We start from the raw sequence: 71,543 nt of genomic DNA, 5'->3' as shown, positions 1-71,543 counted from the left end.
CCCAAGAAGGTGGGAATGAGTACATTCCTTCTAAAAGTCATCGATTCTGCCTGCGAGAGCCAGGCTGGGGCAGGTCGGCTTCACGGAGGAGGTGACATCGAGTGGGTCTTGGCGATTCAGTAGAGCTTCCCAGATAGACAAAGAGAAGCGCTCCCACCTAGAGAAAGACCCGGGGCCTCACGGTGAGGCAGACGGGAACTCTCCCTGCAGGCCTGCCCAGACCAGCCTGGGCACTGCCAGTCACAGAACCAATTCTCCTGGCAACGGCCAACAGCCCATGCTTGACCCAGCTGTCTCCTTGTGGTCCCTCCAGTCATGCCCTCGGCAACACTGGAAACTGGGTGTGCCTCCCCCAGGCTGGCAAGTGCTGAGGAAAAGCTCTGAGAGCCCCGGGCAGCCCCAAGACCCCCACCCCGTTCCCTGAGGCCTTAATGCTATGGCTGCAGCAGAGCCTCCTGAATGCACGGGAGCAGCCCAGGAACCCGGCCACAGGTCACCATCCAAACACTGCAAGGAAAGACCCTGCCCCGCCCCAGCTGTGCCTGGCCCCCCACTGCCCCTACCCCCACGGTCCATTCGGCACCTCGGTCAGAATTAGGAGGAGGGGCCCCTTCCTCCAGGCAGACAGCCCCACCCCAGGATGCCCCTCAGCCAGGCCCCTCGTGCGGAGAACAACCTGCACAGTCCAAAGGTGGCCCCGAGGAACCCATAAAACTCCCAGGTATTTGAGGGTCCTGCAGCAGGCAGCACATGCCATAGGAGGGCCACCATTGGAGTCCACAGCGGAGGGTCAGTGTCACCCCGGCAGGACAGGGCAGTCCCCAAAGGGACCAGAGAAGCCCCATGGGACCAAAGCCCATCAAGTGGGGCGACAGAGAAGCAGGAAGGCGGACAGCAAGACAGTGTGTGGCCCGGGCCTGCAAGCTCAAGGAACAGAAGCAGCACCAGCTCCACTGAGGACAGACTCCACCGCTGGCCATGAGTGTCCTTGGCCTCTGGCCAAGGAACAAGGAAGATGGGATTTCAAGTTTCATGCTTGCGGACATGAGGACTATCCATCCCTCCTGCAGCCTCCAGCCTCCAGCCTCCCCATCATCCTGTCCATCATCCTGCTCCCAGGACCCCTCACTCCCTCCTCCTGGAACAGAGAGGTGCAACGGCAAGGCAGAAATCAGCCCAGAGCTCACTGACCTCAGAGGACGCTCAGATGGCTGTGCTGCAGATGGCAGGCTCTTCCCCACAGGGATCTCTGGTGCGTGAAGGGACGCTCCCCCCTCCCCCGGCTCTGGGGGAACTGGGGACCAAGCTGAGCCAACTAGCACACACATCCCCTAACCACCAGGGTTGGTCTAGGGATCGGATCTTCTTAACAGGCAGACACTTAGCGTCTATGTGCCAGGCAGCTCAGGACTCCAGGGACACAGCAGTGGGACAAGCAAAGCAAAAGGATTTACAAGCCCTGCCCTCGTGGCTCCCACATCATGTCTATAAGGCCAGTGAGTGGAGCATGATCTGAAACTCCCCACCCAGCAGAGGCCGGGCCAGAGCGGGCCTTTGCGGGGCTGTGGGGTTCCTGCCAATCTGCACCGGCTGGAGGAGCAGTCCCCAAGGAATGTTCTGGAAGCCACATCACATATCGCTTCATTCCTTCCCTCCCTCAACTAACATCTGCCGAGCACCCACTGTGTGTTGGGTCTAAAACTAAGATACAATGTTGAGTGCCACCTTGACACCTGGTGAAGTCAGAAGGGCCTCCATGGCCTAACCACACATTCCCCTCCCCACTCTGCTGCCACAGATGAAGTCCCCCAGACAAACCGGCCTCCTGGTCATGGGGACGAGGCACATGTCTGCTCATCCCTGAGTCATGGTCTGCAGGGTTCCACCATTCCTTACCTGATTGGAGGGGTTCACTGTGTCCAGACTGTTCGTACAAACAATGTGGTTTATTCTGGCGCCTGCTTCCTTCATGGGGTCTGGAATTTTGGTCCATGCTAGGTAGTGGGCGCCCACGTGACAAACCCCCAATAAAAACCCTGGGCACTGAGACTCTAATAAGCATCCCTAGTGGACGGGATTGCACACGGGCTGTCTCAACTCCTTTCTGAAGGAATTAAGGCGGGCCTGTGTGGCTCCACTGGGAGAGGGCTCTGGCAGATCACGCCTGGTCTCCCCTGCATGTCCCCCTGTGCATCTCTGCCCTTTGCTGGTTTTGCTTTGTATCCTTTTGTTGGAATAAATCTTAGACATAAGGACGATCGTATGCTGAGTTCTAGGAGTCTTCCTAGCAAATCACTGAGACGGGGTGGTCTTGTGGACCCCAACATAGCCCCGACAAATCCCAGACAAACATCAAGTGTTCGGGGCCCACACCAGCTGAGCCTCTGGTTTTCAGAATGTCCCTGCGAGGGTGAAGCCTCGCCCACCATCCAGCTGCGCTCTGACTGAAGCGAGGCCGGATCATCCTGTCGAGTCCTCTCCAGTCCGGCTCCCAGCGTGGCCCTGAATGGCAGGTCACTGAACATGAAAGCAAACCCTGAACCTGCTGTGCCGAAGCCACCTGCCAAACCACACGAGAATCAACCAACAGGAACAGTGAAGTTAGAGGGCTTCAGAGCAGAAAGTGTGCTGTGCTCTGTTTACAGGTGTGTGCATGTTGAGAAGTGCTGACGTCACAAAATAAACCAATAGCATGTTCGCTGTCATGTGTTTAAATTGGTGCAGCCACTATGGAAAACAGTATGGAGGTTCCTCAAAAAATTAAACACGGAATTACCATATAATCCAGTAGTCCCACTTCTGGGTATTTATCCAAAGAAAATGAAACACTAACTTGAAAAAATATATGCACTCCTATGTTCATTGCAGCATTATTTACAATAGCCAAGATATGAAAACAATCTAAGTATCCATTGGTGGATGAATGGATAAAGAAGATGCGGTATATATACACAATGGAATATTATTCAACCATAAAAACGAATGAAATTTTGCCATTTGCAACAACTTGGATGGACCTTGAGGGTATTATGCCGCATGAAATAAGTCAGACAGAGAAAGACAAATACCATATCATCTCACTTTTATGTGGAATCTAAAAAAAGAAAAAGAAAAAAGAAAAATCAAGCACATGGAGAATAGACCGGTAGTTGCCAGAGGCGAGGGGTCAAGGGTGGGCGAGAGGGGTCACTGAAGAGGAAGCCATGGATGGCCCTTGCAGACAGTGGGACCCCTGCACGTAACCTCCCGCCCCAGAGCCTGGGCCTCCATCACCAACACAGTCGGTGGCTGCCTCTCCTAAGGAAATTGCTGAATCTCCCCAGTAGCAGTGGGACTGGGAACAGACAGTGTTAGAGTGTTTGTGCTGGCTCTCTTCTGTCCCCCTCACCCCCATCTCCCTATCTGAAAATGGCAGCAACCAGAGTAAGTGTCCCCAAGTGTTCTCCGGGTCCTCAAAACCACCCTGAGGTTCAGTGATTCTCCAGAAGGACTCACAGAACATGGAAATGCTGCAATGCTTGATTTTTTGACAGCAAAAGGACCACAATAAAACCGGCAAAGGCTCGTGGAGCAGAGGCCAGGCCAGGCCAGGAGTGAGCTTCCAGTAGTCCTGTCCACGGAGTTGTGTGGACAGCGCTAAATTCTCCCAGCACTGATGTGTGACAGCACGTGCCAACCAGGGAAGCTTGCCTGAGCCCTGGGTCCAAGGTTTTACTAGGGGTCCGCCACAGGCATGGAGGGCCTGCACGGCTGACCTTAGTTCTCCAGCCTCTATGGAGGTCACACTGATGCATTGTGACCCAAGGCCCCCCATGGGCCACACTGCTAGCCTAGACAGCTGGCATGGCCCAAAGCCCCAGACGAACAAAGACGCTCTTATCACACAGGACATTCCAATGGCTTAGAGATGACCTCCCAGGAATGGTTAAGGACCACAACTTTCTTGGGATGTGCAGGGTTAACCCAGGCGAGCTGACTTAACCCTTTCCTGCACCCTGAGACTGTGGTTCTAAACGTCCAGGCACTGCCCTCCTGGGCAGATTCTCTCTGCAGACCCCTGAGCTCCACAGCCGTAAAACCACAGCATCTGAGATCCAGCAACCAAGACAAGATCCCGTGCCCGGATCTTGTCCAATTTAACGTTCTGTAGATGTGAGTCAACAACAGGGTTTCGAACCAGATGGAATCTCAAAAGCTTTCTTCTTTCTGTGGAAATGAAACCCTCACCCACCAGGGTCTTTAGGTCTAAAGCCCCAGGCCTCATTTTTAGGGCCTCGAACAGCAACAGCACATGTACTGAAAAGGAAGTTGGCTTTACAATTTTCACAATTTCTCTAGTTTTTATCACAAGTCAGTTGTAGATTTTTATGATAAAAGCAGAAGGAATATAAGGGCAACATATGAACATTTACGAGCCTGTGAACACAAAGCCCCCTGTCCTCCAGGGCAGGGAGTCCCAATATCAGTGATAATTAGAGTGGATTTTGAGTCCATAGAAGATATTATTTTACGCTATTTTTATAGTGCGTTAGGGTGAACGGAGGGAATCTGGGGCACCAATATGAAGCTTGGGTAAAAGAATTATTCCCTTTTGTTTATCATTATAAATTTACAATGAAACACAATATGTGGAGATATTAGATATTGAATTTGTGTAAAATTTCCAAATAAAATCTTTTGCTATGTTGGTACTGAGAAATCTGAGCTGACTTGTACGAGCATCACTTTCTTACATCAAGCTGTGTGCTTGAAACGGCTGCATGAGGTCCCTGATCAAGACGTTTTAATGAGGGTGTCTTCAAATTCTTGTTTTCCACCCGGATGAGCAACTTTGTCAACACAATTAGGTGCTAGGCGTGAAAGAGCCTTTTCCACCACCATTCAAACGTTGACAACACTGGGAAGAAGGGTTCAAGGACCTGACGTGTTATTCTCGTCCTTCACCAACAAACGTAACGTGGATTTCTCTTGCGACAATGAGAGTGATCTCTGAGTCCAGCGGGACTCGTTCCAAGCGACGATGTCAGAATGACCACGAAGCTTTCGTCAGCCTACAGCTCGCGCCTGGTTAGGATGGTCTCCCTGAAGCTGGCTTTCAGGCCACCAGGAGGACACACCTCCCTCCAGTCAGAGAGAAGTGTCTCCTGGAAGACGGAGATTGGGGTGGGAGGTGTTCGGATCTGTGTGAGCCAGGAGGCCCCTGCCCCTCTCCCAACCAGAGGCCCCTGGGCGGGGTCCCAGGTCCCCTGGACGTCTGAAACCCACCCTGTGTTCAGGATGGAAGAAGCTGATGCGGATTCCAGCATTACCGGGCTCACTGCCCACGGGGATGCGGGCCACACAATCAGACCCCACCCTGCCCTCTGTCGTCCAAGGAGCCCCCAAGTCAAGGGGACTGGTGTCACGCGTCCACTGAGAGTGGCGCTTCAGCCATAGGTGCGAAGTCTTAAAAGAAGCTTGGCTCAGAGGGGTCAGGCCACGCTCACTCCCTCCAAATACTTCCCGGGTCCCAGGACTTGGAACTCAGTGCCCCTACTGAAATCTCAAGTCACCTCCCGTTTCTCTGATACCCAATATTCAGGAAAGCCCACTCTTCTGTCCAAATAGAACTTCTCATCCCTGCCCTCCCGGGCCCCCTTTCTGGCCCTTCCCCTCTCTCTCCTGGGGCACCCTCCCAACTGCTATTGGGGCCCCTCTGGGGTGCCTGGGGGCTGCCCCACCTTTGTCCTGAAGTGGGGAGGGGAGAAGGAGGCCGGCAGGGTGTGGGGGGGGGGGACTGAGAGCCCACCTGATGTGTCACTTTGATGAATGTCACCAAGAGCAAGGAGCTGGACGTCTATGAAGTAAGATCACCTTCACGGTCATTTGGTTCAAACCACGAGATACACAAAAACCTGGATTCTGGGCATGTGCTGGGTTTCTGAGAAAAAAGCAGGACTTTATGGAATGCCTCAGGTGGACTTGGGAGGCTGTGTCCTCTGGGGAGGGAAGGCCAGCTGAGCTGTGTGGGGCCTTTGATCCCCATGGAGTCGTGGCCTCATCCCCTGTCACCTGAGGGGAGGGCAGCTGGGGGTCCCACGTGACAACAGAGAGAGCCAGGCCTGTGGGACCGATGCCCTCCAGACTTAAATAGGCAGAGGGAGGCGGATGTCACTGGAAGGAAAAGCAAAGAGAGAGAGAAGCAAGCTTGGGTTTGTTTCCCCTGATAAAATAAGAAATATTTACTCACCACCAACTTAGGTTCTGAGCATCTATTTGTAGAGTGATCACCAATGTTGCTGTCCTCTTAAAGTGGCCATAAACCTAACAACAAATTACCAGCCCCTAGAACCCACGACTGGCAGGTTGGACAGCCGCAACCAGCCCCGCCCAGGGGATGAGTGACCCTCCCTGTCACCCACGTGGTGGTAGCAACTCCAGAGGCCCTGGCTTCCCAGCCTCATCCACCCGCAAGGCCACCAACACCACCCTCCCCGAGGGCTCCAGGGGCTTCCGTGTGTGGAAAGACTTTTCTCCCTCCAGAGGGCCGTGCTCTCTCCTCTGCTCCTGCGGAATTGAGCGTGAGGTTTCCACTCCCGCCCTTTCCCTGAGGTCCCGCCCCGCGCCCAGCTGCCCTTCTGCAGCTCCCTCTGTTCCAGCCTCCCAGGACATTGGGACCCTGATGACAGAGGGGGCACCAGTCCTCTGCCCAGCCCAGAACGCGGCCGCAGCTTCTGCACAGAGGGTGGAAGTCTGATTCCAGCAATTCGGGGCGGCTCCCGTGTCAGGGCCGACGGGCACCCCCTGGGGTGGCAGGACTGGCCCCAGACCCCAGCCACGCAGCATCTCCAGCCTCCCTCATTGTCAGTGTCGGGATTTTACAGATCTTTCCTTTTCTCAATAGAAGAAAAAAATTGCAGCCTCATTTCCCTGTACTTTTTTTTTTTTTTTTAACCTGAGCACAAGATTTCTTTTCAAATACTAACTTAATTCACAGCCTCCTTAGGGGGCTACCCTCCCACTCTAAAGGTCCCCTCTGGCCTGGTGGTGATGTGCAGGTCTGACAGCGCTGCAGGAGGGACCAGGGAGCAGCGTGGGAGGTTTGCAGGGCTGAGAAAAGCTCTAGTGAGGCAAGAGTGCCCCCTCTCTTCTCTGCGAGGAGACGGCTAGAGCAGCCAAACTTCCAGAAAGGCTTGCAAAGAAGGGCCAGGCGGGCACTGGGGAGGAAGCACTCAGGGGGACCCCACCAGGAGGTCGAGGTGGGGTGGACAGCGATGCCCACCCCAGACCCTGGGTCACCACGCAGAGACCCCCTCTCTGGGCTGGTGGCTGCAGGAACGGAGGAGGGCCCGGGGCACCTGCGAGGGGAGACAGATTCGTCAGCAGACACGACCCAGCCAGGAACTTGGAAACAAAATGAGATGAAAACAAAGCAAAACAACCAAGCAGGACACTGGCAGTTATCTGGCATTCTCCTGCTGTGCTGACCAGCTGGCCAGCCCGCTATCGAACAAGCAAAGTCCTCCAGGATGGCAGGCCTGGAAGGAGCCATGTGGCAGCTAAAAGGAGGACTTGACATTTTTTAAATTCTAGTATACATCTGGAGTCCAATTTGCCTAAAAAATGAACCTGGAGTCTTTCTATTTCCTGCTTTTCTCCACATAACTTTTCTTTTTTTTTTTTTTTAATTCACGAAAGATTTGCTGTTTATTTGCTCCAGCCCGTCTCTGGTGTGTAACAGCAGAAACAGGGAAGCACAATCACCTACCTGCCCACAAACCAGTGAAGCTGTCAAGCAATTTCCGACTGTCCGGCATGGTGCTGAGCTTGTGAGGGACACACACACACACACACAAACACACACACCCCTCACAAAGCTCACAATCTATTGAGTAAAGAAGACAAATATGAAACATAACACAATAAATAACACAAAAGAAACACTTTCTTACCATGCTATAGTGGTCAAAGAGAACAGATGATTAATTGACCAATGAAAATTCCAAGACCCAGCACAAGAGAAGAACCCTCCTTCTGGACCCTCCAGGGGCTTCCAGGGGCGGAAGGACCCAATTGGATGTGGATGAAGGAGCTGGCCCCAAAAAGGGTGGACAGAGGCAAAGGAGGACAGGGTTACCCCCCCACGACAGATGACACTCACCCTGTGCCCCGAGAGGGACCTGGGACACACAGGGGGAGACCAGGGGTGCCAGGGCCTCCCACACTCAGGCAAGACCCCTTCCCTGCACCAGACCTACCTACCCCTGGTCTGCTAAAACTTCTGAAACTTCACAACTAGCTGGAGGGAGGGAGGTCAGCCAAAACACTCTCCAACCACCCTTTGTTCTGCACCTCAAACAGAATTCAGCAGCATTTAGACCCTGACCACGCGGTGTCACCTCCAGCCAGCGAGACGCTTCTTATCAAGGGGCCAAGCACTGTGGACCCTGCCCATCCTGGTTTCTTTTGAAAAGCAGCCCAGAGGATGCTGCCCTGGCTCTAGTGACCCCGTGGCAGGAGACACTCTCTGATGGGTTTCTCATCTCCCTTGTCTGAGGCAGCTCTCCTGTCCCCTCTTCATGCTCTAGTGCAGTGCGTTTCAGATGACAGGTCCAGACCATTGGTGGGTGATGAAAGAAGCAGTGGGTGAGGCCACTAGCCTTTGTTCGTTTGTTTGTTTGTTTTTAATGAAATAGAGCGGGATAGAAGAGGACAGGCTAGACACTATACGTAAGAGTGGGTAGTGATTCATTAAACGCGTATGTATATACATGGTGGCAAAGTAACATGTATTCCTTTTGGCGAGACAGTCATGGAAATATGAAAAATGGTGCTTTGGAGCAATGGCTCTGACCCCTGGCCACTTGGTTGAATCCCCTGGGGTTTAAAGCCCCCCAGGGGCACAGGCTCCATCTACACAAATTAGTTCAGACCTCTGGAGGTGGGGTCAGGCAGCCACAACTCCCTGGAGAAGTGGCACAAAGGTCTTAGAATTACTTGTCAAGAGGAATGGTGCAAGGTGGGCACCCACTGACCACCCACAAGCAGGAATCATCACAAATCTTGTGGTGAGCACTTTGGGCCATCCCAAAGGTGAGATGCTTCCTGGGAGGGGCTCAGAAAGGCCGGGAAGGGGTGGGAGCTGCTGCTTAGAGAGCAGCTGGTGAGGGGCCAGATGGGGTCTGAGAACCCAGCCACGGCCACACAGGGAAGTGTGCACGTGGACCCCTGTAACATCGGACAGCACAGCTTACATCTGTTGAACAGAGTAAGGAACAACATGGGCTTTTATTTCGTGTATTTCCAGGTTTTTCTCTTTCCATCTCATTTTTCTAGTAATTCATTTTTATTATGTTTTACATGACTATTGGTACATGACATAAGTTATGTATCCTTCGGTGTAGACCATCTGCAGGGCAAGCATTCAGAGAGCATTGGAACCGGTGGCCCTCTCTTCAGAAGGAATGCCCAGCCCCTTGCAGGGGAGCTACGGGCTGGTCTCCACAGCTGTTCAGGGGTGAAGGTTCAGGCTGAGCCGTAAGCTAACCTTACGTGGGTCTGTGATGAAACCAGTGCCTGGCCCGGGCGTGTCCCCTTCCTGAGGTGAGGCCTGGACCCAGAGTGGGATGAGGAGGCAGACACGAAATTAGAGTTGACCAGCCTCGTCCTTGCTCCGTCTCTGGACCAGACACGTTCTTCCATGGGTGCACAGTAACCAGTTTGGGGGTGCAGGGGCCCAGGGAACCCTGATTCCAGGCACAGGATACAGAGCTCTGGTCAGTTCAGCAGCCTTTGTACAACCTACAAGCCTCATCCCCAAAACACTTAAGAAGGGATAACTTGTCCTGTCTGAGTAAGTGGATCCGGGTAGAATAAACATAGGTGAGTATTGATTTGGGCAGTCCACGAGGAGAGAAAACTGTGAAGGCGGCAAGACAATGCCTGAAGGTCAGGAACGCTGGCCTGAGAACCCCAGAGGGACACCCAAGGGTTTGAGTGGCAGAGAGACAGGGCTGTGGTTACATCTTTGAAAGACCACTGTTGGTGCTCCATGGAGGGAGGGTTGGAGAACGGACCGCAGGCTGGTCGGGAGGCGGCGTGGTGTCCAGGAGAGAGAGGATGAGGATGGCCAGGACAAGCCCAGGACAGGGGGGATGAGGAGGAACAGACAGTCTAGTTCCTGAGGAAGTGGAGTTGGCAGACTTAGGGGGTGACAGGAGGAGGTGGCAGATGCCCAACTGCACGAGGCAGGATGTTCCAAAAAGCCTGTCTGAGAGGAGCCCCCACTAGAAGCAGGCAGGGCTCAGGGCGGATGGGGCGGCCAGTGGGGCGGGGGGCGGGGGCGGTGCGGCTTGCTGAGGTTCAGGTCTGGGAGATGCTCGTGGGGAATCCGGCCGGTACACAAGCAGAGCTGGGAGACAAGAAAATGTGGTGGAAATGTTGTCACAGAGCCCAGGGAAGAGGGGTGTCCTGTTTCCAGCCCGCTGAGCAGAAGATGCCGGGCTGAGGCCGTGCCTGCGACTTCACGCTCCACAGCCACCACCCTGAGGGGCAGGCCGAGGTGCGGACAGCAGAGCCTGCGCTGCATCTGCGCAGTGGGGAGGTGGGAAGGTGGAGAAAGCCAGCGCAGACAGCTGGTTCAAGGAGGGGAGGTGAGGAGGCTCCAGGGGGAGGAGAGAGGCAGAGACCTGAAGGGTTCCGAGTGGGGGTGGGGGGCAGCGTCTGAAACACAGGAGCAAGGACAACGGGGCCCCAGCAAAGGCGGTTTTCTGCTCTGGGAGCAGCAAGCACATCAGTGTGTTTATCTACCATGTCGGGGGAAGGAGGAGAGGATGGCGTCGCAGGGGGCAGGTGGGTACTCTGGGGATGGAGCTTTCTTTCCACCAGGGAGGCAAGGCCCTGCCCCAGAGGGGAGGGAGGGGAGCAGGGAGATGGGGTGAGTTTGGACTAAGTGGAGTTTGAGCCGGTCACTGGGAGGGGGGGAGGGCGGGCCTGAGTGTAAGGGGCACAGGGGAGATGTGTCCCATCTCCGCTCCCACACTTATCGAATGACCTTGGCCGAGTCACCTCACCTCTGTGCCTCAGTTTACTCATCTGGAGATGGGAACGATGCCTGTGCCCCGGTGGTGGTGGTGTGCAAACCCACAGCACTCACAGCTGCCAGGCCCTTGATGTCACAAGAAATGACCCAGGCCCCGTGCTGCAGCTGGGCCCCCTAAGCAGCTTCAGCCTGGTTGCAGCGGTGCCACCTGCACGGTCTTGGCTGAAGCCCCCAGGATTCCTAACTCTGTGTGCAGGGCCAAGGGCTGGCAGGGGCGTGAACCCAGTGTTAGGTCTTTTCAGGAGAATGCAACTGAGGGACAGCAGGGTGCAGGATTTTACCACAAGGGCCTGCATGCAAGTGAAGCAAGGGCCACGGAGCTGGAGAAGGGAGGCAGCATCGGGCAGAGAGGACGGAAGAGGGAGGCCCCAGAGTGTCAAGTGGGGCAAGTCAGGAAGGAGCTGCAAGGACCAGAGGGTGGGCTTTGAGGGTGTGTTTAATCAGCCGCAGCACGCTTTTCCAGGGTCCACCTTCATGAGGGCCAGTATCTCACAACTGTAAATACTCACCATGAAAACCACAGTTCACAGGAAATCTCCACATTCCTGAGCCACGCAGTTTTATCATAACCGATTCAATGCGGCGCCCCAGGGGGCTCCAGGCTCGCCCTCGTTGCCGCACAACGAGACGATGAGAATTTCCGAGGTCCAGGCGGGCTCTGCCGACAGTGAGCCACGGAACAGGCCTCATTTTTGGAACCTCGCAGGGCTTAATATTAAGTCAAGGTTTTCAGCTTAAACTCAGCAGTTTCTTGAGGGGTCACCGAGAAGCAGAGGGGCTCCAGCACTGGCAGCCAGGAGGAACATGTTAGCATTTTAGGCCTAGCACTGCCCTGCGGTGCAGCCTTGAGAAGCTGCTAAGGTCATTGGACTGGGTCCCTCATCTGAGGACACCACTGCTCCAGCTGGTCTCTAAGATGCTTCCCAACTTTATAACTCCGACAGTCTGCTGGGGAGCCAAGTTCGTGTCTGGTGAGCAGACTTGGATTTGTCCACAGCTGTCTACATCCACCACCTCGAACACTCACTCAGACTTGATGCAATATGGGCAGGAAGAACCGAAATCTGCCTCAAGTCACATAACTTTTTACCAAAAACTTAAAATGACCCACAACAGCACCTTTTTACAGAACTTTAACACTGTCAGTGCTTCAAACATTCAGGGTCAGAGGTTCTGGACAGAGCCCAGCATTCAGAAGAACCTGGAGTCACCCTGACCTGCGGCCAAGCTGCCAAGCGGCTTCACTGAAGGCAGACCTTGGCCTCGAGGGGCGACAGCCCTGCCCTTCCTTTTTCTAAGAACCCATGAGACTCGGGCTTATCGATCTTTCCTGGAACTCACTCTGGGCCTTGGAACCATAGTTGGTCCTTCTCCAGGACCCAGTTATGTTGGGAGACTAACGGTGAATGACACCAGGTCAGTTTAAGGTCCCCTGGTAATCGATTATCTGTGAACCGCCTCGACCCCACGGAGTCAAGAGACACAAGAATGAAACCTATTTTTGAGCCATTCTTGAACAACGAGAATCAGCCCCAAGTGTGGGTGTTCAGGGCTCTGCGTGTTTTATGGTGGCCACTATCGTTCTAACTCAGCTTCCTCTGTCATCTAAGTTGACTAATATTGGCAAGAACTTTGCAAGTTAGTGTAAGGGTAAACAACACACCCTTCTCAAGGCTTCGGTTAGATCACCACAAGATGATTGAAACAATCTACTGGGTTGTCTGGATTACAATGTTGCCACCTCCTCTGTGCACACGCTACTCAGAGCCCAGGCCCTGGAGGCTGCACCCACAGGAGCCACCTGGAATCTGGGGTGGGGATAAAGATGGGGCACTTGAGACCCTGTAGCAACTCAAAGAGGGAGTCATGGGGGGCCGGTCCGGTAGCATAGTGGTTAAGTTCGTTCACTCCGCTGCGGCAGCCCGGGGTTCGCCAGTTTGGATCCCGGGCGCGCACCGATGCACCGCTCATCAAGCCATTCTGAGGCGGCATCCCACAAAGAGCAACTAGAAAGATGTACAACTCTGACATACAACTACCTACTGGGGCTTGGGGGGAAAAAAGGAGGAAGATTGGCACAGATGTTAGCTCAGAGCCAATCTTGCTTGGAAAAAAAAAATTCTCTTTGAAAAAACAGAGGGAGTCATGGAGCCCTGGCCATAAGGGGTTTATTTGGAACCCTAGGATTTAGCGCTGATGGGGTCCCGAGCCAATGTGGTGATTCTGCAGACAATCAAACTAAAGCTGAGTTTGCTTGGCAGTGTAGGCATCGGGTGGGAGTGGGCATGGGCGCCCCCCTACTGTGCCCTGACACTGCTCGCTGTGTTCAGGGTGGGCGCAGGGCCCTACTGGGACAGCTCAGAACACGGCCTCCTCTCTTGCTTTCCCTGGGCAGGGCCATGCCCATTCCTTATCCTGAGCGGCTAAGAGCAGGGTGGTTTATATTTCAGGGAACTGCAGCCTCCACTCTGCCCAGCGCACCTGTATAATTCGCCTACTCAGCCCCAGCTCCAACTGGAGGCCTCAGGGCATCTGCATCTCTCTCCAGCTCCTGCAGAGCACTGCCTTTGGCAGAGAGCAATTCAGAGACCGAGAGCAACTCCCCTCTCGCCACCTCCAGTTCATCAGGTGGCCTTACCAGCTCTACCTTCAAACCGGCCCTAAATCCTAAACCTGCATCTCACCCCGCACAGTGCCCTCGGAGTGGCCGTCCTCCCTCACCTGGACCACCTCAATACCCTCCTCCAGCCCATTCTCCAAAGAGTGGACATGGCAGCTTAGAAACCCTCTGACGTCCCTTCACGGCCTCCAGGAGCTGCCTGGCTCACCTCCTTCTAGCCTCTGCTCCTGCACCCTGGCCTCCCTGCTGTGCCCCCAGTACCCCCAGCTCGTGCAGCTCCCTCGGGCCCCTGGGGGGCTCGAGGCCTTCCCAGGTGGTCCTCTTCACGGAAACGCACTGTCGCTCTTCGCCTCCAGCCACTGCGTTCTTCTCCGTAGCACCGACATCAGGTGCTACCTGAGCTGCTTCCTGGAGTTTTCTGGCCTCACCAGAGCATGAGTGCCATGAGGGGAGGCCCTGCATTCTCGGGGCAGCACCTGCTCAGCACACTCGGAGGCCTTCTGTGAAAGGCCTTGTCCCCACCCACCTCTGCAACGTGCCGGCTCTACTGTCGATCCTCGTAGAACACACACAAGGGGCTGTGCAGCCCGAGACAAGCTCTGCCACTCACTGACCTGTAAGAATTCTTATCAAGTTCCTTATAAATTCTAAACATAAGTTACATTTTAAGCTACATTAGGACTGGTGGCTTAAAATGTAAATTTTTAAGTGATACAATGTTGACCTAAGAGAGAGATGTAGAAGAAACAAATGTTTCATGGGGAAGTCTGACACAGCATCAAGTATCAGCTTGTCAGAAATTGCACAGAAATAGTATCATTTAAATAGTTGTATCGAATCCCTATTACCATAAAATGTGAGAGCAAAGACTAGGTTTCAGCTCCAATTCTCTTGTACACAGCCTGGAACCTAGGGTAGGTCCTGAATTTACTGAACCAAGAATAAAATAACTTTTCAGTGCCGTAATTCAGAAAATTCAAGAATGTGAAACTCTAGAAGCCATCCTTCCCCTTGAAAGGTAAGCACACACTCAAACACAAACACCACCTGGTTTCCAAAGTTTATTAAAAATCAAAGAATAGAAAAACTTTACATAAAAATATGTCAATTTTAGCTTCCACATTGTTGTCCACACACACAAAAAAAATCGAAACATGATACTCTGTTAAACCTGTCGCGCGTGACCACAGTGGGAGCCAGGCCAATTCATTCGGTTCACCATGACGGGGACGGAGTGTGGTGCTGTGTCTGTGATCGGGCTTCACAACGTGCACCCCATGGGGCTCTGGCCACCGTCCCCGCAGTGGTCTCCTTATGGAGGGTTACAGTCAATATTGCTAATGCGTAGAGATTAGTACAGGCCTACAGATCAGTTTTTATAAATATTTCTTTATCAATAGGTTCACAATTTAAATATCTTTAAATATTTTTGATAACTTTCGATCAAGAACTGCAGACAAAATGTGCTACTCTATTCTGGAATGCGTCCTAGAGAACCTGCAGTCACAGTTGGCAGCTCTCAATGATCACGTGGGCCAGTCCTGCTTCAAAAGGGCAGAGCGTTGACATGTTAAAGCTTGTCTTTTCTGGGTGTCCATCACCTCCAGTACCACTCCAGAACTCCCCACTTCTGCACATCAATCAGGGGTCATGGGAACAAGTGTCTCGTCTCAACATTCTCCACTAGTGGACTTCCAAGACCAACCTACCTGTAGTGTTCAGCAGGCCAGGACCCCCATTGAAAAAAACGGGCAGTCAGCTGACCTATGAGACGCAACTAACTCCCAGGACAACTGTGGTGCTCCGAGAACTCAGGGTTAGGCAGGATGGACATATTCTTGTTCAAAAAAAGGTAACAAAGACAGTGGTTGTCATGGCAGAAACACTTGCATAGTATACCTGTATGCTTCTCAAGTCGGGCGCCAGCCGCTCCCGGGGCCCCAACACTGGGCTGTGCTCTCCTGCAGTACATTACGAATGCTCCCCCGGCGCACTGAGCAGCTGAAGTACTTCTCATGTATTTGCTCTTAACAGAACGAATGCATACTGCTATATAGATTCCTCAATGGAATCAACATAATTCCTTTCTCCACATTCCTAAACTGGGTACCATTGTCCGTAATGATACTCACCAGACCATTACAGGCTATGTTACTAAGACTGACGGAAGCATTTCCAAGTTCACATTTTGTTAAAGATTTTATAATGTGACAACCTCTTCTCCCCTTAGAAAGTGATACTTCTGGCACTTTAAATGCTGGATTTGTTGTGTAGTTTAAAAGAACCCAAAACGAAAACATTAAAACTCCGTGGTCAGAGCGAGACAACAGACAGGCCGGACGGCAGAGACGGTGGGCAGCTGGTCAGAGGGTTCGGGGCCGAAACCCTTCAGAAAACCATGGGGGCAACTTGACTCCTTCACCACGAACTGAGAGGCCTCCCGTCTGACCAAAACAAAAAACGTAAAAATAAACTCCAAACCCCTCATTCATGGTGTTTGTAACGATGCTCATCAGACAACCAGCCGACACGATGAACCCAACTTAGAAAATGCAACTCGGGAAAGGATCTAAGCTTGTTTAAAAAAAATTCCCTCCTCCCTTAAATATAACTTATGTGAAAATATGAAATTAAATAAAAAATATCTGAGTTATTGCACAAATCATAAGTTTTCAATATTTACATAGAAAAACAGTTCTGAAACTTGAAACAAAATGTGAGGGCAGTAAAACAGTGACGACCCCCCAACCTTAGCCGTGGAGGAAGAACAAGGATGGGCTTGATCTCTGGTGTTGACAAACGTGAAATGAAAACACCCAAACCGCAAAGGAACAGACACGGCTACTGGGAAACGCCAAGGCCTCTTCCCGTCCCTGCAGCTCCTGGTCCAGACCTGCTTCGGCACTGAAGGAAGAATCCTGGGAAGGCAGAAAACAGCGTCCACGGTTAATAAGGCTTCACAGATGAGCACAAGGAGCTGTTCTTTAAGATGGACGTGACCACCACACAAGGAACATGCAGAGTGATCAGCAGCGGGCGTTCCAAGGGGCCCGGGCTGATGTGCTGGATGCTGGTCTCAGTTCCCCGCCGGGCGCCGAGGCCACCAGGCGTCAGTCTGTGCAAGGGGGGGGCTGGGCGGGGTCACCGGGAGCTATTATCTGCTGAGACTGACAGGCAGGCTGTCCCTCGTGTGTGTGTGTTTTTTCCTCCTCCAGCCGGTGCGGTTGTACTGGTGGTGTCCCCGGTTGCCCACGGGGGGCCGCACGCCTCCACTGCCCACAGAGCTGTAGCTGCCACCTTGGCTGTGGTTGTGAGAGCCTTTCATGGACAGTTTCATGCCGCTGTGCTGCTAAAGAGATAAGGAGGGACACCAACGTTGGAGGACAGCTTGGAGACACCAGAGGCCACTACTGTGGGAGACCCACCCAGCCCAGCTCCTCTGGAGTTCAGGCTTCAGAGCTGAGCCTAAGCAACCACGAGCCACGGCCTTCCCTACTGGAGAGAAGGTGGAAACTGTAGACAGGGAGAATGTGCAAACGCTGCACACGCAACCCACACGCAGTCTTGTCACCACTGCACGTGTTAAGTGTCCACATACTGATATATGAAGGAGCTGAGAGAAAGCCAAACTCTTCCATTCCATAGTAACTACTACATCTGAGACAAAAAGTACTATTCTCACTCAGTGGCTCATTCCAGGTCAGAACTGTGGACCTGTATCAAACTACACACAGTCCCACCCAAATACACTTACAATCTCACTGCTAACTGCTTCCATTTGTCCACAGTACAGGAGGGTCCCTCTCATTTCCCCCCCACAACTTCAACTCTGACACTCTGGAAACACCAGAGTGAGGTCCTGTCGAGCCCTCAGTGGGGTGCCCCTCTCTACATGCAGCAGCACGCATTCAGGTTGCTCCTATGCTGCGAAGCCCATGCAAAGTAGACAGGAGAAAACACAGCCGGTCAGGAAGGTCTCAGAGCAAAACATTCAGCAGAGAGGGTTGAAAAAGAAAGCCGAAACGCAATGTAGGAAGGGTGCTTTCCCCTCTGGAAAGATATCATTTCATGCTGCACACTTCTAACAGGTCAGCAACATGCCTGGTCATGCAGTGAAAACTCTATCGCGACAGGATGGGTAAATCCAGGGAGGAAGGTTCTATTACAAAAAAAAATCATCAGGACTTAATGACACAGGTCCAAAGAGCCAAGCCTCAAAGATCAAACATTGCCTGGCACAATATGACTGGATAAGCGACAGAGCACTGCCTACAGTGATAGAGACGGACACTCACGGTGCAGCAGACGTCAGAGCCCCAGGGAAACCACACGGCCTGCAGGCGCCGCCCCTGAGCCCTACAGGAAGACGTCTGCCACGGTTCCTGCAAACACTCTGGCCCTTCGGGAGCACAAGAACTCAATAACGACCCATTTTCCTATTACATAATAGTTTCCAATGTGTGGCTCTGGACTTAGAAAAGCCACAGGAAATGGATGCACGCATTCACAGGGACCCCTGGGAACAAACCAATGTAGCCCCACAGCCCATCCCTGCCCCTCTCTGCCCAGGGGCGGCCCAAGCAGAGTGAGTAAGGGAGTGAAGCTTCGGGAACAACACTGTGCTTGGGCCGGGTCAACAGGTGTTCCTGATTTTATTGTCTGCTTCTTGAAAACCAAAGTTCTGAGCATACAAATTAACAGATAAATGGGAAAACAAAATATTCTTCACTTAGAACCTTATTTTAAACTTCAGTCTTATGCTAACAAGTTCAATAGAAGAATTAAGAGAGATGCTTGTGGAGATGAATTAAACCCTATTACATTTTAAAATAATTTCTTAACACTTCTAAAGTTTTGTTTGCTACAAGAGAAAGCAAACATGAAATTGAATGATCAGAAAACAATTCCCTTTTACAAACATCTCTGTGGACTTCTCTTGGGCAGAGAAGGCGTTAAGCAGGGGTCTATTAAGAGACCTGCTTCGTGGGTACCCAGGGCCTTGGCCCGACGAGACCTACCTTATGATACAGGTGGGGGCTGGAGAGCGGGTTGGGAGACGCGGAAGGAATGGCCGGGGAAGGCATGTGGTGGACGGCTTTCAACGTCGGAGTTCCTTCAACACCAACTTGTCTGCAAGGAACGGGGGCCACCCCTAGGGTCGGCGGAGGTATAGTAAACCTGGTCTAGGAACACAATGACCGGAGACATCCGTAAGGTGCCGATCTGGCAGAGGGACACGATCTCAGCTCTAATGTGAAGCACCGAGAGGGGTGGGCACTGCCTCTGAACAGCCATTTGCAAACAGGCTCATTAATATAGTCTGTGTTTTACTATAATCTCAAAAGATTTTGTTTGATTCAGAAACATTTTATATTCTGAAACGGCAATTACAATATAAAGTATGCCCAATAACCCAAGTCATAAAGTTTTAATATTCACTTAAGACTGAACAACAATTCAAAAATGTTACCGTCACCAGAAGAACAAGTGTCCTTGGATCTCGGGAAAGAGCTCTTGGTGCAGCCCCCCTAACAGGATCAGAGGCCCGAGATCAGCCCCCCCACTGCTCTCCAGCTCCTGGGCTGCCTCTACTTCTGCGCCACCCTTCCTGTCCCAGCACAGGGTGCTGGACGGACCCTCCTCAGACTTGCAAGAACCACACTGCTCACATCTTGGAATCATATGCGTCCGCCCCAAAGACCTCTGGATGGTGACTGTGGCTCCCCAGGGGCAGAGGATGGAGCAGGAGCTGGTCTCCACGGATGATGCTCGGGGGGCTGACACAAGTGGCTTTGGGGGCTACGGGGGCTGTGAAGCACACGCAGCGACCCTTCCTTGCACTTGACCAAAGCTCCTGCATCACTCACTCCCCCTCAGGGCCTGCAGCACACCCACGGCCTCTCCTTGGTGGGGGTCCACTTTCCCAGGGGCACGGGGCACGGAGACAGCCCACTCCTGGAGGACCCTGGCAGCTTCGTGCCCCCAGCTCTAAGTCCCCCATTTCGTCCCAAGGGGGCGACTTCATCACCTTGTGAGCTGCACGGGAGAGACTGTACACGTGCTGCTTTAGAGTGGGTTTTACTTAGTTATTCCGCTGGAAGTAATGTTTGAAGTTTGGAAATAAAATGAGAAAGTGGGCTCTGAGCCTTGTCTTAAAACTTGAATGATCCTAGCTTTAGCCTCACTCACTGCTGCCGTGACAGATGGGACCCCGGGACCAGCATTTGATCTTCAACGTACCCCCTGATGCTCCCGGACCTCCCAGCACAGGCAGCATCGGCTGGACGGCCGTTCAGCGGCTGCACTGGGCTCCCATGGGAGCTGAGCCCAAGGAAGGTGAAAAACAACCAGAAAGATTCAGGGAAGCCACGGCCAACGCAGACCCAGGGTTTATCTGTGGCAGAATTCATCTCACAGTGCAGGCAACTGCCCCAGTGCTCTACCCTTCTGCAGTAAGTGAAGGGGTCTGAGGGCTGTGTGCACAGCCATGCCACCCGGGTGTCACAAGCATGCTGCCCTCAGTCCTCACCGAGGCTGGGGTGTGTCCTGTGAGAATGTCCTCCCAGGGCAGAGAGCCAAACAACGCAGAGAAAAGAGGCAAACGAGGCAATACAGTGTTTTATGCTCAAATTATAACCCACATTGTAGAGACTCGCTCTACTTAAAAAGTAAATTAATGTGATGGGTTTTATACATTTACATATTCAACTGAAGTATAATTAGGAAGTATTAAAAAAGGTAATATTTTTGAATTTATCTTTTAGACTTCTAATTTTGTCTAAATTAAAAAAAAAAGAGGATGGGGCCGGCCCGGTGGCGCAAGCGGTTAAGTGCACGTGCTCCACTGCAGCGGCCTGGGGTTTGCAGGTTCAGATCCCGGGCGTGCACCAACAAACCACTTGTCAAGCCATCCTGTGGTGGCATTCCATACAAAGTAGAGGAAGCTGGGTATGGATGTTAGGCCAGGGCCAGTCTTCCTCAGCAAAAAGAGGAGGATTGGCATTGGATGTTAGCTCAGGGCTCATCTTCCTCCCCCCCCCCCAAAAAAAAGAGGACATATTCTAATAGAAAAACCCCTATAAATACTGCCTAATGAATAACACGAAAAAGTTAAAGTTTATATTAAAAACTTTTGAAGAGTGTAAACACTGAGATCTGAGAGGCAAGCAGGGACAAATGTCCGTTTCTGCCCAGGGACAGCAGCTGAGTCCCTCTCTCCAGCACGATCCCAGGACAGTGGGCTCACACTGTGTGTCAACACAACTGGCAGAAAGACAGTCAATCTGGACCTTGTTAAAAGTCCTATCAGTACTCAAGAGCTGAGGCCCCTTGCTGCAAACACCTTGCATGGTGGACCTCAACAAAACGTCTTTTACACAACGACATGAATTACATTCTATCGATCCACAAAAAACGAGAGAGTTCTATTTCTACAAAATAGAACTGTACCTTCCAAAGCTTTTTAAAGGCCTTTTTCTAATTCAAAAGCATCAGCGTCTCCTGTAGCACGTAACAGCTCAGACACAGTTCCCGAGGGCCCATCCCTAGGACAGCCACCAGCCGGCCACGTACCTGAGTGTTGGTTGTCACGACCAGTGTTCTGGAAGTGGTGGACTGAGGTTTGCCGCTCGGCATTGGCAAGGCGGCGGGCAAGCCAGCCAGCAGAGGAGTCGGTGCCTGTAGACTGAACTGGTAAACGCTGGGCGTCGTGCAGGGCGGCGTGTCAGAGTCCTGTGAGTAGAAACACAGCACGGGGAGCTGGACACAGAGGCGCCCTGCTTCCTCAAGTTAGGGCAGAAGTGCCCATGGCGCGGCCAGCTACCCCAGTTATCATAACACGTCCCAAACTGCTGCCGACAACAGGCAGCCCAGATCTGCCCCAATGTCCCTCAAGTCATTTCAAAACAGGAAAGATGTAAAGGAAATGCAGAAGAGACACTTAGACTTAAATGTTTTATCTCCAAGTAAGTTTTTAAGAAGCTATTGAAGGAAGTCCACTGCAGTTCTACTGTGAATGGCATTACTGCTCCCGATGGCCACAGACTGGGGCTCCCCCAACTGTCACCGAGAATCATGGCAGAGTGGGGACCACTCGGTGCAGACCTGGGGTGGCCTCACACACAAAAAGACAGTGATGAAAACAAAAGGGGAGGTCAAGTTTACACTCACTGCTATGGACGTTTTCCAGAAACACAAACCAGCCAGCAGACACTCACAATGTCACTTCCAGAGAGCGAAGACACGGAAGAAGCGGACGAGCCGGAGGAGAGCAGCTGGGGGCTGGGCAGAGACAGGGTCAGGCGCTGGCTGTAGGGCGACTCAGCGTCTCGGCGCTGGGGCTGATCCCCGTCGCAGGCGCTTATTCGCTCTTTTATCTTAATTCTATTGTCTGTGGGGGGGAAACACAGCCTCGTTAGTCACTTACTATGAGGGCAGATGTGCGCCCCCAACAGGACAGCCACCGGTCACAGTGCTACTGAGCCTTAAAATGTTGCTAATGAGATGACAAACTGAATTCCTAATTTTACTTAATTTTAATTAATTTGATTTTTAAATTATACTTGTTTCAGTTATTGGAAAATATTTAAATATGTTTGGAACTGGGTATGTAAATAGTTTTCAACTGTAAATTTTACCAAATCTAAATACAGATCAAGTATTTAAGGTGAAAATTTAGCATCCTAATCATGATGTGCTATAAGTATAAAAACAACTGGATTTCAAAGACGTAGCACAAAAAAAGGCTACAAAATACCTCAAAAATTTTTATAGCAATAACACGTTTAAACGTTAATACTTTGATTACTAAGTTGAATAAAATATATTGTTAAAATTAATTTTACCTGTTTCTTTTCGCATTTTTAATACAGTTACTAGAAACTTTAAAATTCCATGTGGCATGAATTATATTTCTCCTGGACGGTGCTGGCCTAACTCTTACAGTTTTAAATTAAACTCATAGAAAAAGTAGGTATTTTCTGCGTTTGAACAATTTACCACTAAGGGACAAAGAGACACTCCTGCATGAAGGGTCAGGAGGTGAAGAGGAACACGACTGAACTAATCGCTCACCAAGATCCGGTGCCGGGTGGACCTTGCTGCCCCATTTCTCCTTGATCCACCTGCGGTAGTCGATGACTTCCTGAGTGACTTTGATGATTCTACCTAGAGTACTGCACAAGGACAACGTGGGAAATCAACACACAGTGGCATGACAGGCATGACGGAGCCTAGAAGTCCTTTCAAGTAGCTACTTTACGTTTTTAACAAGGTATCACTTTGCTAAGTGAAAGACAGTAGGAAAAAAGGTGAAATAGCTTACAAAATATGTACGACTTCAGATGTTTGAGCCCAAATGTAGTTTGAGATCACACTATAGAAAAAGTGGGTTCACTTGTGTAGAAGTCCTTGAACCTACATCTGTCTACATAGGGCCACTTCAATCCAGTGCCTAAGTAGGGAAGTCCACCCACTGGCACCGGACAGTGATGCCTAAGGCCTGACCTTCCCGTTCTCCACTACAGGGACCAGAATGGGGAGACGGTGCAGGAGTCCCTGAGCACCCACCCGGGCCCAGGGCTCTGCCTGAAAACACGGAGTGGACAGAGGCCACAAAACCCATGAAAAGCTCTCCACCACTGGTGCCAGGCCCCAACATCTACGTATTCCATAACCTGCCCAAGGAACAGAACTAGCAGCACTGTTTCAACTACCACTTGCGACGATATATCCTCCTCCCTTTCCAGGCCCCCCATCTCCGTCGCTCCGCCCCCCAATCCCACCACAACAGCATAATCTGGGGTCAGAATAAACATTTCTCACTACCAATAAACGTGTACACTGCACAAGTGCTCCAAGATGGGGAATGAGGGACAACTGTGCAGGAGAGACAGGGGCTCGGTGAGGCCTGTGGACTCAGATGACACTCACTCAGAGCTGCGTGTCCACACCGTGGAGACTGAAGCCTGAAGAAGCAGCACCACATGCCAAAGCTTTAAAAGCCAGAAATCACTCCCAAAACAAAACACCCTGAAGAAAACGTCAACTCCCCAAATAAGAAGTTTTCAACTCGTGACCAAGGATGAATCAAGTACGGCCTCCTGAATTCCTGGAAGATCTTCCTTTACCAGTATTTTCAGGTTCGACTAAAATACAACAGCATATCCATGGCTAAACTTAAAGGAAGCAAAGGGCAGAGGCAAGGGGTGCCAGCTTCGCAGAGGCTCATGCAGCATGGAACTGCCATGCCACGGGCGCTGTGCGCCCAGGAGGGCCACACGTGACGTCTGTTACCTTTCAGAATCCCGGTTCGGATAGGACCTCGCAAGCGGTGACACGGCGTGACTGAGCACGATGTAGGCATAGTCGAACACCTGCTTCACCTGCATGGCCCCATAGGAGCTCCGGCCAACGTCATTCCCTGCAACAGAGGGCAGCCGTGAAACCCTGCCCACCACCGAGCCATCCCGACGTCTCTCGTCTTCTCCTGTAAGGCATTCTGAGGCAGACTCTCAGCACCGAGAGACTTCCAGACCCCACCAGCAGAGCCGAATCAGGCACCTGCAAAAGCACAGCTGATGGCCCATGTGCATCTCACGGTGTTTACGCGCTGAGGGCCCGATTTCATCATCAGATCAGGTCTACCTCCACGAACAGAGATGTCACTCACTGAGATGGAGTGACAGTTCATGAAAAAGTAGGGTAATTCCCCAGGGGTCAAAAACACAATGGAGCCAAAGCAGAACATGAGTCAGCCTGCCACGGCACCAACAGCAAGCGTGCCACAGTGGGCGCTTAACCTGGGCACATCTAGATGCAGTCAGCACCCACAAGACCTCTTGCAGCACCAACGGGACCTGCAGAAAGCAAATCCGCTAGGATAGAAGGCTCCAGGTCTGAACTCTCAGGAGTTGAGAACCAGACAGGTGGCAAATCAAGTGAAGCCATCACTGAAGTCCCCAGGTGAGCCACAGTCCAGGAGCTTGACTTTTACAAGAATACCATAGTTTCTAATTTTAATTCACATGTAACTCACTCTTCACAATTCAGGTAAGTAAGGATTTTTTTTAGGAGACATACTCTAAGTAATGGAATTTTATCTTCTCCAGATTTAATAATATAATCCAGTGATAATGTCAGTTTTCGTTTTTCAAGTACATTTCAGCAGACACTGAAGACAACGGACATGTCTCCAATGAAACTGATCCACACAGACCAGCAGGTGACGCAAACCTGTCACCCTGCGCTGCCCGGAGAACCACCACTGAAAAGCACAGCACGAATCCATCGTTTACAAGCAACAGACAAGAATACTCAGCGTGTTTTCTTTCAAAAGATGTTTAAGAAATAAATTGCACACCCCAAAAGCCATAAAACAAATTATTAAATTTGAGCATACTAAAAATATGCAGGGGCTCAACAAAAAAAAAATACCAAACAGACGCAAAAGACAAACTGGGGCAAGAAAGGGGACAGCATGACATGAAAGGCCTTCCTCACACACACGGGACTCACAGCGTCGTAAGAACAGTCCAACAGACAGACAGACACGGCGCGTGGACTCACAGAGAAAGACAAACGGGCAGTGTACCTGGAGCTGACCTTCCCCACCACCTTTCCTGTCGCCTGTCTGCCACTGATCTATCACCAACAGTAAGAACAGTGTCTCACCTAATAGATGCTCAATAAACATTTGTGGAATTGATAAATAACAATGTGTTTAACCCCACTATCATTAAAGAAATGTAAACTAAAAGAAAACTTAAATTGCATGGTTTTATCAGATTGGCAAATATTTAAAGACGGTCACCAAAAGTATGGGGACAGAGCACCCTTAAACACGCTCACAGGAATAAGGCTGCACACACTGGACCTGCCTCGGGCTCTTCCTGAGCAATCCCCAGAACGGAACGTAGCCTGTGCACCCAGGAAGGGGTCTTAGGTACATTGTTGAGTTAAAAAACAAGCTGTAAATCTGTTTGTATTACGTGATGCCATTTAATTAAAAAGACTGCAATAATAAATGTTAATATCCATGCAGGAAAAAATTTGGAGCAATACACACCAAAACAGAAGGAATTGTGGCATACTTCGATTTTCTATGTGACATACTTCTTGGAAGTAAATGGTTTATGAAGAATATGTAATACTTTTCTAACGAGAAAAAATGAACTTTTCTCAATTCTCACTTTCTACATTGTTCTAGTTGATGACAGAATGTAAACAAAATTGCAACTTTACAATAAGTTAATCAGAAGCACTAAACAAGGAGTTCTGAAAGTGTCGGCATGAATTCTGTTAGTACAGCAGGAACCTGCGCCAGATCAGATGAGCTGCGCTTGGCTCCCAGGGCCTACGGACACGCCCCCAGTGCCTGGCTCAGGGGAGGTGTGGAGCGAGGCACCCTTACCAGGCAGCAGGGGGTCCTCAATGCACAGCATCGATGGTCTGTACCCGCTGGTCATGGCTTTCATGATCTCTTCTTTGGCGATATAGGCACCTCCTTCTTTTATTCTAATACCAGTTTTCAAGTAATTAAAATTTCTTCCATAGAGTTCAAAAAATTCTACAAGAAGCATTCCAAGGTTTTCATCAGCTCTCCGGGCATCAATTCTTGGATGCAACTGTAAGAGCAACACATCGACAATTTGTATGGGTTCAAGTCATTTCCTAAAGAAGATGAAGTCCGCTTTCCAGCGGACTATTCCAGGAAACAACATCCGGGCACCTGCTCACTCACCAGCACCATGAGGATGCTCAGAGCAGCAGCCAGGAGCACTAACAAGGCCTGGAGAGCCTTTGTCAATAAACAGCATTCAAAAGAAATAAAATCTTCTAACCGGAATTTTTTTTATTATACTTTAATTCTTTGAAATTTATAATTCATATAGCAACTTCCTACAAACACAGATGTCTGATTAACCACAAGTTCCCAAATACAATAAATGAGTGGATCATATTCTGCACAATTTGGAGTCACCTAGATGGTGAATGCAATTTTAGATTCAAATCTTAATTCCATGATTCCAAAATACAACCAGTAGGGGGCAGTATTAGAATTACTAGCATCACAGTATGACATAAAACCACAATGTGAAAGGATTAATTTTAACTATGTAGGCAATTAGTATTTATCATAAAATTTACAGCAGACTTACATCCCCACCTGTCACACAGATCAGCGTCTGCCCAGTTCAGCACCACACTTTCTTTAAGCAGGTAATGGACTTACTCTCCTGACACGCCACCAAGTGTCACTGATTTATGAGGCTCACCAATCTGAGCAACGCAGACCTGTGCTGCCCAGTATGACAGCCACAAGCCACGTGTGGCTATCTATGTTTAAATGAATTACAACACATTAATTACAAGCTCAGTTTGTCAGTCTTGCTAGCCACACTGCAAGTGCCCGGGAGGCCCACGTGGCTTGCGCTCTCTTGCTGGACTGTGCAGACAGAGAACACTACCAGCTGCACAGCAAGTTATACTGGACAGTGCGGATCTAGAAAATGATGGTCAAGTGCATAGGAAAGTAAAAGTCCTGGTGGAAGCATACCACTGAACATATTTATAAGGCAGAGCTCCACGAGGAAATACGCCTTCTAAAGTCTACAAGTATTTTCAGGATTCAGAAGACTTTTGGCTTCTGTGGACTTGCATATTTCAAAGGCACAAGGGCAGCACTCTTTTTCTTGCCTCTCCTATTCCCTTCCCTCCGCCTTGCCATCGGGGTCAAAATCACAGACCCTAGAGCCCGCCCAGGGCAAGGTTGGGCTGTCTTACCTCAACTAGCCATGAGATGAACTCACACCCTACAAGAGTCACAGCTTTGAGGCAGGATGGGCAAGGCACTAAGGGACGTGCAGATGACAACGGCGATCCCACCCACACTAGGTGCAGCCTTCTGTGGGGTCACAGGACCACCGCAGGGACCCCATGGGGTAAGGCAACAAGAGGCATGGAGCCCAGCACCCGGCCTGATAAAAGGCAGTGGGAGTCATCATTACAAGGCTCCAGAAACAGCTCAAATCAGGAACAATGAGGAAATAAGGACAGAAGGCTGCATCTAGGTCAAAATAACATCCAAAACCTAGGGCAGAATGGCTCTAAGGGCAGCACCACGGAGGTGAGAGTGGAAGACGGGGCGATGGGACGAAGACTGTAAGGGAATAGGTGTGAATTCCCTTTTCACTATTCTTACAGCATCTCTGCAAAGACAGGTCAAGGAAGTCAAAATAATTAAAGGTGGTGTACCCAGTAGTTCTAATGATAACGAGAAGAATGACCAAATTCTGGACATAAAACTGAAGCGCAATCACAAATACAAAATTAACGATTAACATGGAGGAACAGCGCTGTGCAGCTAAAACACAGAGAAAAGACTTCATAAAGCACAAGAAAATACAAATGGGACAGTTAAAGTTTCAGTTAACTTAGAAATATTCTATACGTTACAAAAGTATAAGTATAGTTTATCAATACGGTACAGCACTTGACAATGAGGCAGGTTTTCTACTGATAGATTTTTCCACAGTACTTAACAAAACAAGGCCAATACATAATTTAAGACAAAATACTGATGTTTCATCAGTTTGAAAAGAAAGGCTCTTTTCAATATTTTACCATGTATGGTATGAATTTTTTTTGTGAGACAAATTTTTCAGTATAAATCATAGCCAAGAACCAAGAAAAACAGCTCCTTATTGTCCATCAAGGCATGGAAGTTTTCTAAATGTAAAGGGTGTTTCCTCGAGTTTAGATCGACACACACTTGAATAGAACTGGATAAGCCCTCCCTCCTCTAACAGTTAAATCCACTATAAAAATAAGCTATAACAGAGCAAAAGGAAAGAAGTATTGATCAAAATAGAGTTTTATTATGGAAATTAGAAGTCAATTTCTAGGAAACCAGAACAGAATAGTGAAGGGAGACCAGGGCCTGCAGGAATCCAGGCAGCAACTGTCAGAGCAAGAGGCATCTACTCCCACATAAGCCTCAGTGTCAACGTTTCTCGAGAAAGCACACTCACCTGTAGAAAGCTAATGGCCATTAAAATTAGGCTGTACGAGCTAATTCCGCCTGTAAAAACTTCATTCAGGTCCCTCTGCAGGAGGAACTGTTTCAGTACTAAAATCAAGTAAGGCAGCAATGAATATTTCTGTAAATTCCAACAGAAAGATATTTATTGGTTAGTCCACATACCTCTGAAGACTTCTCACACAGCAAATTTCACATGGTAGAAAGGAAAGCTTACTCTTGCCCCTCAGAAGGCTCTAGGCCAACCATCCTCAAACTTGAGGGGCCTGAGAATTAACTATGTGAGGGGCTCATTAAGATCTTGTTGGGGAGCCCCACTCCAGATTACGGTTCTACAGGGATGAGGTGGGGAACCCTGTATGATGGCTCCCCAGGCAAAGAGGAGCTCCAGGGAATGAATGAGTGAGCACTTTCAAATATTTCCCAAGGCCTGCTCTGCGGGCAGGGGGCATGCTGCAGTGAGCAAGGGAAGGCCCTGGAACCAAAGTGGGAACTCCAACCCTGAGAGGCACCCGGGAGAGGAGCAAGTGCGGGGAGGGTGGTACAGCTGTGAGACAGAGGACCACAGCAGAACGTGGGGAGCAGGGTGAAGGTAACAAGGACAGGCAGAGAGGCTGGAGAAGGGGTGGAGGACAGGGGAAGCTTCTGCTGTTTCTCATGTTCTGCTGGGATGGGAGGGTCCTCAGACGAGCCTGATGATGAGAGGAAAGGGAAGGACTGAAGGAGCAAGGTCCTTGAAACTGTGGGAAGAGGCAGCATCCATGTGACGGTGCTGAGGCTGCCCCTAGTGAGGATTTCACCACTTCCTCTAACAGGAGGGAAAGACCATTTGTTCAACTGGACCACACACTTGCTCGGAGTCCAAAATACGTCAGCCCAATGAGCAAGTCTGCTATCCCACCCTTAGGCACTGAGACCTCCAAAGTAAGTCAACCCAAACTACACCTCACGATGCACTCAACTTCCAATGGACTAACCTTGCAAATCGGGCACACTGAGCTACAGGGAGAGTCATTTTGTAATAACCAGAAAGAACATTAACGAAGCTCTCCAAAATAAGCTCTCTAAAATTTTTTTATGAAATGCTTAGCCAAGGAAAGTCAATCTGCAAAACAGCTATGTAATTTCAAAGGATCTCTAGAAATAATATTGCAGGATAAATAACTCAACTGTATAGTTTCTATTATTAAAGACTATCATTCAGTTTAAAATTTTTAACATTGTAAGAGAAATAACACCCAACATCACAAGTCGCTTATTTTCACTGTGCTAACTGATGACCTTCATATAATTCTTGATGAACTCCGCTGCCCGGACCCCAGTCTCCATGTTAAAGCTGATGTCGACTTTCACTTCAGTCTCCTGGTCTGTGAGTTTTATTATTGGTACCTGCAAAGATTTAATTTAAAAAATTGTGCTTTAATAGGCAGCATTCTTCATGGTCAGGCATCAAAATGTTTCCTAAGTTGTACAGAGGCTTTTTTTTTCCTTATTCACAAAACGGGCTTATTGATCATGAACCCCAGACTTCAAAGAAGAGAAGAAAGGGGACTTTGCTCATGTCAACCTCATTAGTCCCTGGAACCCGAGACTGCCCCCCAGTCCCAACAACAGTTAGTGCTCACCTCTGCCCGCCCTGCTGGCCTGACTCAGCACCTGCTGGTGGCCGAGCATCAGTCAGGGCCACTGTCTGTGGAAAGGCCAGGACTCCACAGGCCTGCCTACCACGAGGAGAAGCTGGCTAAGGCCCTGTCCCACGAGTGCCTGGTGATGCGGAGGAGCTCCTGGTCCCCAAATTATGTTTGCTAGAATTTCTGAAAACATTCAAAGTAACTTCAAAGCCATTTTTTAAATTATATTTTACACTGATGTTGTTTCTCCAAACAATTCTACTTTGGGTTTTTACTCTTTAAGACAATTTAACTGAAAAAAATTGTTTCCCAGAAAAATCAGAGAATAAAAGGCTATTTTTGAAATACCCTCATCAACAAGAATTATCACCAAAAGGCACTCAAAATCAGCCTCATGAAGGCTGCCCAAGCAACCACTCAGACCACACTCCTCCACACACACAAAACTGTGTCCTTCCAGAGAAAGGGCAATGCTGTGTTTCCTTCAGCCACTAAGGAATAACAAAGGATGTTCCCCTCATCAAAACAATTGGGCTATAATAAAAGGTTTACAATGTCTAGCAGAAGTCAATGCAGGAACACGCTCTTCAGCGCACACCTGATCTGGGCTCCTAGAACGTGCACCTGGAGGCAAACCGCCACGGGCACGCATGTGAGGGGGACAGGCCAGCAGGTGGTGACAGTGACTCTTGGAGATCACCGAGGCCACCAGGCAGGCTGAGCTACAGCTGTTGTGGTCCAAGAAGGCAGAGAAACAAAATGCTTTCCCAAAAAACCTATGAAAAATTGTTTCAGGCCCCCACTCCCACAAGGTAAATTCCTCATGCAGCGAACACCTCCTTCCCCAAGCCCACTGGCACAGCTACGAAGCACCTTCTTTCTATACTCACAGACTTCTTTCCCCAAATCAGTCCTGATGCTCTCCTGCCTTCCTCACACTCATGACACGCACACACAGTCACATACACTCACAGGTTGAAACCCAGACTCAGGAGATTAGTAGTAACACTGCAATACTGACTTTTGGTGGTGTTTCAAAACAGACAAACTTTCACCTTTACCACAGCCCTCATGCCAGGATCCAGAGCCCATGAAGAGATGACAGTGAGGCTGCCCAGCAGAGGGCTGCCTGCAACAGCCAATGGTCAGAGAAAGGAGCAGTGGCGGACAACCACCGCTCAGTTCTCCTTACTCTACGCGGGACCTCTGGCAGCAGAGGAAAAGGCGTGTGGCAGCAATGAGGCCACCGTGACCACACAGTTTCTCCAACAACTACTCAGTGTACACTCTGTCCTTCAGAATGTTCTGGAACCCAGGACAAGCAGGCATGGCCCTTTAGCTCCTCTACATCTAAACAAAGATACCTGGTCAGAGACCAGCACCCGCCTCATTCTCATCAAGGAGCCAACTTGGTGGGATGAATGGTAGAGCCACCAAGGGCAGGGCTGGAGGACCTCAGAGACAGCCCGTGGCCCCTCCCGGCGAGAGGTGAGGTGAGAGGGCACGGCACCCGAGGGAGTGAGCGGACGGGGAGCTCTCTGTCCACAGGGGAGGCCCAGGCTAAACCGACGTGCTGCCTCTCACTGGCTGTTGAACCCACCCTGGGCTAATCACCTAACCTCTCTGTGCCTCACTTTCCTCACCTGTAAAACGTGCAACATAACGGCATCTGCCAACGAGAGTGGCTGGGAGGACTAAGTGGGACAAGGCCTGTCAGTGTTTCAGAAAGCGGCCAAAGCTAATCTATGGTGCTAGAAGGCGGCGGAACAAACGGCTCCACCACATGAGCAAGAGAAAGCTCCCATCTTAATTTCTGACCACCTGCTTAGAACTAACAGGATTTAGTCAGCCTTCATCCAAGCTGAAAACACCAATTTAAAAGGAAACCTTGACCTATAGCACAGGTGAGCTAGTAACTATCACACAAGAGGCACGGATCTGACAGTCATACAGTTCCTGAGTTGTTTCTCATCTCGGACTTAGATGAACCTTGACAAGAACACACCAAAGCAGTCTCATCTTCCAACTTCTCCCCAAGAGAAAAGGGTTTTCATATATGGACATTTTTGAAACAATGAAAGGAACAGGTAAGCTTTTCTTTCTGAAGTATAACTTGGAAAATGGGAATCTTTTTCCTAAGCAGTAAATGCCATGGTCTAATCACTCAGCTTCTTACTCCAGGAAGGGCAGCATCTGAATGTGTCTCGTTTCAGATATTAATATCCTTTCCTTACACATCCTAACAAAAGCAGACACAATCATATATTTTAGTGCCAAGTACAGTCTGATGCTCTCACAACTTGTTGAGTTCAGACTATCAATAAACACGTTCTCAGCTGGTAATCCTAACCATAAAAAAAAATACAAGCACTTTCATACCAGAAGTGGAAAAGTCTTCACAAACATAACCAGTAGCTGCTGTAAACAGCATAAGCTACACACAGGGAACAGGACTGCTCGCGGGGGTGAGAAGGCCTCCCACCATGGGGCTGAGGGACGGAGGCCCACACTTACTGTGGCTTTGTCAAGGACTTTGATGGAGCAGGGCTCCGCCACGTTGTGCTTCCGCAGGGCCTGCTCCAACAGCTGCAGAGGAGGACGCTCCCATTTCCCAAAGACCACTAAGTCGATGTCACTGGACAGAACAGAAGGAATCGTGAACAACTGCTCCCCTCACTGTACAGTAACGCACGCATCTGGGGTGGACCAGTGCCAGACCATGCATGCTCGAATCTCCTTCAAGGGCCCTACATGACCCCACTAAGCATAACCCTCCTAGGGAGAGAAAATGCAGCTTATGAACTATTTGCAACATAAATATGGAAAGCAAAGAGGCTGACAGTCTCTCCCAGCATCACCAGGTAATTAGGGGACTGAAATGAAAGTGTCCTCCCCTCTGAGGATCCCTGGTCCTTATACTTCTGTGCTGTCTACACTGGATCACTCTTGCTGACCCGGGATTCCTGGACACTTCAGATCTACTCAGTTTCCCACTGGCCCTGCCAATGCCAAATCCTGGGAGGATAGCCTCTTTAGTCTCCAAATGTTAACAGTGGGTTAACAGAAAATAAACTTGTAATGAAACAATGCACATAAAATTGATTTGGATATTAAAAGATTTCTTAACGAAAAAACACTGGAAAATGATTTTACAATGCAAACTTAAAGTCTGATGTTTTTCTATCAAATAAAATCTTTACAAACTATTGTTTAAATAGAATTTGCTTGTATCTTCATTAAAACATAAGATCAATTTTTCAAAAACATATCCAAAAATATCAGCAGAACAAGGTTTCCTATTGCATTTACTTCCCATGGCCCTCTCACTCATCTTTATGTTTTTAGTGTCTGGCATTTTTGTACTCCATCAAATTAAGTGCAAAAGGAAAAATGCAAAGCAGTCAATTATCATAATACTAAACTAAATTTTATTTTCTGCAATTTCTCCTCTGTGCTCCACAGTCTGTTCCTTTAGCTCGCATTTCTAGCCTTAGATTTGAATACAAGGAACCTACTTCTAGCCTTTAACACACATACGAACACTGCCCACTCCTCCCTCTGCTGAATAAACGTGAACACTCATCTGTGCCAAGATGCAGTACTCACCTGGTTGGAAGATAGAGACCTGTACTAAAGCTGCCAAAGATCTGTACCTGCAAGAAAGAGCGACTGTCTCAGAACATGTGACGACTCAAGCACGCGTCCTCCCAACACCTCTCACTGAAAGAAAGGCCTCACTCCTACTCTTGGGTAAGACTGAACCGCCCTGCAAGTTGGGGCAAGAGATACTGAAAATGATGCAACAAAATCTTCTTAAGTTTAAAGTTAAAGACCTACCCCAAAAAGAAATTTTTAAAAGCTCAAAATTAAGAGATGAAACTATTACTGGCCTCGCCCAGACCCAGTCCAAGCCAAGGACTTTTCAGAGCTGGGTTCAAACGCTCCCACAATTTTCAAACCCGCAGCTAAGGCACAGGGTGGGGCTTTGTCCCAGGGCACTCAAGTTTAAAGCCAAAAATGTTGTCCATCATTCTAAAAGTGGGGACTGAGTGGCTGCCCTTGCCCAGTGAGTGCACGCGTGCCCTTCAGCAGCTCAGCTCGTCGTCCGTCACTGGTCACCCATCAGGCACGGTCACGGGCAGGGGAGGCTGACTGACTAGAACACAAGCGGCGGATGGGCTGTCATGGACCACTCAGAGGACACGTCAAGCACTGGACACGCCCATGGACCTCATCCCATTGAACACGTGTTCATTCACTGTGACAGTGGTCTGAGAGGAGATACTCTCAAGTTTCACAAAAATGAACATATGCTATGAAGTGTGGTGGGGTGAAGGGGTAAAATTTCTAACCTTAAGGTGAATTTAAAACAAGAAAAATAATCACACCATTCCCAAAAATACTCCCCTAGGCCAGAGGTCCTCACACTCAAGGGCGTCAACCCCCGGAGGGCATGTTAACCCAGGCCTGCTGGCCCAGCCCTAGGTTTCTGAGTTGGCAGTGCAGAGGAGGGCGGGGAAGGTGCGTTTATAACAAGCTCCCAGGTGAGGAGCTGCTGCCCGTCCAGGACCACACCTGAGAACCACCGCCTTGGGCCAGCGAGAGACACACAGACACATGACGACCACAGGCGCTGACATTTACTTGTGTGTGACAGAGAAGTACACAGAATATACCCACATCAGCCGCTGGCCAAAGGTCTTTAACCACAGTTTCAATCCGTTTCACCACCTCTCTTCTCATGGCTGCTTCTTCAGGACAAGGTGACATGAAGTTATAAAAGTCAATTATTTCCTCATGAAGTCTAGCGGACAAAAGAGAAAACATACTAGAGTTACAATTAAACTTAACCACACTTTTCATTCTGTTATTAGATCAGCATCACACTAAAATATACTCTGGCTACTTAAAATACAGTTTCTTTTCTCCTCAAAAAGTATATAATGAAACGAAAACTCTGTGCTGGATGAAATCACACAGTACGGGTTTAGAACCACAGAGTAACACGAGTGAATTTCGTCAATACCATATATCAAAACTTTCGATTGGCATTTGAAGACTTATCCAAAAGAACCATTTCAGTGACTTCATCACAAAACTGAGAGAATCCCATCTTTGAAGGATGAAAGACGATTCCAATTGATGCAGCACAGTAAACACGGTTCCCCTGGTATGCACGTCACCCCCACTCTGATGTGCTCCAGAGCCCCATGAGCAACTCCTGTGCCTCATCCTAAAGAGTGTGGATGCAGTTGAGGCAGGCCGAGGTGAAGGAAATGGACAGACAAGGTGAGGAAGACCCGCGTCTTCACAGAGCCTGACAGCCCCAAGTCTCGGCAGTCAGGGTCTGCCCATCTCCTCTGACAATGCTCTGGACCCAGCATCCAGCACCTCACAATCTCATCACAGAGAAGTGAGAGTCCCTGGAGGCAGAGAAGCCTTATTTAATCCAACACTCAAGTGTTCGCTCCTTAAAACCCGACAAGGAGGTCAACCACCAAACGTGTGGGGCAGAAGTAGGTTCAGCCCTCTCTTTCTTTCCTAGCAAAGACCTGAAAGGGTGTTTTCAGGAGAGAGGAGAGCGCTCCGAAGGCCGCCTTACACCTGCGCCTCAAGAGTCCCTTCTCTTGTCGTCAGCCCCACGGGCGACAGAGCCAGTCCTGCAGCGGGGGCAACGGCTCAGGCAGCTCAGTTTCGGGCCCAGAAGCCGTGCCGCAGACTCCTTCTGCAGGAAGGAGCGACGGTCACCCTCAGCTACGTGCAGGGATTAGCTTAGGTGGGGGACCCAACCCTGGGGATTATAACAAGTCAGATTCCCCTGCCTCCACTCTAGGCTTGATTAGTAAAGCAAACAGAAGACAAAATAAAATTAGCTCAATAATAACATAACAACAGTAATAACGTTAGTTCAATAGCTAGCAAAATAGTCCACACAACAGCAGGCAATACTTCTTAACAGCACCCATCAGCGTCAAGTTACGAAGGTAAGAGGCACCTCATTACCTTACCTATTATTCTCTACCGGCTCTTGTTTAAGGCCAACTTCAACTCTCTCACCTGAAGTACAGCCTCCCCCACCCCCAAAATTCATCTGGAGAGACCGCTCCTAACACGCAGCAGCAGGTTTTAAGGCTACTCGAGGCCAATGAAAGCACACACAGACTCCAACAGGAAATAAATCCCCAACACCCGTGTTCACAGTACACCTGCAACCCAGTTAGGCCATCACTGGGACGTAATTTTATCATGTTTAATTTTTTAAAAAAACGAAAACCTCACCCTAAGCATGCTGCCAATGCAGACAGCCACAAGTCCAGTTTTTAATAAATCCAAAAAAAGTCATGTCATGCAATATTAAAATGCAGATATTTTCCAAAATATCAAACTTCACGATTTGGCGGGCAAAGTTTCTATCATTTCAACAATTACTGAGCACCAACTACACACTAAGCATTTAGCCACCTCTCTTCCAGCAGCCCAGCAGGCATGGTCAAGTTTCAGGTCTCACCTAAAACTTCCTACCATTTGGCAATGTTGTTAGCAGGACTAGATATGTCAGGTTAGTGGGTTAATGCCCACCCCAGGGAAGAGCCAAAGGTGACCCAGGACGTCTGGGAGGGTCCCGTGTCCGTTGCTGTCACTGTGGAGAGCTGTCTGGGAGGCAGCAGTGGGCTCTTCACAAGAAGAGCCGTCACCCTTGGTGAGAAGTTCGTCCATCTGAAGCACTAAGAGCACGTGCTCTGCTGCACCTTTTAGTACTGTTCTGATAACAGGAGTATAGAAATCTAAAGACATAATAATATAAGCCTAGAATAATTAAACAATAGGCCCAAAGTCATGGAAAAAGAATACCAAACCTAGCATGCTAAAATTCTATCCACATCCCACAAATTTAATACATTAAAAGCATGTTATAAACAGGGCATTCCAGCTCGCCAAAGCGTCACTGCAGTCTGCACTTGCACAGTAGAATGTGCTGTCAACTTTCTTGTAAGTTGGTGCATCTGAAATAACAACAATAGAAAACAGTCCCTCCTCTGCTCCCCAGGACTCCTGCCGGCCTCAGTGACCCTCAGTGCACCAGCAGAAAGTGCATGAAGAGAACCCTTGTGGGTCTGCACAGACACCACGCGATGAGTATAACTGTCAGTTTTATCAGATGTCTGTTGATTTGCTTGACAAGAGGGGGTCCCCTAGCATTCCTCCCTCCAACCCCGTATTTCAGGAGAGATAAACAGTGAGGTGGAGGAATGCCCACATTCCCAGCTCAGGAAGTGGTGCCAAGTGGAACACACAAGCCTCCTAATTTCATTGTCGTGTTCCACCAGTAAGATAAACTAATAATATACCTGTCTGAAATACGGATTAAATTGTATCTAAAAATTAGCAACTGCTGTAACAAATATTAGATAGTAAGAGTACTTTTGCTTTGCCTTCTGGGGAACACTGCTGGCGGACTGGCTGGACAAGAAGGCTCTGCCCAGCCCCTGCTGGCCCTTCCTCGAGGCAAGCAGGGACCAGCAAGGCCCTGCGTGACTCCTGGAGCCACCTGAAGACTGCATTGCTCTGGAGTGTGATGGCGCCATTGGCGGAAACACACAGGAAGGGCTCACAACCATCAGGACGTCTGGCCAGACATGAAAAGCCCCTGCAGCTGCCTGCTCCTGCTGGGCAGGCTCTTCGTGGAACCCTTGAAGGAGAGAGGAAGCATCGAGGGAGCGGCGAGGGGGTGGTGATCAGCCAGTGAGGGGGCACTGCCAACCCACCCAAGAACTGTGGAATCAGAGCAATTCCACAGAAGCTGCAGGACACCGAGGCAGTGCCCCTCTCCCCAGCCACAGCGGGCACTCGCTCTTCCTCCGCCCGCTGCGTGCTTCACTGCGGGGCGTGGCGATGGGCTGGAGTCTGTCTCTGCCCAGGGAAGGCAACCTCCAGTGGGAAAGGGCTCACCTGCTCACTGCCTGACCTCCAGCGCCACAAGTGCGCTTGTTCATGGCGAAAATCTGATCAATGTGTGTGGACGGAAGCAAATCAAGTTTTGATAAAATAAATATTTTACTTATGACCTTGTCATTTAAGATCTACATTCCCTATAAAATGACATCAAAAATTAATATTCCAAGAAATAATATTTCACTCCTGTACTGGATAGCTTCATTTATTAGCAGAAACCATTTAAATGGCCAACTGCTCTTTTAAAAATGTAAACAGTGCTAAACAAAAAGTTTGCGTTATTTTATTTGATACTAACATTACTTTAAGAAACTGCATATTCTGGGACGCGTCTTTCCATCAATGGCTGAGCACGGATAGGTTTAAAATGAAACGTCTTCTCTCCTCATGGCACATTTCACAGCGGCACATCTCTTATGGTCAATTGATTTATAGGAAGTTGTCTATATGAAGCCTATATTTCTGACCAACAAAACGACAATTTCAAATTGTCAACGTTTTCAAGCAATGGCACCTCAGATCCAACAAATACGGGAATTAGAAGTTGACCATAAGGCAACTTGAGAAAGGAGCAAGCGTGACGGCAAGGACTCACTGGCACCTGAGGCCTGCCTGCCACTGCCCAGCTATGTGGCCGTGAATGAACTCCGGAAACCTCTGCAGAACGCAAACCTCACACGAAGCCAAGGAGCCGCATGTTCAGGCTGCTGTGGGGTCAAAAGAGAGAACACTGGGAAAGCAGAGCTTCTGAGTGTTTTGTGGCGGCAGCTTGAGCCCCATCTAAGTCATGTCATCAATTTAGGAACGCACAGTGGGAAAGGTTTGCCGTCACGTGTACAAAAGGAGCACGGCAAGCAGTGGGACGCACGAACGCGGCCCGCCTCTGACAGCGTGTCTGTGAGCAGTGGACGCGGAGACACTCACTCCAGCAATGGCCACTGGTCCACACAGAGCAGGTGCGACTTTGAGATTCAACTTGGAAGGATCTCAGATCAATACATCAGAGCGGAGCAAGCCTAGAATGATTCATTTTCTGGTTCTTGTAAGAAAGATGGAAACGGTGAGACCACAGTTCTCAGTGAATTTATGTTTTAATCATGAAACTACTCGAGAACAGAAAGCTGAAACATTATTTTCTAGTCTACTTTTGAACCAAACATTAGAAAACAAAGTTCTGTGAAAAATGAGAAAAGACATTTCTCATCTACTATCACTCTAAGAGTCCAAACCCCTTCAAAAGGTAATAACTGATTTCTCAATTTTTAGTACATTTCCCAAATTAATTTCTGCTTCTAGTACCAAATATCAAGATCAGTAATGTTTTAGTATCTATCTTAGTATCTGGTTTATAGTTCCTGTAAATATTTATGAAACCCAATTCCATAAGCTATTTTAAAGAGTGAAAGACAAGATTATTCAGTTAGAAAATCAAACCATCTAATTTGATAGCTAATAAAGCTATTGATGAAAACAGATGACTCATTTCAGGAGGATGATTTTTGATTTTAGAAGCTGTGCTGGTGGGGTTGCATGGTTCCAAACTGTCTAAACCTGAATCAAAGCCGGGACCGGCTGGTTCTGAAGGCAGGCGTGCCACGGTGAGGCCCCCCACCCAGGTTTCTCAGCCTCCCCACCGGGAAGACTACCCAGCCCCAGGCCAAGCTGCTCCTTCCCGGCTCCCAGCACAATCTGTGAGCTGTTCTAAGGTGACTTCGTTGTACTCAACCAATGAGGACGTGCAGGAGGACACGCAGCGGTGCTGCAGCAGGTCGAGGACACAAAGAAACGAGGGGCCCGAAGCGAAGACAACCAAATGTATTTAAAATACAACTGTGGAAAGAGAAGGGGCAAAAGACACAGGCCAGGAGGGTTAACGATGCTGGTCTCCGGGGGAGTGCACTGGGGTCTGCCTGTTCCTCTGGATTTTAAATCCCGAGGCTACTTCTAAGGAAAGCGATGGTCAGAGGTCAGATTTCATTCATCCTTTTCTTAAGGGAAAAGAGGAGCCAAACGAATGAACGAGCCCTCCTCCAATGTGGTTACGAGAAGTTTCAGCCCCCGAAACCTACTAAACACAAGCTGTGCTCTGAAGGGCGAATGTGTCCAACTTTCCCAACTCACTGGATCTCAGAACCCTCAACACTGCTCCCCACAGTCCCATCCCTACTGTTAACCACGTGACGCAGAGTTTAACTTAACATCCTCCATGAACCTGGTCAATTCCACACCCTTGGGGAAAACCAGGCTTTTCCATCACAATGTAAAATGGAATGGAAAACATCAGAAACTGCCTTCAACTGTCAATTTATTCTCTCCCTCTTCCCCTCCCTCCAACTCTTCTTAAAATCTTCAAAAGCCTTGAAAAGCCAGTGGTTTCTCAGAAACCGGAGCTCCCTCCACTCAGCTCTACAACGTTCACTGTCTGCATTTTTGCCAAACACAATGAGCTAGTGAAAACACTTGGAGCTAACTACTGGGGTTTTATAGATTTTAAAGCAGGCTTTGACGCACTCAAGTGAGACGACGATTCAGACTCCATTCCGCCGGACGGACAGGGTCTGAGGTAGCACCCACCTCTCCACTAACCAGGAAGAAGGCGCTGCAGAGTGGCAGGTGCAGACATCATGAGAGAATGAGTGAAGCACTTCCATCTTCAGGGATGGATGATCCTCTTTAAAGTTCCCACTTACTGACACAGTGAATGAGCTATTTATAAATCATTTTTATTTATTTTTAATTACATTACAAGGCAATTAACATCCACGCCAATTATTTAGAAAACCTTGAATCAGGCTTTCAAAGGTTATTATTTTTTTTTAATCTAAGCTCAAGAGTGGAAGGAAACTAAATGAAACTGCAAACTAGAAACCTCCTGTGCTTCCAGAGTGTTCCTTGATGTTTTCGATGTGGCGGCTGCTAAGCCAGGGCTCTCATCAGCCTGCCTTCAGAGCCTGCCCCTCAGCTTCTCACCACTCGGGGCAGAGACCTACCTGTGCACCTGTCTTTGGGGCTTTGAACAAAGCTGCATAGCTTGCGGTTTTAAAATGTTAATGGCAGAGTGAGGCTTTTGAGAAAAGCTGCTGCAAAGCGAGGGCCTGAGAGCTAAGCAAGAGACGGGAGGAGGAACAGGCAGGAGCTGCGCTGGGAGGGCAGGGCTGCTACCGGGCAGGCGAAGGCAATACCAGGGTCATTAAGGCTAAGACCAACCAGCCTTCATAAAACAGCTAGGACAGAAGGGCTCTGCAGCTTTGGAATCATCAAAGCGCTAACTCTGATCCATGCAAATTCAGCTCCCAGCAAAAGTGGAGCTTTCTCGTCCCCTGCCCTCCAAGACCCCTCCTGGGATGAGTCACACTGAACCTTGGTGCAGGGAGATGTCTGAGGGCCCTTCAGAACCTAAACTGAAGGCAAGCAGCGGGAATGACACTCTTCTGCCCTAGCAGAGCAAACACAGCATAGTAAACGCCAAGCAAAGGCCCTGGGGCCACTCAGAGGCCAGAGAACCATGACAATCTTCTCTTCCCCCCTCAGAACAGAAAGCAAGAGCTCAGATATCAGAAGCTTATAATTAAGCCATGGCAGAAGTATTTAATCTAATACATTTCTTCTGAACCAACTGCTAGAGAAGAAAGGACGTGCTGATACGGTTTCTATAGAGGGTACTCTGGTGAGGCACCTGGGAGCTTCCCACCGACCAGGAAGCAGCCAGCCCCACATTTCGCAAACTGAGTGAACAGGGTTACAACTACTCAGAACCATTATTATGCCATTTTGCATTATAATCTTGAGAACCACCCCAGGCTGAAGGTACAGGCTGGAGCAAACCCAGCAGGAAGCACTCCACTTGCTCAGCACATCCTCAACCCATCATGGGGCAAAAGTGATCAAATGGCCTCAGTCTTCTGACACCAGTGTCCTAAGGAACCCACAGTGCAATCCAGGACCCCACCACAAGAAGAGCTCACGGCTGGGAGAGCTGCTGGGGCACAAGAAAAGGCCAAGACAGCACTGCGCTGAGCCGTGCATGCTGGCTCGGGCCACCTGCCACCCAGCCTTGCATGGCAGCCATAGCACAATCACAGCCCACTGCAGGCCACCTAGAGGACGCTCAGACGGAACCACTGGCTGCATTTGAAAGCCAAGGTCCTCGAGCCTTGCTTGCTAGCTCAAGTAGCTGGATCATTTCTGAAATGAAAATAGCTATATTTTCTGTCATCTTTCCAGAGATCCTTACCCTCAATGGCAAGGTGAGCTGGGACAATCTCTTGAGGCAGCAAGACCTAAGAGTCTGAAAACAATTCTCTGGGATACTACACCATACCACCCACATCACCAACCTTTTCATTAGAGCCACCCAAATAGTCTTTGAAGCAAATACTATTGTCTCCACTTCACAGAGAAGAAAACTAAGCATTCATTAGACAGCTGGTAACTGGTCCAGGATCACACAACCAGGACTCAAGCCCAGAGCTGTGTAGCTCTCAAACTCAGCGTTTAGCCACAGAGCTGGGGAGCCACACTCAGGAGGTGACTTGACAGAAACACGTGTGGAAAGTCACTGTGGTCCCTCATAAAGAGTGGAGGCTGTAAATATAACTCTCTGATTATTTAGGAAATAATGTACATCCATACAATGTGTAAAAGTTGTTTAAATGAGCTTTTCAGTGACAGGAGGAACCGCTTCTTTAGAATTAAACAAAGAAGTATAAAATGACACCTTTGTGACATATTTAAAGCAGCAGTAAAAAGCACAAAGAAATACGCTCAAGCGTTAGCAAGAAAATCATGGGTAGTTTCTTTTCTGTATTTTCCAAATTTCTTCAATAAGTACATTATTGCTTTTATAATCATAACCAAAAAAAGGTTTTATCATTTCAGCTTTACTAGTTGACAATGACTTCACCTCCAAAGGTCAAAGGGCAGACGACAACTGTGCTTAAGTCTTCTTTAAGCCTCGGGCCTTCTTCAGCCTTTACACTAAGGCCGAATCAGTGTGGGCTTTCCCTCTGGCTCTGCTGTACCTGAGAGTGAGCCACACCAGGCCTCCTGAGGTCCTGGGAACCACTCCTGTGACTCTGCTCAGCTCCGAGGTCCAGCAAGGCTAAAACGCCCCTTCATCACTGAAGCTCTGATTCTAGTGCCACCTCAAGTCCCTGGTTTAGGAAGCTAGCCCAGACTGCAGCATACACCCCCCCCCAAGACAGGGCTCCTACAAAAGCTACCCCACAATCCCAGAGAAACCTCTGCAGATGCAAAAGACTGAACCAGACGAGACCTGTGTCAGGAAGGTGTGGTCTCTCAAGTACCCCAACCCTCTCTGGCCTCGCCACACCAAGTACAGCTAACAGGCTTTCTCTACCATGCACCTCGCACCAAAGGCACTGCTGCCAGACAGCTGGCTGAGTAGGATTCTGAGGCTGCATTCAGACTCAGGAGAAAAAAACTTAAAATTCATTAGTGATACCATCATATCAATATTCTTATTATCAGCTGACAATACCCCATGCTCACTGTGTGCAGGCACTGCGTGACACACTTCACCGAGGAGGATCCTGATAACCATCATAATCACCCCTTTTCACAGACAGCTCAGAGGTCCACCAATCTGCCTGAGCCTCGTGTCGGCTGTAAAGAGCTCAGGCATCGCCGCACCTCCACAGCTGCCTCTCTGCCGACCACTGCTCACAGCCCCTCTGGAGCCTCCTGCTCCCATCAACTGCCCCTTTCTGTCTGCCCCCTGCAGACCTCTGGAGTCCCCACACCCTGTGGCCACCGAGTGTGGGGTTGCTCCTTCCCCACCAGCTACTTGCCTGGCCTTGACCACTCAGCAGCGATGTCAGACATGCACAGCCTCTCACGGGGCCAGTGCCTGATGGGACAAATCGTCCCAATGCCCCACAGAGCAAGGAAGCCTGTGTGTGTAACTCACCTGACAGAAGACGAGCCGGCCACCTTCCACATCACCAAGACTGGAAAAGCCCTCGGTGAAGCCTAACCGTGTCCAGTTCCGCGCAGCCCACAGAGGTGCAAACTGTGGGTGCTCGTCACCTGCCACGCACCAGCGCGCCGTGGCCACACAAGGGCCAGGTCTATCCTGCACACCAGTGCGTTAACAGATCTGAGAAGTCTACTGTAATGAAGGCTATTTAACTTTGTTGTATCCAATATTTGTACATGTATCAAAGTGAAGTCTGATTTACAATATCAGAAGAATATACACTAATGTAACTTTTAATTATCATACATTTACTTTCTAGTCAATCAGCCAGGAAGATTTCCATCTAGTTTAAAGGAGACAAGTCATTGGTACCAATTTTCCTTAGCAGGTCAACCTCCTAAAGTCTCAGGACAGGGGTTCAGGGGTTCCAGCTCAAGAAGGCAGGATGAGCACACATCAACCTCCCAAGGCCCCACCAAGATGACTGGAAAAAATTTTAAGAAAAAGGACAACAGTACTGGAAAATTACCAAAAAGTGATAGGAAAGAAGTTAATGGATCCAAAGATTTAAGTCAATATCGAAGTACAGAAGTAGATGTGATTCATCATTCTACAGTTACTTACCGCAAACCTGCTGCTAACAGGCTCTGTTCTGATATGGCTATCGAGTAGTGAGCAAGACAACATAAAATAAAGCCCTTGCTCTGACTGAGTTTATGTGCGACGAGGGGGCATGGAGAGGGGAGTTAAGTAAATAACCAAAATAAACCAAAAAAGTGTAGTATGCTGTGCAGAGATTCCCAATGGTGGCCCACGGCTGTCCACATGGCTACTTAGGATAGGTGGTCAGGGACGGCCTCCCGAACAGCTGGTACTGGAGCCCAGAAGAAGGGAAAGACGAAGCCAGACATGCAGACATCAGGGGACAGCATTCTGACAGAAGGAAGAACGAGACAAAGGCCTCAAGGCGAAGATGAACTTGGACGGCTGGAGGACCAGAGAGGAAGTCAGCGTGGCCTAGAGACCAGGGGAGCCTGAGCTCCCAGGAGTCAGAGTCGTCAGTCCCCGACTGGGCCAACTTCAGAGCAAACAAGACCACGGGGCTTTTGAAAGGACTGAAAGGACTGGCCAGAAGAAGTGAGCCCTGAGAAAGCTGAAATAATTCAGGAACAGACTCCGGGCCCCCAAAAAGGCGGCCTCTGACTCTCCCCAAGGTTCTCCTCTCCACCCAGAGCACCGGCAGGGCCCAGAAAGGTCAGCCTTTCAAACCTGCAGCCTGGGCTCAAAGTGCTCAGGTAAGGTGGAGAGGGCTCGGCAAGAACACACTCATGCTACACCAGCATTAAGATGGCGAGGGGGTCGGCATGGCAGAGAAGGCCACCCTGTAAACATGCCATAGCTAAAAAAGAAAAGAAGAAAGAAAGAAAGGAACCCAGAACGGGAGAACACACAACTTACAGATCAGGAGAAAACCACTACCGTGCCTGTTCCACAGAAAATCGTGGTAAGAACGTGTCAATGAAAGCAGGGTTAAAAGACGACAAACAGGGGCCGGCCCGGTGGCCTGGTGGTTAAGTTCAGCACGCTCCGCTTCAGCACCTCAGGTTCGGATCCCAGGCGCGGATCTACACCACTCGTCAGCAGCCATGCTGTGGTGGCAACCCACATACAAAATACAGGAAGACTGGCACAGATGTTAGCTCAGGGTGAATCTTCCTCAATAACAAAAAAAAAAGAAGATGACAAAGAGCAGAATGAGAGGACAGGGAAGCTACTGGGCTAAGGGCAAAAAGGGCCTATTTAAATAAGATGGACAGAGAGGAAAAAAAATCGTCGTCATCCAAATGGAAACGGTAGACCTGGATGGACAAAGACTTGCCCATCAACAGGAAGATGAAACCAGTAACGTGTGGAAGATTCGACAGAGGACCGTTTCCCTAAGTGAAGACAGAAACCAGTCTGTGGGTGGAAGGGTGGCCATGTCCAGGAAGAACTGATGCTGAGGCCGATGCTGAGACAGACACTGCAGGAAGGATGGGGCCTGGGGCTGCCCTGGTGGCACAGCAGTTAAGTTTGCATGCTCCACTTTGGCGAACCAGCGTTTGCTGGTTCAGATCCTGGGCGCAGACCTACACACCACTCATCGAGCCATGCTGAGGCAGCATCCCACGTAGAAGAGCTAGAAAGACGTACAACCAGGATACACAACTATGCACTGCAGCTTTGGGGAAAGCAAAAAAAAAAGAAAGGCCAGGGCAGGGACAAGAGGAAGGCTTCAGACAGGCAGGTAATCAAAACAAACCCCTTCACCAAAGGGGGAATCCGTCCTGCCTCGGACTTCTCCACAACATTCAAAGCCAGAGACACAGGGCACACGCAGAGGCTCTGAGGCAGAGATCTGTCATTCAGGCACACGGCAGGCTTCAGGGAATACAGCACCAATCGGCTCTTCTTTAAAAACTGGATTACTTAACACACACACAAGAAGACACTTGATTAAAGAGCTTCTGCAAAGCAAAAGAAACCACAAACAAAGTGAAAGGACAACCCACTAACTGGGAGAAAATATTTGCAAATCATATATCCAACAAGGGGTTAATTTCTAAAATATATAAAGAACTCATACAACTCAACAACCAAAAAGGAAACAACCCCATCAAAAAATGGGCAGGGGACATGAACAGACATTTTTCCAAAGAAGATATACAGATGGCCAACAGGCACACAAAAAGATGTTCAACATCATTGACTGTCAGGGAAATGCAAATCAAAACTACCATGAGATATCACCTCACACCTGTCAGAATGGCTATAATTACCAAGACAAAAAAAAACAAATGTTGGAGAGGATGTGGAGAAAAGGAAGCCCTCATGCACTGCTGGTAGGAATGCAAACTCGTGCAACCACTATGGAAAACAGTATGGAGATTTCTCAAAAAATTAAAAATAGAAATACCATACAATCCAGCTATCCCACTACTGGGTATTCATCCAAAGAATCTGAAATCAACAATTCAAAGAGACTTATGCACCCCTGTGTTCACTGCAGCATTACTCACAATAGCCAAGACGTGGAAGCAACCCAAGTGCCCACCAACTGATGAATGGATAAATAAGATGTGGTATATATATACAATAGAATACTACTCAGCCATAAAAAAAGACAAAATCGTCTCATTTGCAACATGGATGGACCTGGAGGGTATAATGTTAAGCGAAATAAGCTGGACAGAGAAAGACAAACGCCACATGATTTAGCTCATTTGTGGAAGACAAACAAACACATGGATAAAGAGAACAGATTGGTGGTTACCAGAGGACAAAGGGGTGGGAGGGGTAGGCGAAAGGGGTAAAGGGGCACACGTACGGTGAAGGATAAAAATGAGACTGTTGGTGGTGAGCATGATGCAGTCTATACAGAAACTGATAAATAATAATGTACACCTGAAATTATACAATGTTATAAACCATTATGACCTCAATAAAATAACTGAAAAAGAAAAAAAAGAAGACACTGACAGCAGCTCCCATGTGCAGATGCAAAGAATAAGCCAAAGAGCCAGAGCCTGATGGCTACCCAGGCCCCAGGCAGCTCAGCGGGTCTCAGTGCGAGGACCATAGGCACCCTAGTATAAGAGGAGCAGGGCACAGGCAGCTCAGCGGGTCTCAGTGCGAGGACCATAGGCACCCTAGTATAAGAGGAGCAGGGCACAGGGTCAGAGCCAGGAGCGCTGTCTGCTGAGGCATGAGGGCAGTGCTGACCCTGCAAAGCTGATTATACCACATAAAGGCAACAAGGACTGCACGCACCTGTGAGCTCTGCCAGGAAAGACACACGCCCAAAGAAGCCCACCAGAAACATGGACCACACAGAGAACTTTTAAATCCAAGGAGTCCCAGTGGCAAGCATGAAGACCATGTAAATACAGAACCAAGACTAATCAATTATAAACTGTGGTGTCCTGTGCTGAGGCAGGATCACAGCATCGTGAGGAACCTGGACTGCCTGGTGTCAGCTCTGCCCTGCTGCTCTCCAGCTACAAGACCTTGCAGGACCCCAGCTGCTCCATGCCTCAGTTTCCTCATGTGAAACACAAGGATGCTGATGGTACCCCCCACATGGCATTGTCAATAAGATTTAATGAATCCTGATAAAGTTCTTAGAATGGGGCCCGACACTCAGTAGGGGCTCAATAAATGGTAGTGATTATAATTACAGAACAAAATAGAAATGTTTAACTCATAGTGACCAATAACATAATGCGAATCAGGAGGTGGGAAGATACAGAAAAGGGCTGTCTTAGTCTTCGTGGGCTGCTATAACAGGATACCATAGACTGGGCAGCTTAAACCACAGACACGTATTTCTCACAGTTCTGGAAGCTGGAAGTCCAAGATCAGGGTGCCAGCACAGCCGGGTTACGGTGAGGGCCCTCTTCCTGGCTTGCAGCCGGCTGCCTTCTCTCTGTGTCCTCACACAGTGGAGAGAGTGAGTGAGCTCTCTGGCCTCTTCTTGTAAGGGCAGTAATCCCAGGATGAGGCCCCACCCTCACGACCTCATCTAAACCTAATCACCACCCCAAGGCCCCATCCTCAAACACCATCACATTGGGGGTTGGGGCTTGAACCTGAAAATCTGGGGGGATATCATTCAGTCCATAGCAATGGCTAACATCACCCTACACGGCAGCAAGCAAATCAATATGGTTTCATTAAAATTTTCACTCTGATTTTTTTTTTGCACTTAGCTACTTAAGTTTATCATCTTTTTTATATTCTTAGTCTCAGCAGTATCTCTCAGAAACCAGTATTTCTAGCTGAGGTTGAACATTACTTTCACTTGCAAGCAAAATTAATAATTTAGTAAATTGTACTTAAAGAGAACATGAATCATAACAGAAGTACTTCTGTTGCTCAATCCACGTGTCCATCCATGCACCGGCTTGGAGAGAGGTCTGCAGTGGCAGTCACCTGGTCGTACTTTGGTTATTTCTGGGTGGGGTGATTGATGACTTCAGCTTTCTACTTTCTTTTTTTTTTAAAATACACACGCATCTGTTTTACAAAAACAATTATCAGGGCCGGCTGGGTGGTGCAGTGGTTAAGTTCACGCACTCTGCTTTGGCGGCCCGGGGTTCGCCGGTTCAGATCCTGGGAGCAGACCTACGCACGGCTTATCAAGCCATGATGTGGTGGTGTCCCACATACAAAACAGAGGAAGATGGGCACAGATGTTAGCCCAGGGCCAATCTTCCTCAGAAAAAAGAGGAGGATTGGCAACAGATGTTAGCCCAGGGCCAATTTTCCTCACCAAAAAAAAAAAAAAAAAATTTATTACGATTTAAAAATCAGCATAAAGCCTGCTCAGAAATTATCTCTAACTTTAGAGTGATCAGCAAACACAGTTTTAAGAGGCACAACATCACACACAGCGGGGCTGACACTGGCCACTTACAGGAGCCACTGCGAACAGCAGGGTGACAGCACCAGGGCCTCTGCTTGGTTTGAGAGATCCTTTCAGGGAGATGAGGGCAAAGACATCCATCTTTGGGGTCCCCGACCATTCAGAGATCAGGCAGAGCATCATGATGACACATGCAACCTCTCCTGAGACATCGTTTCTCTCCACCCGGAGACTGGACCTCCACGTGATGAAGTGTCTTCTCCCTATTCCTATGCCTCTTGGACAAGGCCCTCTGTGCTCCACATGTCCAGTGGTTAAGATGACGGTTTGTGGAAGGCCAGCTCTGCACCTACAGCCACTTCTCCGAGCCTCCTTCCCTCGTCTACACTGTGAGGACAGGAGCCTCTCCTCTTGCGAGGGCCGCAGGGGATGCTGCAGGAAGGGGCGAGGGCTCAGCAGGCCAGAGACGATCACCACTGTGACAAGTCCTGAAGACCACTTGCCAGCCAGGAGCAAAGGAAAAGCTGAAGCGTCCACCTGCTAAGGAAGGCTCCGAGGACAGGGAGCCATCTGCCCCAACCACAGGCCCTTCACCTCCTGTGGTCTTATTCTAACACCGATCCTAAACGGCCCTTCTTGCTCTTACCAATTTTCCAAGCTTCAGTTCATTCCAAACCTTAACCTGTGACAATTCTCACAAGTTCTCATTCTTTGGAACTTGGCCTTGGTTCTCTATTTCTATTTCTGTCCATCATGCTTGTACTTAGGTCTGCACCTCAGTCTCCTGTGAGTCAGGTCGTTGATAGAGCCACAGACTCTTTAGACAGATTCATCATCTGCTTTTTTTCCATGAGATAACGTATGATAATACTTTAGAATTTCTTTGCATTTCAAAGCCATGTAGGGTATCCTCTTTCATATTTTGGTCATCACATTAGAGTTGTCCTTCAATTTTCAAAAATCTGCTTAAATTTAGAGAAGATGCCTATAACCAAAATACTCTTTATTACGTTGCACGATGGCTGCTCTCTCTGCCAATTCACCAAGTTCTTGCTGCCCACTCTTAATTCGAGCGCACCAATTCCCTTCCTGGGGAGGCAGCGCTGAAGTACATGGGCTTTCCTGTCAAGCAGGCCTGCGTTCGGGCCCCAGTTCTTTTATTTCGTAGCTGCGCCCTGGGCAAGACGCTTACATCTACTAAGGCTTCATCTGTCTCTCTTGAAAATGAGCATATTGTCAAGAAGAACTGGGAGAACGCAGGTTCTGCGCTGAAGGCAGCACCTGATACCAGAGAGGCGGTCAGCACAGACCTGCCCGGCCTGCTCTCGGTCTTTCTACGGTCTTCAGGTGGACAGCACCTCATCAAATGCTCCATCTTTCGTAGACTGCAACTTCTAAGAACAATCCAGACGGGAGGAGTCCTGCTCCCTCGCCCACAGCTCCCCTCCAGGCCAGTTTTGGAACGTCTCAGGAGAGCAGGACCTTCGGTGTACTCCAGCAGCAGGACTGGCTGCCTGTCCCGTCCCTCACTGCTCCCCCTCTCCAGCATCTGTCTCAGTTGACTGTCAACATCGTGACAGGAGGACCCAGGTCCCTCCTCTCCCCCAATCTGATCTCTCTCTGGGAAAGCAGAAAAGCAACCAGCCCTCTAGGACGCATTTAAACCAGGTTTGCGAGTGAGGTGCTAACTCCCATCCCCACGTCCTGGGGACATCTCCCCTCTTAACACTGCTGGGAGCTCCCGCTGTCAGCGCTGCAGCGACATTCCCAAGCACGGCATCTTCTGCCAGATCACGTTAGCCTGTCTAGGCTTCGGTTTTCTGTCTACAAAACAGGAATACTACTACCCATTCGTGGGCCTGCTCCGAGACTCGGGGAGGAAACACACAGAGAGCCGGCCCCGCAGAGCCCCGCGCACCGTGAGCCCACTGCTGCCGCCGCCGACTGAGGAGACGGCCCAGCCAGGAAGACCGTCGGATTACGTCACCGACCCAGTGTGCACAGTGCCGAGCCGCATCCCTGTGTGCTGCACCAGACACTGCGAGCCAGGGGAGCTGTTTCACGCTGCACTCTGCTACGAACCTATTTATGCTTCATGTGTCACTGAAAGAGCAGCCCTTTGAAAAGGATTTACACCAGAAACTCAGAAACAGGATTTCTAGAGCTTTCCAGTGGTATCCTGCTGAGTAACACAGCTTTTGCTGTTGCTTGAATTTGGATTTATTTAGGCAACAGTTACTGAATCACACTGTGTTTTGAATGAAGAGTCTAGTCACTCCTGTTCTGTGCTGTCCAGACATAACGCTATTTAAATTTTAATTAAAATTAAATACAATTAAAATTCAGCTCCTCAGTTGCATTAGTCACATTTCAAGTGCTCAAACGCCACCTGTGGCTTGTGGCTACTGTACTGGGCTCACAACACTAGGCCTCTTCCCTCTTCACATTCTACCGGACGGTGCTGCTCTAGCTCTGTCTAACGGGCCCTCCCGCACTTCTGTTTTCTCCACGGGCACAGAACACAGGTCAGAAGCTGCAACGAGCTCAGAGAGACAACACAACATCCACTCCTTCTACTACGTGCACAGAACGACAACAACAACAAAAGCCTGAACAACTTTCAACAAGTTATATACAGCAACACATACCTCATAAAATATGTCAGGAGAACCCTTAAAGCTCTGGGAAGACAAGTTCTTATTTAAAAGTTACAGAACACATTACCTAGGCATTGTTTACATTTTTAAAAATAGAAAAGTCTGTCTTGTTCAAAAGGAGACGTATTTCCACAGCAGAGTATCGGCCTCCGGCAAGGCCCACAGCCTTCCCTGCAGACTCCAACTGCAGTCTGTAACAGATTCTCCGAGAGAGAGAGAAGTTTTGGCCTGAGGGAGAAAGTTGTCTGTATTTTCAAAAACCAAGCAAAAGGCTTTTTCTGTCCAGTTGGCAACAAGAACCACCTAATTTTTGGTTTCCATTTCCTTAGAGAAGAGAGGAGAAAAGGAAAGGCGTGGCCTTTCTAATCTCCCACGTGACAATTCACACAGTGTCCTCTCTCCTTTATTCAGTATGCCCTGGGAGGCAGATGTCATAGGCCCTGCTTCACAGGCGGGGAAACTGAGGCTCAGAAGTCAGAACCCACAGTGAAACCAGCCAAAACCAGACCTGTGAACCAGGCTACACAAGTGCATGATGCAGACTAACCGAGCAAGCTCAAGGCTACGCGCAGGCTGCCCACTGCTGGGAACTGGTACCAGCCCAAGGGCTCAAAGCAAGACAACAGCAGCTATCTGATTCTTCATTCCCTTAAACTCCTGCATCCTGGCCCTGCCTTCAGAGGCCAGGAGTCCACGAACGTTAGGATCATCCGAAATCTCTTTTAAACATGGAAAGATATAAACCACCTACTTCCACACGTTATCACTGAGGAAATTAACCCCCACCTTAAACCATAGGAGAGCCTAAATGGTTGTGCAGAGCAGCTGATTTGGGAATTAAAAAGAGCACAAACCCACAATAAAAAGGCACGTTGCTGATAATCACATACATTCCATGTCCTGGGAACGTCAGAACCACTCCCATCTAGTCCGCCCTGTCTGTGTGGAGGTGGATGAACTCTGCGCCGAGCCCCAGGGGGCCTGGAGCGAGAGCCAGCCTCCACCTCCTCTTCCTTACCACCAGCAAATGGAGCACATGCCTCTGGAAGCCCAGAACACGCGAGAACCAGTCACAGGACACTCACCAGGCGGCCAAATGATGGGCGATTTATCTTCACACTTTTCCAAGTTTTCTAACTTCTCATGGTTAGGTTTTAATTTTATAATGAAAGAGAGACCAATAAAAATAAATAGGGATGTTTTTCAAATACAGTATAGAATTTTTTTGTAATTTTTTTCCCCCCAAAGCCCCAGTACATAGTTGTATGTCATAGCTGCACATCCTTCTAGTTCCTGCATGTGGGACGCGCCCTCAGCATGGCCAGAGAAGCGGTGCATTGGTGCGCACCCGGGATCCGAACCCGGGCTGCCAGCAGCGGAGTGCGCGCACTTAACCGCTAAGCCATGGCGCCGGCCCAGTATAGAATTTTTTTGAATGTTTTCTCTTTTTGCATTTTATATTGCAAGGTATAAAACTGGTTTAACCACAGTCTTCAGAAAGGCAGGCAGATAAATTGCAATAGATTTTACTTTATTCTGCATTTAAATAACTTCAGAGTCAGCAATCAAATAAATCTCTAAAAATTTTAAGGCAAACAACAAAAGTTATCTGCAGCATTTGGTTTATTTAAATTATGTAGACTTGCCACCCCCCACTTGCTCACCTAAGCTAGCAGATCCTCTTTCTTTCATCCACCCATCCATCTGACATTTATTCAGCGGCGGCTAGCATGGGCTTGCACTGGGAATGCAGGCTCAGACGCAGCCCCTCCTTCCCTAAGCAGCTGCAGGAGAGCAGTGGCCAGTGTGCTAAGAGCAGCAGTAAGTCCACAGGAAGGGACAGAGGGAAGAACCACGTGGGAGTCTTCTTGCTCCTCCTGTAGAAGGCACAGTGTCTTGAAGCGGGGGTCCTAGGCAAGCCCCTACTCGCATTAATCTTAGCTGCAGAACAAGTGGTGTGGGGTCTTCTGCAAAGCAAAGGACTGCTATGTACTTAGAATTGGATTCCAGAGGCGACTGGGTGAGTCACCAGCCACCCCTACCCCCTCCCAGCACAGGAAGGACACCCTTCCTAAACCGGCTAATGCAAGATACCTCATGGACAGGACTTTCAATCACGATAATTCCCATGTCTTCACTGACATGGCTTTCACGTAAACTTTTCTTAGACGACTTATTTTAAGAACAGCCTACATGAGAGAAGTGCAGAAAGGCACTTACAGCTTTGGTCACTCTGGTTGCCCAAGTTCAGTGGTGACAACTAAGCCAGAGGACAGGACCAGCAATCTGCAAGAGTCATCATGATGGGCTGGAGTCCAGTCAAGGGAAAGAAGTGTTGGAGAAGAAAATCACGACCTCCTCATCACCCATTTTCCCATGACAGGGAAAGAACGCCTGCCTGCGTGGCAGGCAGCCCCCAGAAGATTCCACACCCTAATCCCCAGAACTGTGGCCATGATGAAATCATCACCACTCCTGTGAACATGTGTATTATTACATACCCTTAAGATAGACAGTGACCTGGGTGGGCCTGACCCAATTACACAAGCCCTTAAAGTAGAGGGCTTCCTCCAGCTGGCAGAGACATGGTCTGAGAGATTCAAAGTACCATTGCCAGTTTGAAGATGGAGGTGCCTGAGCCAAGGACTGCCAGTGGCTCTAAGGAGCTGAGGGAGGCCCCCAGCTGGTGGCCAACAAGGAGTCAGGGACTCAGTCCTGAATTCTGCCAATAACCTCATAAAGCGAATGGGGCTGCAAGAGGACTCCGCACTCCAGCCATGAACGTAGTGGCCGACACCTTGACTCTAGCCTGGTGAGAGACTAAGCAGAGAACCCAGCTCAACCATCCCCAGACTCAAACCCACAGAAACTCTGAGACAATAAATGAGTGCTGTTTTAAGCTACTGAGCATGTGGTCATTTGTTACAGAGCAACAGAAAACTAGTGCTGCCTGGAAATCTGAGAGTAAAATGTTTAATTTGTAGTATAAATTCCAAACTGTCGGGGATTTGCACCCCTGACCTCACTGGGGATGCGTATTCGCACTGGGGGCAGGTGTCTCGGGCATCCGTCTCCATCACCAAGATCACCTACCGGCCCTTCCTCAGGTGCCACGCTCACTCAGCAGCCTTCTGAGAGGAGAAACCCCTGACGAGCAGACCAGAGCCCTCTAGACAGTCCTTGCCACAGCCACGCTGGCCAATGGCAATTTCCAGGTGACACTGCGACTTACACAATCTCCTATGAATCTAGTTAGTATGATTCAGTCACCCACTCCCGTTAGCCTGCACTCTGGTTGCATTACCAAAATCAAGTTTCTGAACTTGAACATCACAGGTTTTTTGTGTATTTGGTTTTTACTACGACCTTCTTTTACTCCACAACGAAAAAACCAGATCCTAAACCACAATGACCTAATCAAGGCACAAAAAGGTCCTCTTTTCCAAAGATAACTGTTATCCTTCCTCCCATAGGCCATTTACAAGAATCCATTTAAAATGGGGACCAAATAGGGCTGGCCCACTGGCGTAGTGATTAAGTTTGCACACTCCGCTTTGGCGGCCCAGGGTTTGCAGGTTCGCATCCTGGGTGCGGACCTACAAACTGCTTATCTAGCCATGCTGTGGCAGTATCCCATACACAAAATAGAGGAAGATGGGCATGGATGTTAGCCCAGGGCCAATCTTCCTCAGCAAAAAGAGGAGAATTGGCAACAGATGTTAGCTCAGGGCTACTCTTCCTCGCCAAAAAAATAAATAAATAAATAAAATAATATGGAGACCAAAATTTCATATTAAAGAGTGATCAAAAGAAGGTCTGAGACTTTACCTTGAAACACAAATTTTTAAACTTTCGAAAAACTTATTTTTTACTTTAAAACATTTTACTTAAAAATGACTTTAAAAAAGCATTAAGTCACAACCACGTGTTACTTTTAAGAAGCAAATGGCACTGCCTTTCCATTACGAGCTCACAGCAACAAGACGGGGTCTGCTTTACCCCACTATGACTTTACGGCATGAGCAGTAAGGTCATTTTTGGCAAAAACATCTGAGGCCTCCATTTTTCCAAAGCCACCCCCCCCACTAGCCTATTTAATATTCCAATCCTCCTTTTCCAAAACATTGGTCCTGCCCTCCTCCTCGGTAGCCCCCTATCGGAGCGTCGGCAGTCCTAACTTTGCCCGTCCTCATGTATCAGTGACCAGGCGTAACTCCCCAACTCCATCACAGCAAGCCTCTTGTGCTAGATTTTCAATTCCACTTAGCAGAGAGACTGGCCATGTGCAATGGGCAGGAACAGCGATGCCATTACAAAGTGAGGAGTGTTTGAGTGGGAGCTCATTTCATCAATGGTCAGTGCAGCAGTGAATATCAGCATGCGGTGATGATTCCTGCTTCCCTCTGCAACCTTTGACCTTGGGGTCTCAGAGGACGAACACTCAGAAAACAAGGCCCACGTGTGCCACCACCACCTTTTGAGGCAGATCTCCCAATAGCCTCTCCCATGTGTCCCGTGACATTTACAGGAAGGGATCAGAATGAGAGAAAAGCAACCAGCGAGATGACAGCGGGCCCTGCTGGGCTTTCTCTCCTGCCCTCCCACCTGGCCCCCACAAGGACGCGCTGGGGGAGGTCACAATCGCTCTCCCATAGGTAGTGCCACGTCAGGCTGGGGCCGCAGAAGGAGAGGAGGAATCCTGGAGGCTCCTTCAGGCTCTGACTCTGTCAGAACAGAGCGAAGAGAACACGTATTGAGTTAGAAAGAACCCACGCCCCGAGTCCTGAGGCCCAGGGCTGACCACGTCCTGGGAATGACATCTGTGTCAGTTTCTCACAAACTTCAGGCGAGGAATGGCATTTTCTTTGGGGGAATAGAAGATATTAAAAAATTAAATACTGTCAAAGGACCTACAGAAAGGATGCTGCACACTGCAGCATGCCTGGGAGGACAACCTTCGAAAGGCCCAACCCCGCACTGAAGCCTGGCCAGAGCCCGGACTGCAGGCATCAGCCAGGGACTGGGGGCCTCCCCTCCTTCCACTACTCTCTTCCTGGGGCTCTACAGGGTACCAGTAAGGATGTGGCAAAGCATCTGAGGTCCACACTCCCGCCCTCACAGCTGCAGAACTCTTCTTTACCTTTAAGAAAGGTAAAGTAGGTGGTTTCTGAAGCTGTTGAGACCGAGCAGCACAAAGTAACAAAGCACTGCTGGGTCAGGAGGTGAAGGCACGTGAAAGTGGCAGCAACCAGGTGCCAGGACGAGCAGAGCTTGCGAGCCTGTCCACACACCTGTCTGCCACTCTAGGTCAGGTGCCCAGGTACAGAGCGCATTGCACACTGTTCACACTGTTCCCAAAACAAAAGTTCCAGAGTTCAACCAAAAAACGGAGTAAGAACTAGGGTCAATGGCAGCTCCAAAACAAGCATTTGATCGACTCCACTCCAAAGGTTCTTGCACGAATCTCTACCTTCTCTCACCTGCTGTTTCTTCATCTTACTCAAGGATGAAAGCAGACTGGCAATCTCACATGGCCAGGCCACCAGGCAAAGTTTCCAAGGGCAGAAACCTCCTCCCCAGAAAAGAAAGAGTAGTGTAGGCCGCTACCTGGGCCACCAGGCAAAGGCCCGAGCGGGCTCAGCTGATGCTTCTCAAACCCCCGCCACAGCCGACAACTGCTTACCCTTCCTTAAGGACACAGACACTGTCTTTCCAGAAACGCCTGTCCTGGGACTACATAGTAAGTCTGAGCAGCTTCTCATCTATAAGGTCCTTTTCTACCGGCCAGGCCACGCTGTCTTTTCTCAGTTCTTTCCCTTTCTAAGTCACAAGTAAAAGACGTTTTGGTGGCCTTCCCCATCACTCTGGGTAAAACAGAGCTATTTCTTGATACCTAAAGGTTAGTCCCACAAGCCCAGCAGGCCCCATGGACATGATCATTAGGGACACCATCCTCCTCTAATCACAGGCACAGCTCAACCGCTACTCCAGTTTACCACTTCCTCCTCCCTGGCGCTTTGCAACAGCAGTCTGCTAGAAGGACTGGGAGTAGCGAACCAAGCAGAGGGCACCCTGCCCTTCCAGGCACATGGCCGGCAATCCTAGCAGGCTCCCCCTCTAGACAGAGATGGCCGAAAGTGGGTACAGAAGGCAGTACATTCCTCCCACAGAGACAGGCAAGGACGGGTAGGCAGCAAGAGAGAAAAATGGAGCATTAACATGAGCATCACTGCCACAGTCCCTACTTGGGCTAAACCACAGGCCTCCTGGCTGCTTCAGCACCTACTCTCAGCCCCACAAGACCTCTGAGCTGGTTTCTAAGAGGCCGGCAGTGGGTCGCAGGTGGGACCCTGACAGAGAGGGGGAGCAGGCCCCCAGGCAGGTCCCAGAGCAGCAGCGCCCTGGAAGTGTGCTGAGTTTCAGGCTTTCGTCTTTAACCTAAAGAGAACGAGGAAGGAGCCATCACAGGGTTCCAATGGGGTGGGACTTGACCAAATCTGCTGTCAAAGGAGGCCAGCCCACTGACAGCACTGGGAAAGGCCCAGGGGGGGCAAGAGTGCATGAAAGACTACCACCTCGGGCTACTTGAGCAATCTCCACTAGAGGTGACAATAGTCCACATGAAGGTGAGGAGGTTGAAATACAGAGAAACTGGACAGGACGCGATGAACTGTGGGAGACAAGAGAGGGGGAGGGGAGCGAGATCTGCACACCTGGGCAGACAGTGCTCATGTGTGCCTGGCACTCACAGAGGAAGGCCAGATTTCAGGGTCAAGATCAGGAGACTATGTGACTCCTACGCCAACCCCTGCCCCAGATCCTAGCAAAGTACTTGGCAAGCAGTGGGCTCATTTACTAATAAAAACAACTGCAACGTATGTACTACATGCTGAGACTTTACTAGAAACCTATGAGTGAGGAAACAGCTTTAAGAGCCTGAGTGATCTACACAAGGGCAAGATGCTGCCACTGCTGGACGCTCACGAAAGGAAGAAGCAGGACTCTGGACTGTTGGGGCCCAAAAATGCTCTACAAGTGAAGACCACTTATTTATTTTCCTAGTGCTGAGAAATAGAGCCAATTACAGTTACACAGCAGGCTGAAAACCTGCAGGTGCCCCCAAAGAACTCTTAAAAGTCATACATCAAGAAATGGCTCTCCACCATCTCTTCTCAGAAAGTTCTACAAGAACTGAGAGAGGGAAAAGGAGACTGGTCCAAAGTGCATGCTCAGGCTTCAGGGAATTTAAGAAAGTAACACTTCTACCCCCAACCAGGTGAAACAAGTTGCAGAACATGCAGCTATTACCATGTATCACATACTGTAATGTAGTATCAACTGAAGTGTTCTCTAACGTACTTCAAACGAGGATAAACAGATCTCTACACAGAAGAGTTACTTTTAAGAAGTAATCCCAACATCCAACAATTGTGCGATTTGTAGGACTCTAACATTTGTAATAACCTTAATACTCTGGAAAATCCTGAGGTTCCTTTTGAGTCAGCATGCAACTGTGCAAGGAAAGTTTATGATTTAAGTCTTGAAACAGTGACAGAAGACCTATGAACAAATGCTTTATTTCTAGGTGCTCAGAAAAGCTCACAATGGCAAAGGGGCTGGGTAGGTAGCATTTGCACCTGAACAGCCTCACCTGAGCCTGCTCCAACCCACATACACACACCCATGTGTTTACCAGTCCTTGCCATCTGTAACTGCACTAAACTTAAATAGAATTTCTAATCCTCTATAGATTGATAGGAAAATACTTAAAATAAAGATGGCATCTTCCAAGAATTAAGTATGTGCTACAAACATTTTTATTTAAAATGTTTTCTTTAAAAAAAGCGTTTTTTAACTGGTTTAAAAAAAAAAAAACCTGTAGACGATTCTTTTTACGTTAATTTCAGCACAAAATTAAAACATAACATACCAGCTCCCTCCCCAAGAAGTCACTTCTAAACTCACCGTTGGCTACATTGTATCACTACTAAAAACCTAATCATCTTTCTAAACGATTTTCTCCCAAAAAAAAGTTAACATTTAACCAATATTTACTTTCAGGTTGATTCAAGGTCCTGGCAATACTAAAACCATCTGCAACTTAACAACGCCACACCTTCCTGCACCCGACTTTGACAAAGGGTCTCTAACTCGTCTTGAGGGAGGGAAAGTATCCGATCTCCCTTTCCAGTTTCAAGAGGCAGAAAAGGAAAACCCCTGCGCAAGCCGGCTTCAGCGGCCCCTTTCCTGCCCTGTTCTAGAATCCGGGCATATCAATCGTTTATAAAAGAAGTTTGAAATTTCAAAAAATAAAAATAAAAATCCCTCCAGGGCAGAGGTGGACCTTGGCCTCCAGCGTCCAGCCACGAAATACAAACGTCCAGAGAGGACGTCCGAGCGCCCAGGGCGCAGCCCGGGTACCCACGGCGGGCTCCGCGCACCTGCCCGGGATGGGCCCACCGGGGGCGGGGCGCGGGACCCCACCCGCCGCGCCGCGCGCACTCACCCCTGGATGCCCGGGCTGTAGGCGCGGCTCTTCCACGGCGTGCCGGGCCGCGGCGCCTGGGGCCCGGGGCCGCCGCCTCCGCTCAGCGCGGCCGCGCGGCTGCCCGACAGCAGGTAGTTGAGGCCGTAGGTGCTGGCCTTGTTCTCGCGTTTCCGGCGGCCCGGGTGAAACTGGTGCGGCGGCGGCGAGCCGGCGGGCGCGGGGCCGCGCGGCCCGGCGTACCCGTTGGCCGCGCCCGGGGCGCTCGGCGGGCCGTCGGCGAAGTGGAAGAAGGCGCCCCCGCGGCCGCCGCCCGCCCGGCCGAGCGAGGCGCTGCTCGAGGACGACGACGAGCAGCCGGGGCTCTCGGTGCCCGACTCGGCGTTGGACGAGGACGACGACGACGACGACAGCGACGGCGACTTGTGCAGGCGCCGGGCGCCCTCGGCCGCGGGCCCGAGCGCCGTCAGCAGCGCGGGCGGCAGCGCGGCGGGGCCGGGCGCGGGCGGCGGGGCGACGCGGCGGGCAGCGCGGGCCCCGCCAGGCCGCCGCCGCCCAGCCCGGCCGCCCCCGCCGCGGCCGCCGTGTCCAGCGCGGGCGAGTTGAGGCAGAAGTAGGACGCGAAGCCCGAGCCGCCGCGGCCCACGCCCTGCGAGGTCTCCCAGATCTGCATCCACAGGGCATTGGCCGGCCCCTTCTGCTCGGGCTGGATCCAGGCCACGCGCGGATCCATCCACGCGCCGCCCGCGGGCCCGCGCCCGCCCGCCCCGCCGCGGCCCCGCCCCCGCCGCGCCCCGAGCCCCGGCCGCGCCGCGAGCGCACGGACGGACGGACGGGCCGCGGGCGGGGGACGGCGGGCGGGCGGGCGGACGGGCCTGGGCCGCGGCGGGCCGGCTCGCGGCGGCGGCTCCCGTCGGGGTCCCGGCGCGGCGCGCGGCGGGCGGGCAGGCCGCGGCGGGCGGCTCGGGCCTGGCGGGCTTCCTCAGGCGGCGCGGGGCGGGCGCGGGGGCCGCGGCGGCGGCGGCGTTCCGCTCGGGCCGGGGGGAGAGGCCATGGGAGAGGGGCGGGCGGGCGGCCGAGGGGGCGGGCCCAGGCGCCGCGCGGCCCAGGACCCGCGGGAGGGCCGCCGCCGTGCGCCGGGTCCTCGGTCACGCTCGCGCCGCCGTCTCCGTGCTCCTGCGGCGGCGAAAAGACACTCTCGGCGGCGACAGGGCGCGGGGGAAGGAGGGGGCGCCGCCGCCTCCGCTCCAATGAGGGGCGGGGAGGGCGCCGGGAGTGGGCGGGGGCGGGCGGGGAGGAAGCGCGGCCTCCCTCGCCGGGCCGGCACGCCAGTGCGCACGCGCGGCCGATTTCAAATCCTCACTAGACACCGCCGCCTTGGTTACCGCGCCTGCGCGCTGGGGCGCTCCTCGGTGCGGACCGGGAGGGGACCGCTTCGGAAGGATACGCGACTGGGAGGGGCCGAAGGGGTGCTGGAAGTTGGGGGGTGGCGGCGGCGGCGGCCCGGGCCCTTATAGACCAGACTTGGTTGCGGTGACAGAGAGAAGTGGGGAGGCTGGTGCGCCGCCCTTGCCCGGCTGCGTCCGCCGGCCCCCCTCCCTCCGCCGCACGCAGGCCTAGGCGTGGAGACATGCGCGCTGGGGCCGGGGTCCCCGGCAGGCGCCGGGCCGTGCTGCGCGTGCGCAGGGGCACATGGCTGCCGCCGTTGCCGCCGCCCGATGGAAGTTTCCGTGCTGCCGGGTCGGGGCTGCAGAGGCTGCCCCGGGCCGTGCCCTCCCGACCGGCGCTCCTTACGTAGACGCCGGGCCAGCTGCTCCGGGGAAAAGATAAAAATGCCCCAGTCCCCCTCCTGTCCATCAGGGGCTCGTGTGCAGCCGCTCGCGCCGCAGGCACTCGTGTCGGCGCCCGCCCACGTGCTCGCCGGCGTCCCCGGAGGAGCAGTCCCGCCCCCCGCTGCCTGGGCTGCGCTGCCCGCTGAGCCGCCGCCCCGGAGCAGGACCAGAGGTCGCTGGCAGATCCCCTCTCTTGTGGCTCTCCTTACAGGCTTTTTTGTTTCCTTTTAAAAATGATTTGCTATGCAGAAAATGAAGTTAAAACTTTCAAGTCAGCCCACTGCTGCGATTTCCCGAGGCAAACTTGGCAGTGTTGCCCATCAGAGAAACAGCCCGTGTCCTTGGGTGTCGGGCCGCGTGGCTTTGATTATTCCAGCTGGCACAGCGTCTGCAGGCTTTATTCGAGAATTGCCCAGCTGTCTGCTGTTTGAGTTCCCCGTGTCCAGAGGAGGCTTTAAGCCCAGGTTGACAATGGTATTATTTGGACTGCGGCGCCACACACATTCGGTGAAGTCCAAAGCTAACGCCAAAGTGTCGTTATATAAATCTGCTTGCGCCATGCGAGCCTAGACTGCGTGACCGGACACCAGGGCCCCCACCCCTCCTGGTCCTGGTCCAAGCCCAACGAATGCACTCCAGGGCCAGGCAACTTCAGCGAACCCGCCCCAGGGCCCTGAAGCTGTTTGCCCGGCTTCCGCAGCGCCTAGACTCCGGTCCTTTTGAATAGAGCAGAACAGGCCCTTTTTAACTGGGTGTTTTAAATGCTGTCTTCCGGGTCTGTATCATAGATGAGCACATTACTATGTACTTGATGCCTCACACATCTACCAACATAAAGATCCATGTGTTGCATAAGGCTTTTTGGCAAATGGTGTTAGTTAATAATAAAAATGAGAATTTTGGTTCAGAGGTTTTTCATTACCTGTATGCTGCACATGTGGAAATTATGACCGACGATTATAATATGTGCATTAAATAAACTACGGAAAAGCACACACAAACAAGTCAAACGGTCGTTATTCTGGAACTCTTTGCTTCCAGTGACTCAGGCCAAAATCCTTGGAGTCATCCCAGCCTTAGGGGTGCGTCGCTCCACTCTACAACCAACGGGTGCTCTTGGCTCCACCTGCAAGAAACCGCTGCTACCCTTCTCTCCATCCCTCCGCCTACTTCACCCTTCAAGCCAGCGCAATTTCTAGCCTATTTTAAAACAGGCTCCTAGCTGTGTTCCTACATTCCATTCTTGCCCTTTGGCATCTTTTCCACACAGCAGCTTGAGTGATCCTTGGGAAAACAAAAAAAAGTTACTCTTTTTAAAAAATCAGTTCATGCCACTCTTCTGCTCAAAACCCTCCAGTGGCTTTCTTTCTCACTCAGCCTTGCTATGACCTGCAAGGCTCTACATTGTCTGGTCCTTCTCCCTCTTCTTACCACCTCATCTCCCACCTCTTCCCCTAACCCAGCCTGCTCCAGCCTCAAGCACAGCAGGCACACTGCTGCCTCAGAGCCTTTGCACTTACTGTTCCTTCTGCCTGGAATGTTCTTCCCCTAAATATCCACATGCCTGGCTCCCTCCCCACTCTCAGGTCTTAGTGAGGACTTCCAAGTGGCTCTATTTAAACCTCAAACCTAGCCCTCGATGCTCCCTACTTCCATTGCCTGCTTTTTTTTCTTTCTTAGCGTTTATCTCCATTAATTTCCTACAGCTGTGTAACAAAATACCACAAACTGGGTGGCTTAAAACAACAGAAGTTTATTCTCAGTTCTTGAGGCTGAAAGTCCAGAATCAAGGTGTTGGCAGGGCCGTGCTCCAAGGGCCCTAGCAGAGGATCTGCTCCATGGCTTTCTCTTATCCTCTTAGTGTTGCCGGCAATTCTTGGCTTTCCATGGCTTAGGGGGTGCGTCACTCCAACCTCTGCCTCTGTCGTTGCATGAAGTTCTCCCCGTATCTGTGTCTCTTCTCCTCTTGTTTTAAGGATACCATTCGTACTGGACTAGGGTTCACCTAATGACCTCATCTTGGTTACATCTGCAAAGACCATTTCCAAATAAGGACGCATTCTACGGTACCCAGGGTTAGGGCTTGAACATATTTTGGCGGGACACAATTCAACCCACTACACTATCTAAATTTTACTTATCGTCTGATGTCCCCTCGCCCCATTAGAATGTAAGTTCCACAAGGAAAGGAATTTTTATCTGTGCTTTTCCCTGCTGTGTGCCAGCTCGAGGACTGTGTCTGGCACATGGTGGGTCCTGAGTGAACACTGGTGGAATAATCAACGGTCAGTTGACAGACCCAGTGGGAGTGAGAGCAAGCAGTCGCCTTGCCTAGCTTCCAAGATCTATTACCTGGCTATCATGTTTACTTCTTTTCAATGTCTTAAGTTATTTTCTTCTCTGTGGCCTCCTGCTCTCTCTTTGCACTTGGCCTCCAGCTAATCCTCTTACTTTGGTTCATCAGCCACCAGTCAACTTTCTGTAATTAGATTGGGGTTTTGTTATTTGTATATTTGATCATGAATCTTTTTATGTAAATTAGAAGCAATATATTTCTTTATGTAAATCAAGAAACAATGCTGAGAGTAAAATGCAGTCCCTTTGACTCTGAGCAAAGAAGTCTTTCTCATTGCTTATCAGTTTTCACAGATGAGCCCAGCATTTTCCCTCCTTGGCCGAAACCCACTCTTCTCTCTCTCCTTTTATTAGAGGAAGGGTAATATTAGAGATTACACTGTGGTTTTAGTGATTTGTTCTCATGAACAAATGGCTTCCAGAGTGTGGACTACCATGGACTACCTGTGCCAGAATCAGATGTGCAGGTTAAAATGCAGGTATCTGGGGTTCACCTGATCTACTGAAACTTTCTAGGAGTGAGGCCCAGGAATCTGTATTTTAAGTAAATTCCCAGGGCAATTCTTAAGCACAGTAAAGTTTGAAAACCTCTGCCTAATCCAGGGTTCCCAAGCTCAATTGCTCACAGGAACTGAATAGGTAATGTAAGTAACTGAAAAAAAATCAGTTTGTGTATTAGTCAGCTACTGCTGGGTAATAAACCACCCCCAAACTCAGTGGCTTAAAATAAGTGTTTGGTATTGCTCACAAGTCTATGGATCAACTCAGTGGTTCTGCTGGGTTGGCTTACAGATCGGTTATGTACCACAGTCAGCTGCCAGGTGAGCTGAAGGTTGGCTGGTCTGGAATGACCACACTCACATGGCTGACAGTGGGCAGGCTAGCAGCGGGGGCACCAGGGTTGGCTGGCCCACATGTCTCTTGTTATCCAGCAGGCTAGCCCCAGCTTGTTCTTAAGGTGGCTGTACAGGATTTCAAGAAAGTGAGCAGACATGCACGAGGTCAGAATTGGCATGCCTTCATTTCCTCACCATTCTTTGAGCCCATGCAAGTGACAAGGCCTTGACAAGATTCAAGGGGTGGGGGGAAATAGCCTCCACCTCTTGATGGAAGGAGCTGCAGTCATATTGCAAGGGGTGGGGGATGCTAGGAGAGGAATAATTGGGGTCACAGTGTGACATGAAGGAGGAGTGGTGGGGACCGTGGGGTCCAGGAGAGCACCTGCCTGGTGTAAAGGAGCTGGAGCTGCTCCTGTCCAGCCGGCAGGAGGGCAGGACCCACCCCTGGTGCCAGACACACCCTTTCTCACCAGAAACTGGAGATACACATGGGAGCCTGGATCTCCTGTTTTGAAATGTCAGCCCCTAGGTAGATGCTGCTGGTTGCCCACCCAAGTCCTTTGGCCCCACTGCCCCGCACTGCTGTAGCTGGCAGAGCCCCAATTCTACCCAGGTGTCTGCATGGCCAGGTATGTAGGAAGGGGCCACCTTCCTCAGACCAGAGGGCGAATCGTGATGAGTCTCGTTGTTCCTGGTGGTCTCATTCCCCCTGCGAGCACCAATGTAAGCACAGAATGTAACTCCATCATAGAGGACAAGACCTTCAGGAAAGGCTGCCTGGACACTGCTGGGAAAGTCTTGCAGGTGAATAAGAAGAGACATACGAGAAGACACTCCCTTCTTCACCACTCGACACAGTTACATCCACATAGGATGCCTGCAGCCATCCTGAGGGCACAAAAGAGATGTGACCAAGGCCCTGGGGGCCAAATGATGGAAAGAAGATGCCCTCGATTGCCTCACCAAGCAGCAGAATTAACCACACCATAGCCCCCCTCTCCAGACCCCTTGGCATCTGAGGTGATAACCTCCCTTACTAGTTGAGGCATTTTCTGGATGGGTCACACTCCCATTTGCTGCAGAAAGCACCTTGATGCAGCAACTAATTCAGAAAATACTAACACACCGTGAGAAACCAGACTAGAACAGTCAGTGGGTTACTTCCAGCTTCTGGGTAATCTCTGGTCACGAGCAAGCAAATAATGTGATGGGGAAAAAAGAGAAGGGAGGAGGGAGAGAGCTTCACCTGCGCTGTGCCCTAGAGAATGTGTGTTCATGAGGAGACGTTTCCTTCAAAGAAATCGTGTTCCTGCCAAGGCGGGTGCTGAATTTCTTGAGTTTCAAGCACTGGAGTCCCTCACTAAAGGAAATCTTGGAAGTGAGTTTTTCTGTAAAATGAATGATCTTCCTTTTATCTTTAATTATGGAGAGTTTCAAAGCTATGTAACAAGAGAGAGAATATGTATAAAATGAACTCCTATATACTCATTAACACCTTCAATAAATATCAACTCATGGTCCAATGTGTTCACCAATATCCTTACCCGCTTTCTCCATCTCCAATTATTTTGAAGCAAGTCCCAGATAATATGTCATTTCACCCATAAATATTTCAGTGTGTATTTCTGTTATAAGCACTTTTGTTTTAAAGCATATTTATGATATCACATGAAAGTATTAATAATAATGTCTTAATATTATCACATATCTGATCCATAATAAATATCTTTGATTATCTTATAACATTGTTGATTGTTTTTTCACAAAAAGGTACATATATTGCAGTTGGTTGATTTGTATCTTCTGAAACTTTTATTCTCCCTCATCTTTTTCTTTTCTTTTTTTTTTTTTTTTTTGGCAATCTGTGTTGAAGAACATGGCTCGTTTGTCCCACAGTCTGGATTTTGCCAGCTATATCTCCCTGTGGTGTCATTTGACATGTTCCCTGTCACTTCTGTTTTCTGTAAGTTGGTCGTTGGATCTAGAGTCCTGATTGAATTCGTGTTCAATCTTTTTTGGTGAGACGACTGCGGAGGTGGTGCAGTGTCCTACTGGAGGCTCACAGTGTCTGGTGCTCTCTCTTGTCGTGACTCTTGTTAGTGCCTTTGATGAGCACTGCCTAAACTCTAGGTCTGTGGTTCCATCAGGGCTATCATCCGTTTACACAGCACAGCGATCCCAAGACTGCCCCTTCTCACGTAATTTGAGAAGCAGAAGACAGCCTGTGGATCCTCAGGTCTACCTCTTGCTTCACGAGGATTCTGAGGGAGGCCTGCCTGAAACCACAGCCCAATCAGGATGACTGGAGAGAGGGGCTCAGCAAAGCAAGTCCTGTTAACTAGACCACATAAAAAATTAACTTCATTCTGTCCTACGGAACATGACATAATGGAATACAGAAGGAATATTCCTGTGGAGGGAATGTGTAACAGAATTACAGAAATGGTCTGTAGGGAATCTATAAATGGGGAGACCCCAAATTATGCTTTGATTCTGTTTGTCCAAGGATGCCCATCCTGACCTTGGTGGGCACTAGGTGGGTCCTTCACTAGGAGGTGAGTTCTGTGGGAGGGGGGAGATTTTCAAAATGCTCCTCCTTAAAAAAAAAAGGTAATTTTGTGAGGAGATGTTAACTAGCTTGACTGTAGTAATCATGTCACTATGTATGGATATATTTAATAGCCATGTTGTATACCTTAAATATATACAATTTTTATTAAAATACTAAAATAAATGAGATTAAATTTTTAAAAATTCATACATAAGTTAAAGCATGTTGAAAAAAATCTTGGCTTTGAGAAAGCAGAGAATAAATATTTCAAAATTAATATGAAACAGATATGGAGTAGAGAATATTAGAAGAAAGTTTGTGAACATAAAAAATGGTAAGCTTCAGTTTTTTGTAATATTTATGCAGAAAGGCTTATTTCCTCACAATATAAGATAAATGAAGTGTTATGCATGTTGTTCTCCATTTTAAATCTCTATGATAAATAATAAAAAATAAATCAGTGGTAAATATTTGGAGCCAGATTTTAAAAAAACAAAGGCTGTGCCTAGACTTAGAAGAAATGAGCTTCATTTCCCTCCAAGGCCGCCTTCCAACCAGCTCCTCTCCTTCCTCACCGTCAAAGGAGGGCTCCCAGAAGTGAACTCCCCCAGTGTGAGTCCTGAAGTGGCCCTTGGTTTATGACTTAGTGTGTCAGGTGAGAAGAGTTTCGTCTGAAGTACCTGAAAACCTTGCTAACAGTGGCTCTCTTTGTTTCCTAGGGCTGCCTGTAACGAATTACCGCAAACTTGGTGGCTTAAAGTGAGAGAAATCTACTCTCTCATAGCTCTGGAGGCCAGAAGCCTGAGACTAAGTCGTCAGCAGGGCCACTGTCCCTCCAGAGCCTCTAGGGAAGTGTCCTTCCTGCCTCCCCCAGCTCCTGGTGTCGCTTGAGTTGTCGCCGCCTTATTCCCGTCTCCACCTCTGTCTTCACATGGCTTTCTCCCCATGAGTCTCTCTGTGTCCTCGCCTCTTCTTGTAGGGACACCAGTCGTTGATTTAGGGCCCACCCTAAATGCAGGATGGCTTCATCCTAAGATCCTTAACCAATTACATCTGCAAAGACTTTATTTCCAAACAAGGTCATATTCTGAGGTTCTAGGTGGACATGAATTTTGGGAGGACACTATTCAACCCACTACAGGGGCTTAAACAAAAGCAATGAGTTATTTTTCCCCCATAATAAGAAATCGGGAGATAGAGGGCCCCCGGCATGGTCGTGCAGCGCTCCAGGATGTCCGAGCTGACCCGACTGTGACCCCTCTGGCCTTTGCTCTGTGGCTGCCCCAGCCCTAGCCGTCATGTTCATAGTCAAGGACAGAGGGATGTGGGGGGAGGGGAGTGTCTGCTGTTTGTTGACCCTTTTCCTCAGAAAAGCAAAAATTTCTAAGAAACCCTCACACTAGTTTCCCCCTTACATCTCATTGGCTAGAATTTTTAGAAGGCACCCCCTACCTGCTTGAGAGGATGGGATACTGAGGAGCAGAATGATTGAGAATGGCCTAACTAATGCCAAGACATTGCTTGCGCTGGTCACACGGCCGTGTTTAAAAACACTGGGGTCTGCTAGCAGAGAAGAAGCAGGTGGTGGGTATTGTGTAGACCTGATGTCTGCCACCCCCAGTCTCTTCCATACTCGGTTCCCACAAATCTCCTTCTGAGAACCTGTTTTGGCAAAATCCAGTTTCAGGTCCACATTGACTAGGGGCACCCCACCAAGATCATATGCCCTCTGATTTCTTGTCAGGGTTAGCAAATGGTCCCTTCTCCCACATGACTCTAGACAGGACTTCTCAAGTGGGGCCGATTTTGTCTCCCAGGGGACATTTGGCAATGTCTGGAGACATTTTTGGTTGTCACAACAGAGGGGAAGCTCTTGAGCCCCTGTTGGGTGTCAGGTGCACAAAGACAACCAACACAGTCTCTGTCTCAAGTGCTCTCAGTGTCCAAGACACAGTGACATGCTGGTGTGCAGGTTACCAGGGAGGATCCAGGAGAAGGGAACCTGCAGGAGGTGTTGCCAGACGGATCCTACAGGATGCAGAGAAGTTAGGCCAATAGAGGGAGGTAGAGGGCAGGCAGATGGAAGGATGTTCCAGGGAGAAACATGATGAGAGAAGCAGCCCTGAGGACAGCGATGCCCAGGGCTCCCTGTGCCCAGGCCCCCATGGATGGCAACAGAAATCTAATATGAGGCTGGCACTGTAGACAAAAGCCAGGCTGGAAAGGCCATATGTCACCTTATAGCACCTTGGAGGCACCATTAAGAGATTTACACCGAGGAGTGGTGTGCTTTGACTGGTGATTTAAGAGGCTTACGGTGCCTTAGCAGATGGAATTATGATGGACAAGGTTGAAGGTGGAGACAGAGGCTGGGAGGACATGGCCTGTCGAGAGAAATACCAAGTCAGTCATGGGCACGGTGTTAGGTTTGGAAAGGATTATTTAGAAGAAGATAAATTAGTTAGGGTAAGTAGCTATAGCTGCAATAAGAAATAGCCTCAAATCTCAATGGCCTGACATAGTCAGAGTTTATTTCTCATTCACATCCCAGTCCAATGAGGGTCTGTGATGGGGCCTGGGTGTGGGAGGAGAGTTCCTCTCCACACAGTCATTCAGGGATCCAGGCTCTTTGGTTTACAAGTTCTTCCCTTTTCTGGGGCCTTGCAGCCCTCTGCTAATTCTCCACAAGGTCCAGCAGGGAGGGGAGAAATAGAATGGAGGATCCCGCAGGAGGTTTAGGGGTCAGGCCTGGGGATGGCCAACACAGAACTTCAGCACATATCCCAGGGGTCAGAACTCAGGCTGGTGGCCCCACCTAATACGAGGGAGTCTAGAAAGTGTAGTGGAGCTGAGAGCCCAGAACAGAAAAGAAATGGGTCTGGCAAACACACAGCGCTGACTCTGCCACCAAATGTTTCAGAGGTAAAAACATCGGGGCCCCATAATTGACTCCACGTTGAAGAAGGGAAGAGGGAGGTGCAGGAGAGCTTCTAGGTTTCCACTGAGGAGCCTGGGGCAGGACGCCTCAGGTGGTGAACAGGGGAGCCACTGCCTTAGCAAGTAGGGCAATGGGTCTATCTTAAAAGCACCACAGAACACTTAACATTTACCACCTGTTTGTGTGAAACAGGAAAATCTCATTTTTCAGTATTTCATTCTTA

General features: G+C 49.7%; 1 protein-coding gene across 2 annotated transcripts; it reads right to left on the bottom strand.

The window, feature by feature from the left end:
* Nucleotides 1-14,747: 14,747 nt before the first annotated feature.
* TENT4A (terminal nucleotidyltransferase 4A) lies at nt 14,748-61,310 on the bottom strand. 2 transcript variants are annotated; one of them, XM_087443106.1, is made up of 13 exons: nt 60,827-61,310; nt 35,049-35,172; nt 33,975-34,021; nt 32,883-33,003; nt 30,019-30,126; nt 28,730-28,858; nt 26,110-26,323; nt 23,994-24,120; nt 22,773-22,873; nt 21,917-22,089; nt 21,273-21,431; nt 18,719-18,883; nt 14,748-17,046 (listed from the first exon to the last, which is right to left on the bottom strand). In XM_087443106.1, the coding sequence occupies exons 2-13, from the start codon at nt 35,136-35,138 to the stop codon at nt 16,855-16,857; spliced, it is 1,626 nt and encodes a 541-aa protein (XP_087299232.1). In that variant the 5' UTR covers nt 35,139-35,172; nt 60,827-61,310; the 3' UTR covers nt 14,748-16,854. The 2 variants fall into 2 exon arrangements, with proteins under 2 accessions (XP_087299232.1, XP_087299231.1); XM_087443105.1 differs by having other exon boundaries at nt 14,748-17,049; nt 60,827-61,309.
* Between the last annotated feature and the right edge of the window lie 10,233 nt (nt 61,311-71,543).

Source organism: Ceratotherium simum, chromosome 18, assembly GCF_057802395.1.
Source record: "Ceratotherium simum simum isolate JZ-2026a chromosome 18, ASM5780239v1, whole genome shotgun sequence".
NCBI lineage: Eukaryota > Metazoa > Chordata > Mammalia > Perissodactyla > Rhinocerotidae > Ceratotherium > Ceratotherium simum.
Note: the sequence above shows the minus strand (reverse complement) of the source record. Positions and strands in the feature narration are given on the sequence as shown.

Bases quoted from the DNA above. Each gene is read 5' to 3' on its own strand.
- TENT4A (XM_087443105.1), bottom strand. From the start codon at position 35,138: ATGTCACCTTGTCCTGAAGAAGCAGCCATGAGAAGAGAGGTGGTGAAA. The intron at 28,859-30,018 runs GTCATCAGTTAG...TGGAATTTACAG, and splicing joins TCATCAAGAATTATATGAAG to AAATATTCATTGCTGCCTTA. The intron at 26,324-28,729 runs GTGAGTGTGCTT...TTGCTCTTACAG, and splicing joins TGGCCATTAGCTTTCTACAG to TTGCATCCAAGAATTGATGC.